Source organism: Nicotiana tomentosiformis, chromosome 4, assembly GCF_000390325.3.
Source record: "Nicotiana tomentosiformis chromosome 4, ASM39032v3, whole genome shotgun sequence".
NCBI classification, from domain to species: domain Eukaryota; kingdom Viridiplantae; phylum Streptophyta; class Magnoliopsida; order Solanales; family Solanaceae; genus Nicotiana; species Nicotiana tomentosiformis.
Genome location: NC_090815.1, coordinates 100,578,728 through 100,650,816, shown reverse-complemented (window position 1 = coordinate 100,650,816; position 72,089 = coordinate 100,578,728). Strand labels below are relative to the sequence as shown.

General features: G+C 36.1%; 4 protein-coding genes across 4 annotated transcripts; all 4 read right to left on the bottom strand.

Annotated features, from left to right (window-relative positions):
• Positions 1-39,566: 39,566 nt before the first annotated feature.
• Positions 39,567-42,043, bottom strand: LOC104085208 (probable trehalose-phosphate phosphatase H). The gene is made up of 10 exons (XM_009589196.4): positions 41,853-42,043; positions 41,480-41,747; positions 41,221-41,361; positions 40,951-41,115; positions 40,793-40,852; positions 40,587-40,688; positions 40,403-40,480; positions 40,137-40,277; positions 39,951-40,043; positions 39,567-39,806 (listed from the first exon to the last, which is right to left on the bottom strand). Exons 2-10 carry the CDS (start codon positions 41,726-41,728, stop codon positions 39,738-39,740), a joined length of 1,098 nt encoding a protein of 365 aa, XP_009587491.1. The 5' UTR covers positions 41,729-41,747; positions 41,853-42,043; the 3' UTR covers positions 39,567-39,737.
• A 12,433-nt stretch (positions 42,044-54,476) lies between these two features.
• Positions 54,477-54,917, bottom strand: LOC138910233 (uncharacterized). The gene has a single exon (XM_070201459.1). The coding sequence runs from the start codon at positions 54,915-54,917 to the stop codon at positions 54,477-54,479; it is 441 nt and encodes a 146-aa protein (XP_070057560.1).
• Positions 54,918-60,704: 5,787 nt separating this feature from the next.
• LOC138910232 (uncharacterized) lies at positions 60,705-61,151 on the bottom strand. Its single transcript, XM_070201458.1, has one exon. It carries the CDS (start codon positions 61,149-61,151, stop codon positions 60,705-60,707), a length of 447 nt encoding a protein of 148 aa, XP_070057559.1.
• Positions 61,152-64,025: 2,874 nt separating this feature from the next.
• On the bottom strand, positions 64,026-64,961 carry LOC138910231 (uncharacterized). The gene has a single exon (XM_070201457.1). The coding sequence runs from the start codon at positions 64,959-64,961 to the stop codon at positions 64,026-64,028; it is 936 nt and encodes a 311-aa protein (XP_070057558.1).
• Positions 64,962-72,089: the final 7,128 nt, after the last annotated feature.

Here is a 72,089-nt window from a genome sequence, read left to right as displayed (position 1 = left end):
TTATTTTAAATTCGGACTTATAATTCTTGAATGCTACAATAAGTTTTATAGTCAATATTAATACTAATAAAAGACATTCAATTAAATTGTACTAGGAATGACAATAGTTTTGGATATCTATTTTTTTTTAGTTTTTTCATGGTTTAGATAAAATGTACAACTTAATTTTTTTTAGTGTTATTCAGGTAAAAGTACTATTTGTTAGTCGTAATTATTTTAGCAACTTAGTAATTTTAGATTATGTTTATTTTTATTATGGTATATTAATTATATTTATTTTATGTAATTTTATTATCTTTATTGTCGAATATTTTAGTACAATGCCATAGATCATCTCATATTTTATGTTATTTTATTGAAAAACACCTTATATAGTTATGTTTTACTATGATCAAAAAAAATATTTGGAGCACAAATTCTATATTTTGTGCTATGAAAACTTTATGAAAAAAAAAACCGAAGTACACAATACCCGAAAAATCGAGGTTAAAAAATCCTACTTTTATTGATTTGGTTTGGTCTTTAGTTTAATAACCCAACATAATTTTTTTGGTTTGGTAATTGAAAAATTCGAACTAACCCGACTTATGTATACCCCTAGTCACAGCTATTAAGAGTAGATAAAGGAGACGGCCTGTGTTAATGGACGAAGATTAGACAGAAATTCTGGCCCAGAATCCACCTCTCGTACGGCCCACAAATCTGCATAACAGGCCAATATAGGCCTAGCTGGGGCTAAAGTTCAAAAATAGCCAATTTTTTAGATTTGTAATTGAAAATGAGAAAATCCCACTTTATACCTATTAAGCCCAAACTATTTACCCTTTAATACCCATGCCCAAACTATTTACTTTTCCTACCCATGCGGCCCAGACTATTTATGCAGCCCACCCATTAGCGGATTCCCATACCCGGCCCAAGCTATTTCACCCAGCAGCCCACACAATTAGCGGATTTTCATACCCATCGTCATTTATGCCTCATTTAATTTGTGTTCCCTTTAACGCTACAGAGTTAGTTTCAAACCTCCATAGCCAAATCATGAAAAACCATATTTCACCCCAGTGTGTAGTGATTTGAGTTTTGAATTTTTTTCTTCAGATTTCGTTCTATCTCTTCGTCTAATAGTAATTTCTTGGCGAAATATTTGGATGTGAAAGTACATTTTAGTGAAAGTAGGTTTTTAAAATCATAGAATTTTTGTGTTTCTTTATACTTTTGTGAATCAATGTCTGCGGGTTATTTTTTTCACTATGGGTCGGAAGCATTGTGCGTAGATGGTGGCGTCATGCACAACATCATTCTTCAACCCAAGTAGCTGCTGAATCAGTTTCCTCAGCCATTTTCGGTCCTAGTTTTTCATTATTTTCTGATTCTTCGTCTGTGTTTAGTCCTAACCCTAGCAGTAGTCGTGTTGAAAACACAACTAAAAATGTAGAACTATAGGGTGAAAAAGGCAACAATATTGATGCTTCGTCAGTCGATGGAACTCCTTACCAGTCATTACCCGAAATAAATTCCAAACCAGTCATAGCAGGTGTTGCGGTGAATGATAAGGAAAAAGCTAAAGTTGATGAGGATTCTGAGTTATGGGGAAGCCGACGTGAATCCGTGCCTGACACGGAGACTCAACCAGTCGATGTTGATTGTAGCGATGGTTCTCAAGTAAGGAAGAAAAATATTGATGTGGCACCCAAGAAGGTAATTTTCTTAAAATTAGTATATGTGCTTTTGAACATATAGTACATTGTTATTTTTTGATTTTCTGGTATATTTTTGTATTATATTATAGTTATAGTCAGTTGTGTGAACTGGGAACGACCCTGTACAACTGTATACCATGTTGGTATAGCTATATAATATATTGGTATCATATGTTTGTTGGAACGACCTTATTCAACTATATACCATATTGGTATAGCTATATACTATATTGGTATCATACCTTTCTGATTGTATTAACTTCTTTTAATTGGTACACTATCTATTTTTTCTTTAATAATAGTAGTATAGTACAATATCTTAAAATACTTTATTATATTAATATGTGGTACACTATTTTATTATTTTTCTCTTTATGCATGTGTGTTAGGTAATAGTAGAATAGTCATATATAGTTGGCGGGAGTTAACCAGTAGAACTGTATAACTTGTTGGTATAATTATATGTAATATTGGTATCATATGGTAGTTGTAATATTTTTTGGTTCTTTTAGCTGCATTTTTAAGTGAATTCTATTTCTAAAATTATTTATATGATCATGTTTTGCATTGTTGAGATTTCCTTGTGCCTATGGACATATAGTGTGTGCTATGTAATAGTTTTTATAGTTATAGGCAGTTGTTGGAATAACCCCGTACAACTATATACCCTGTTAGTATAGCTATACACTATATTGATATATTGGTGTCATATGCTTTTGGATCCTTTTTTGGTTGTATTGGCTGCATTTAATTGGTACACTATTTATTTTTTCTTTAATAATAGTAGTATCGTACAATATCTTGAAAATACTTTATAACTACATACCTTTTTTGTTTTTCTCTTTATGCATGTCTGTTATGTAATAGTAGTATAGTAATTTATAGTTGTCGGGAATTAGCTAGTAGAACTGTATACCCTGTTGGTATATTTATATGTCATATTGGTATCATATGGTAGTTGTAATATTTTTGGTTATTTTAGTTGCATTTTAAGTGAATTCTATTTCTGAAATTATTTATATGAACATGTTTCCTTGTGCCTATGGACATAGATTATAAACCAAAGGTAGAATGGGATACCAATTGCAATGTCATTCGTCTGTTGAAAGAGAATTTAACAAAGAAGCAACTTCGGATGTTTAAGAAAATATGCTTTGAATATTTTTTTGATCTGCCACCAGTTATTGTGCATATTCGGGTTATGCACCATTTACTTATTAGAGAAGTACATCATGAGGTGAAAAATGAGATGCGATTTGTAGTGAGTGATTCTAGTTTGTGCTTTGGTTTGGGTGGATTTGCAGTCGTTACTAGGCTGAAATGTAAGGGTAATATAAGTATAGAGAGTGTACTAGAGAATAGGTTGATTTCAAAATATTTTGAGACTACATCTGTGACATTGGCCCAACTAGTAGACTGTTTTATGAAGAAGAAATGGGAGACAGATGATGATACGTTGAAGATAGCAGTTCTTTATTTTGAAAACAGTTTCTTACTTTCTCTGCTCAAACCAAAGGTTATTTCACGGTCTTACATTGACTTGGTGGAGTGGAGTGCGGTGATTTTAATAATTATCCCTGGGGTATCGATGTTTATAGCGCTACAATCGACTCGTATTCTAACAAGTTTCAATATAAGCATTCTCTTTATAGACTCAGTGGCTTTCCGTTGGCTTTACAGATTTGGTTGTATGAATATTGCCCAAGTTTGGATGGTCACTTTGCTGATCATATTGGAAACAAACTTTCACGAATTCTGAATTGGATAGTCAAAGGTCAAATACAGAATGAGCGAGTTGCTTTGCGAAAGTTTAGCTTGCAACGCGAGCAGGTAATTTTCTCATACTTTTATTGCATCTTTTAATATTTTGGTACAATAGTTTAGTCACAGGTAGTTGTAGCAATATACCAGAGCAATGATATACTCTGTTGGTATACGTGTATACCATGTTGGTATACATGTATACCATGTTGGTATCATATGGTTATAGGAATCTTTTATCTTTCCATGTTTTGTTATTATTTCTATTTCTAACTAGTGTCATTAATAATTGCAGCTAAAGAACATCACCCCAACTGATGCTGAGAAGCAACTATTTGATATGCGTGGTCTAAACTTTGAAATTAAAGTTTATCGCATTGACTGTCAGCCTGATAGCTTTCAGGTTTTTGGCACTCAATTGTTAAAGACACAAAGTATACATCAAAGTACTGGAGGTGATTCCGAACCTACCAATGTTGAGGTAATGAAGGAGTTACAAGATTTGAAACTTTTTGTAGAGACCAAGTTTGAGTAGGTACTTGCAGCTATTGGTAGGCAATCAATGAAACCAGAAGGAAATTCAGTGGTATTGTTCTTTTATATAATATAATGTTATAGTATATTGTTCAAAGATGCAATATATGCTTATAGGATACTATTCCATTCTTTACTTTTAGTGCACATAGTATTCTTTTAATATACATAATAATAAAATTATTATTTTCTCATTTCCAGCATAAGCAACATGATAATGATCCGTACTTTGGTGAGACGCACAATGATTATGACCAGTTGGAAAGGGACGACAGTGGGAATGATCTTATAGTTATTGGAGATAGGACGCCCAAAGCGCCTTCTAGTATGTAAATCACAGATTTGGTTTTTTTTTTTTTTTTTTTTGAAAATAGTACTCTTGATTATACTTTTATATGTTTAGTGTCTGGTTTTGGTGGGGTTGGTCGAGAGGGTGGTTCCAGTGATGTCAATGTGAAGAACGTCATAGCAAGGCATGGCGTAGTTACTGATGATTTGTGTTCTAGTAAAATGTTGTATATGTAATTTTATTTTTTATTTTTATTTTTTTAAGTTTATGTATTTGTGCGTTCACTAACCTGTTTAAATTTTTTCAGCCCCCTTTGTAAATAAGCATGATCTTGGCTTGGATTCTGACTTTGAACTGTCTGCATCTGCAATTGCTCAAATCACTACCATTACACAATAGACAAAATATAAGCAACCATCTCATGATGATAAAAAGTCTGGACCTGCTCCATTGCCATCAGGAATCGCTGCATAGACACGACTAGATATTGATGTTACTACAAAATACTCCTCCACAAGGTACGATTGTTGGTGTTACTAAATCTGAATTTGGTATGTAAATGAGAGATTTTTGATAGTTTTTTTAATTTAAATAGTGTTGTTGATAATGCTTTTATGTGTTCAGCACCTCGGGCTGATGGTGTTGGTCAAGCGGATGTAGGTGGCAGAAATATGAATTTGCCTTCTAGTAACGTCTTCCTTAGATAACTTTTCATTAAAATTTCTTAACTTTGTATATTTGTTGATTCACTAGCATTTTTTAATTTAAGCGCCTTGTCGACACGATGGTGATCTTGACTTGGATTCTGATTGTGAATATACTGATTCTCAACTTGATCTAATTGCTGCCATTACACAAGGAGGGAGACGTAATGTAAATCAATCTAAAAATGAACTGACAACACGTGATGTAAATAAATCTAACTTGATCAGTCGGTATCAAGAACTGTTGTCCAGAAACAAATAGATGTTGAAACAACTCCTGCAGTTTTCACACGGAGAAGGCGCCCTGCAGCTAGGGGTATACAAAGAAAACTAATAAACCACATCAAACCGATAATCCGAGTCAAACCGAAACCAAACCAACCCGATAGTGCATTTATATAATTTTTAAAAATATTTTATACATATAAATATTATTGTAATGTAATTTATAAATATTTCTTAAACTTTTTTACAGTTTTATCTTTTAACATATTATTTCAAGTTTAGACTTAATATTCTTGAATGGTAAATAAATTTTATAGCCCATAAATGTAGTAACTTAAACAAAGTTCAAATCAATATTAATGCTAACGAAAGAAATTCAATTTAATACTAGGAATGACGATAGTGTTGGATAATTATTTTAGTTTTACATTGGTTTACAATGAAAATGCATAACTTAGTTTATCTTTTTCATTAGTGCTTAGTTATGTAATTAAGATTAGTACTTATTAGCTATACTTATTTTAGCATGACCTATATGGTATTTTTAGATTATGTTAATTTTTATTATGGCTTATTAATTAGCAATATTTATTTTATGTAATTTTATTATTTTATCTTTATTATTGAATATTTTAGTATAATGTTATGACTTATATCATATTGTTGTGTTAGTTTCTTGGAAAACACATTATATAGTTGTATTTTACATGGACTTAAGAAATATTTGGAGCACAAGTTACATATTTTATGCTATGAAGACTTTACCGGAAAAAACCCGAAAACATCTGAAAAACCCGAAAAAAATCGAGATTAAAAAACCCGACTTTGTTGGTTTGGTTTGGTTTATAAATTTAAAAACCCGACACCATTGGTTTTGTTTGATAATTGAAAAATACGAACCAACCTATGTACACCCCTACCTGTAGTTGTAAAACAGTCGCCGTATAGGAATGACTGGCAATCTGGTGTTAGTGTAGTTGGGGGATCCTCGAAGGTTATCAAAGGAATATTTTCATTTATAAATGACATTTCAGTGGCTGTTGATTATAAGCTTATGACTGCATTCTCAAACTTTGTTGAAGCAGACATGCAATTGGGAGAGTGCGTATTCGTTTCCATGTACTTTTATTTTCGTGTTTTATTAATTTTTGTTGATGTATTTCTTATCCAAATCTTCTTTTATACGAAATAGGGAAGTGTATTTACTTCGTGATGGAAAGTTGGACCCTTGTTTTGACTTTGAAGTTGAATAGATTGGCGATAAGACATTTTTCCACACATTAAACTATTCTGAAAGGCCACTGTCTAGTTCGGTATGTGTATGCCTTTTTATTTTTGTTTTTGTATTTGTTCATGCATATTGTTAGCGTTAGTCATGTTTTCTTCCTCTCTTTTTTGCAGCACTTGAATATTATATTCTACTATCTTAGGAAGATGGCGAAATATGGAATTAATATGCCAATCAAAGTCAAAACTACAAATACTCTTTTTAATAATATCATTCAAAGGGTCTACATAGAATTTGTAAAAGGTGAGAAACTGAGGAGCGCAAAACCCACACTTAAATTGTGCTCGCTAGTCAAAGATAGTATAGTATAAAATCATATCCACAGGGATTAGAGTTAAACAATATTATCGTAGTTTGTAGCTAGATTGCTATTCAAGATGATCAATAATTTAGATTTATGTGGTTAATACTAAAATTAATTAAGAACCTAGATCTAATTGACTAATGACAATCGAAGCAAGGCCTAAGCAAATGAAGATATCAATGGGAGAAAATAAAATTTTGATAGGATAAGTACAAGATAATTGTCTGGGATTTAACTCTAGATAATTCACTTCTAATGTTCAAGTGAGTCTCTCGAATTCACTTAATTATCAGTACAATTGTTTAGTAGAAACTCCTCTCTCGATTAAGTCTCAACCTCTCAATATGAACCAATTTAAGCACTGTGAAGATATGCAAGAATTCGTAGTAGATCGGTCTTTGGGAAAACCTCTTTCGATTATTCTCCTAACTAAGTTTTATCAATGATTCAACTAGCCTTTTTCGATTACTAGAATAATCTATGAACTCAACCAATAATATAATGCAAAGATATCACAAGTTATGCCTCTTTCGATTACAAGAACAAGTGAATATAGATGCAATAATTAAATCTTCCAAAAATGATTTAAATACATAAAAATAGAGTTATAATCCACAAACAATCATCACTACACCAAATCCATCAAAACCCAAAAGGATCTACTCCATAGACATGGAGAAGTTCTTCACAAATGTAACTAAAGTATAGAAAAACATAAATTCAATTCAAACCCTAATATTAAATGAGGAATGAATGATGAAATCCTTGTGCTTGTGTTTTTCTAACTCCTCCTTAGTCTCTTTGGCCTCCTTAGGTCGAAAATCTGTCAAAAGTCCCAAAAATAATATTTTTCCGTGTATTTAAGCCATCCCTCAATAATTATCGGACGAAATTATCCTTTTAGCGGAATTGGAAAGTCACTCAAACATTTTTGGGCTACCGTGCCACGCCATGCGACGCACTTGTGAGGAATTACAGAACAATTCCAAAAAAAATTTTTGGCCATATTTTTACTGTCGCGCCGCGCCTCGCGGCGCCCCATGTGGCGCAACTGTGGACAAAAGTAGAGGACTGTTCGTTTTGGCCTAAAGAAAAGTGTGACATCACGTTATTGTGCCCTTTTTTATTTGTTTGAATTGCTCAAAAGTTTAGCATGTTGGCAAACACAAAGTATCTTGACAACTTTTAATTTGCAAGTCATTATTACCTCCACTCATGTTTTCTATTTTTATTTCTTTTACATTTTAAATACATACTCAATCCTCGGCCCTGGACTCGATCCCGACTTAATTGCTTGGGATTCTACTCAGATTTCAAAGCTCAAAATAGCTCGAATTAGCTCCACAACATCTAAATAACTCGGAATCACTCCTACAAAGCATAAAACACACAATAAGTACAAAAACACTACTAATTAAAGCTCAACATAAGTAAAGTGTAGTAAATTAAAGTAAATAAGCAACTAAAATACGGAATTATAGCATACCATCAACAAGATCATTTGATTGATAGATCAGACGATATCATGGAGTATATGAAAGGATTTAGGATGTATTGTAGCACTCCATGGCACCAGGTTGATCATGTCCCCTTTCCAATTAATTTGGCAGAAAAGTAGCATTGGATATTGGGTGTGTATCATTCCATAAGAGATGTTTTTATGTATATGACTCTCTACGTAGTCGAAAGCACATAAAAGCTATTCAAAAGGTGGCAGAGGCATCTGTTTCTAGTTAACATTGAATTTTATAACCAAAGAAGTGACATTGTAGTAGAAAATGGTCTGCACATGGGAAAGGACTTGACTGATCCATTTGAGATTGAACTGATTACAAATCTACCAACACAACAAAATTCATAAGAATAGTTACCTTTTTACTTTGTTTTCCTCATTCATATTAACATTTTTCACTACTAATTGATTTTTATATTCTATTCATTTGTTTTATTTGAGAGATTGTGGAGTATATGTTGCATGCTTTGTTGAGTACATTATTGAAGGTCTTCTAATACTTATTGCCAATTTTGATATGGATGGACTTCGAGCTAGGTTTCGTATACTGTTGTGGCACTATGAGAGCAACAAGCAGTTGCATGGTGAATCAAGTAAATCTGAGGCTCCAGTAGTAACAAAAAAGACTTGTGGAAAGAAGCGCAAGAATTAGTATAGGCCTCTTTTTGCTTTTAGTTAATCGTAGCATGAAAATTTTGCAGGATTTTAATAGTTTTTAGTGAAGTATGGTATTTTGCATTATTTGATTGTAAACACGCCATCTTTTAAGAGTCTATTCTAGGAATACAATTGTAATAGTACAATATGTTGCTATAACTATTTTAATGTTGGAATCTATCTTCAATTTGTTTTATTAAACTTTTCTTAGGCTTCTTCAATAAAGTTGTTGGTTTATTAGCAGTGCCTTTAGGAGACAAAATTTTCCCAGCACTTGAAGTCAAGCCATTAGTGCAGAACAGGGTTGTTACAGCAACACTGTTAGTTCCTACTCCTACTACCATTTGTAGTAGGAGGAGCACTGTTAGTTCATTGTAATACATCAACATAAGTTATTTTTGGAGGTGTATTTTTAAGGGAGTTACGACATTCAAAAAGAGGAACTATGTGGCTATTTGGTTGAAGAACATGGCGACTATTGATTTGAATGAGAGGAAATATTTTTAGAAAGCGAATTGGTTTTGAATTTGTATTGAGAGCAATTTTTAGTTGTAGTTAAATCTAAGAAATTATGTGCAGATTTTGCATTGCTGCAGCAGTTGTATTCTGCAAAGATTTTGGTTTAGGTATATTAGTGCAGTAGAACTATATATCAATCAGGTATACAGATATACCATTTGGGTATCATGTTGTATTTGAGTACCTTTTTTCCTGCAACAACTAGATATAAATACTGACATGAGTTGCAAAGTGTGCCAATTTTGTTGAGGAAGTATGTACAAATATTGCATTTTTTTGGTTCACCACTTGTATTTCTGCACATATTTTGGTTTAGCCATATTAGTACAATATAACTATATACCAATAAGGTATACAATATACCGTTCGGGTATCATACTGTATTTGAGTACCTTTTTGTTATACTTCAATATTGATATGAGTTGCAAAGTGTGCCCATTTTGTTGAGGAAGTATGTACAGATGTTGAATTTTTTTGGTGGACCAATTCATAAATAATTAAGTAAGAGTGTAAGATAATTCATAAAAAAAATTCAACGCTTAAAGCCTTTTATTTTATTAATAGAACTTTCAAATTTCACATACAAATATAATTTTTTTGAAGAATATCTAATCTGCGCAACCACCTTCTAGGAAGGGTTCTGTTTGAACTAGGCCTCTTAGTAGCCAATTATAAATTATCATACTAATATTTGTCAGCTCCTATATAGTCTCGTTGTAACTTATCTATAATTTCTCTCGGACATTTTTCTGCAATTGGCAATGTTTATTGATGTTCCATGAATTCCATGTCGTCATCGCTCCCAGTGCTATATAGTCGTTTATGGCCGTTGGGAACGGCTAAATTAGCGATGAAGGTCGTTGCCCAATGACTATATATCAAAACAATAATAAAAAAAATACGCGGGACAGACGAGACAGTCGGAATGGGACAGGACGGGACGGAAACGGGATAAATGGGACGAAATAGGCATCCTGTCCCATCCCGTGTACCGTTTAATATGGCCCCATCCCATTTAGATTTAAGTAGGCCACGATGGTACGGGGCGGGACGGCCCGTCCATTGGACACCTTTAACTCTAACATGTAAAGATATGTTGGTATTTTCTTGTATGACTCACTTGGTGTTTCTCTCAACAATTGCATTGTTTTTTCTTTTGATCTCCATGCTTGCATGTAGCTTAAGTCCATACAATATGCTTTTTGGATATTTGTTGGTGTATATATAGTATTTGGGTCAACAAGTTTATCTTGTACCACAACTGCAATAAAAGCTGAGACAACTTGCTTTTGTGAACAAAATCTCTTATCATTTAAACAACTGTGGACATAATTGAAATCTATCACTTTGAAAGATTTGATGCTCGTATGTTTGATGCTTTAAGTCTCCAAGTGCACTTTTCATCCACGCAATCAAGGGTATACCTGTTTATAATATAAATATAGTTATGTATCATGTTTTATTGATAAAAAATATATACAAACCAGTACAATTTAATACTCACGTAGTATACTCATATATCATACTTATATACTATATCAGTATCATCTTTTACTGATAAAAAATACAGATAAATCACTAAAATTCTATACTCACATAGTATACTGATTTAGCATACATATATACTATATTGATATCATATTTTACTGATAAAAACACACACACAAAAACCAGTACAATTCTATACTCACAGAGTATACTCATATGGCATACTTATATACTATATCAGTATCATCTTTTATTGATAAAAAATACAGACAAACCAGTACAATTCTATACTCACATAGTATACTGATTTAGCATACATATATACTATATTGGTATCATATTTTACTAATAAAAATACACACACAAAAATCTGTACAATTCTATACTCACATAGTATACTCATATAGAATCCTGATATACTATATCAGTATCATTTTTTATAAATAAAAAATACAGACAAACCAGTACAATTCTATACTCACATAGTATACTGATTTAGCATACATATATATACTATATGGGTATCATGGTTTACTAACAAAAAACACACTAGTACAATTCTATACTCGTATAGTATACTCATATAGAATTGCGATATACTATATATGTATCTGATAGTTTTTTATTACTTGAAAAAATACAGACGAATATTCTTGGGCATGATTTATTAACCCGATATTGACATTTTTCTCTAATGACATACTGTTTCATAACGAGAGCCAGCAGGTTCTTGTCTTTGTAAATTTGTCCTTTTTCAACTTTTTGATAAAATTGATCAATTATGATTGCATCATCAAGTTCTATACCAGTGTCATCTCGCTCTTGCACATCAAAAGTACTAATCATATCACTGCTTTCAAATTGTGCAATTACTTATGAAATTGTAGCAACGTCGAAACTGGAGGTGCTTGCAGCTATAGCATTTTTAGCAAACGACACACATAGTGGGAGTGTTGTCATTCCTGCACTTGATTTTTTCAATTCCATGTAAATACTATCACTCATATCGCTGCAAATTGTAATTGGTAGATATCCTTGAGCAATAGCATACTGAATAACTATTGTGTTACTGTCCTTTTGCAGTTGCTTTGCAATCTCTCTGAGAAATTGTTCAAATTTCCAACATGTCCTTATTAGAATTGCATCAACATGAAAGTTTATGAAATTACGGTTATCATCCCATTCTCCACTATGCTACAGCAAAATTGGTATATTTTTCATGATTATATAGATATGAAGTTATAACTACTTTTATGTACAAAATCGAATCTCGACAGTGTTGACGTCAAATACTGAATTTCAACAGAATATTTTTCAAAATCAAATCAGTTGTTATGATTCAAACCTCCATATCTTCAAACTGAGAACAAAATTTTTAGTTAAAAATTCAGAATTTTGAGCGCTAAACTTCTATAATCTGCGAAATCAAAATCAGAACAATACAATGCGAATATGAGTATCAAAAGTTTCAGCATCTGCAAAAGTCAAATCAACTGCAATGATTCTAACAGATTGATACTTCTACAAAATTTAAGGAGAAAAAGTCGAATTTGATTGAAAAATCGGCATCTTCGCTCTGTTTTTTCAGGCTTGCGATCTTCAAATCTTCAACAACAATTCTATGATGCTGGTGAAAATCTCAATTTTTGTGCGCTAAGTTTTGTGAAATTCTGCCAAATTTGAGCAGCTTTTCCGTTTTTATAGGTAGGGTATTAGCGTGGGTAGTTATTTTGAGATACTCTGTTTGTTTATTAAATGGGTATGAGATTATAATTATTTAATGGATAATTTTTTTTTATGGGTAGAGCAGCGTAAATATTTCACTTTTATAGGTAGTCCTGTCTTTTTCCCATAGAAAAATAATCACATATTCAAAAGTTATTAACCAAAAGTCAATTTTAGATATCCGTGACAGTGTTATGATTTCAAATTTAAAACTATGACCCTGTCATGGATTTCACCTTTTTAAGTTCGAAACCTGTGATACTATCTTGAATGTTTCACTTATTTAAGTTTGAAATCCATGACATTATCATTGGGGTTTTCGCAATAAAAGTGACTACTTTTTAATGGTGTTTCAAACAATTACTATTTTTCAAAGAAATTGGTCCGAGAAATGGCTAATCCGTATAGTTTTTACTCTATTATCTCGTTCACTGATCATCCAGAAGCTTTAGCTTGGGTCAACTGTTTGATTCCCAACTTGCCCAATAATTCAATTCGGGTTATTGCAATGCTATAATATTACTTGAGGATTTTGGACAACTGTAAAAGATCTTTTAGACCAGAAACGCTAAGAGAAGAAAATGCAATATTAAATATCCCATTGGTGTAATTACAAATTGCCAACCATATAGATCTCTCTCTTGTTGGGAATAAATTCCCACAAAAATAATATTCACGGTAATAAAAGAGGTATAATAACGTAGCACTGAGATACGATAATTAACAAAAAGAGTGACAACGACACCAAAGTTTTTACGTGAAAAACCTTTTTGAATGAAGAAACAAACCACGGCCCGAGAGGAGAAACTGATATCACTATAGCAAGGAATTTTACACTTTGTAGATTCGAGTAAAATACTCCAAAGAACACTACAATACTTAAAAGAAATAACTCTCTTTTGATATTTCCACCTCACTCCAATATCGTTCACACTCTATTTATCTCACATACTATTTTCTTATACCCTATTTGTGAAACCTCACTCTTTCTTCCTAACTCTCAGATATATTTTTCCTCTGAGATTGGAGTGGCGAAATGAGAGTCGAAGCTCTCCTTTTATAGACCCATAGCCTACCATATTTGACATTTTTTCCTCCCTTTCATTTATGGGAATGGACCCCACAAATCTCCCCTCCAGACCCATTCACCTGAAGGAGGTAATACCAGACTTCTAGCTTGAGTACATGCCGACAAGTTCTTTGCACAATTCGAACTTGTCTCTTAGTACCACCTTAGTCAGCATATCTGCGGGATTCTCACTTGTAGAAATCTTCAAGATTTTTAGAGATTCATTCTCTACCATTTCTTGAATCCAGTGATATCTCACGTCGATGTGTTTGGTCCTTGCATGGTACATAGAGTTCTTGCTAATATCTATTGTACTTTGACTGTCACAATAGATGACATACTCATTTTGATGCAATCCAAGCTCTTGAAGGAACTGTTTCAACCATATCATCTCCTTGCCAGCTTCAGTAGCGGCAATACACTCTTCTTCAGTTGTAGAGAGAGCGACACATTTATGCAACCTCGACTGCCATGATATAGCTCCCCCTGAAAATGTAAACAAATATCCAGTAGTGGATTTTCTGTTATCAATGTCACCTGCCATATCAGCATCTGCATAGCCCTTCAAGATTGAATCAGATCCTCCAAAGCACAAACAATCTCCCGCGGTACCTCTCAGGTACATGAGTATCCTCTTGACTGCTTCCCAGTGTTCTCTTCCAGAATTTTCACAAAACATGTTGACAACACCAACTGCGTGAGCAATATCAGGTCTAGTGCATACCATTGAATACATCAAACTTCCGACGATAGAGGAATAAGGAACTTTAGTCATGCTTTCCTTTTCCTCCATTGTTATATGACACATCTTCTTGCTTAACTTTAGATGACTAGCAAGAGGTGTGTTGATTGGATTAGCGTTCTTTATGTTGAAGCGTTTCAGTACACGTTCAATGTACATCTCCTGATACATCCACAACTTTCTGCTTGTTCGCTCTCGAACTATCTTCATACCCAGAATTTGTTGTGCTCGGCCCAAGTCCTTCATATCAAATGACTTGGACAAATCTCCCTTCAACTTTGCGATCAGCCCCTTGACTTTTCCTACAATTAACATGCCATCCACATACAATAACAATATAATAAAGTTATTCTCAAAAAATCTTTTGAAGTATACAAATGGATCATAATAGGTCTTTATGTATGTTTGACTTTTCATGAATGAGTCAAACTTCATGTACAACTGCCTTGGTGCCTTTTTCAATCCATAAAGACTCTTATTCAATTTGCACACTATGTGTTTCTTTCCAGCTACTTCAAATTATTCTGGCTGCTCCATATAAATATCCTCTTCTAAATATCCATGAAGAAATACAATTTTCACATCCAACTGCTCTACTTCAAGATCCAGGCTAGCTGCTAAGCTCAAAATTATTCGAATGGAAGTCATTTTGACAACAGGTGAGAAAATTTCGTCAAAATCAATACCTTTTTTCTGTTTGAAGTCTTTAACAACCAATCAAGCTTTGTATCTGACCAGCTTGCCATTTCCATCTTTCTTGAGTTTAAAGACCCACTTACATTTGAGTGGTCTTTTATCCTTTGCAAGTTCAACCAGCTTGTACGTGCCATTTTTTTGCAGAGATTCCAACTCTTCTTGCATGGCTTTCATCCACTGGTTCTTTTCTATAAGGGACAACATCTCTTTAAGACTTTCTGGCTCCCCTTCATCACTGATGAGTACATACTATGTGGCAGGGTACCTGCATGATTCTACCCTTGGCCTTTCTGATCTCCTCAGAGGTTGAGGTTGTTCTTCTCCCCGAGTGGGGTGATCCACTTGCTCGACATCATCATCAAGTTGCTCCCCCTGCTCAATAACCTCACCAAGTTGCTCCCCCTACTCAGCAACCTCGTCGGTCGTACTTTTTTCACTTATGGGATAGTTAGAAGAAGAATGAATGGTAACAAGGTTAGTAATTATACCATTCTTAGCATTCTATGACATATCATCAGCAGTTCCAACTTCACTTTCTCGGAAGACTACATCTCTGCTTCTGATGACCTTCTTCCTTACAAGATCCCACAATCTGTATCTGAACCCTTCATCTCCGTATCCGATGAATATACAGGGAATAGATTTATCATCTAGCTTTATTCTCTGCTCCTTTGGTACATGCGCAAAAACTCTCCAACCGAATATCTTCAAATGCGAGTAGGACACCTCCTTGTCGGTCCAAACTCTCTCTGGGATGTCAAAGGCCAACAAAACTGATAGACTCCTATTGATCAAGTAACAGGCTATCTGAACTGCTTCACCCCAATATGACTTACTCAGTTTAGTCATTCTAAGCATGCTTTTCACCTTCTCCACAATGGTGCGATTCATCCTTTCGGCTATGCCATTGTGTTGTGGGGTTCCAAGAACTGTCTTTTCATGCTTGATCCCATGGCTCGAACAATACTCTTCAAATTCCCTTGAAGTGTACTCACTTCCATTGTCACTTTGAAGACGCTTTAGCTTTTGGCATGTCTCCCTTTCCACTAGAGCATGAAACTTCTGGAAAACTTGAAATACCTGATCTTTGGTTTTCAAAATATAAACCCATAATTTTCGTGAAGCGTCATCAATAAAAGTAACAAAATATTTGTTATCGCCCATCAATTCAATTTCCAAATGTCAGAATATACCAAATCAAGTATATTCAATTTTCTTTCAGACGTTGTGTGAAATGAGACTTTATGATGCTTACCAAACAAACAGTAGTCACAAGGTTTTACCGTTGTACCTTTGGCATAAGAAATGAGTGATTTCCTGGCATGAATCTGCAATCCCTTCTCGCTCATATGACCCATTCTTTTGTGCCACAAATCTGCAGAAATCTCATCTTGTGTCGTGTTCAATTCACCTTGGCATATTTCTGCATTTGTCCTGTACAACGTGCCACGAGAAACTCCCTTTGCAATCACCAATGATCCCTTGGTGAGTCTCCATTTTTGATTTGCAAAATAGTTCTTGTATCCATCTCGGTCTAAAGCAATCCCCGAGATCAAGTTCATCCGCAAATCAGGTACATGTCGCACATCCTTTAGAACCAATATGCATCCGACATTTGTCTTGATACAAATGTCACCGATCCCCGCAATCTTTGAGTAACTCGTGTTACCCATTCCCACAGTTTCAAAATTACCTGCTATATATCTGAAAACAAATTCTCTTACCGGTGTGGCATGGTAAGATGATGCTGTATCAACCACCCATTTCGAATCTGGACCTGACAAGTGCATGCATTCTTCTTCCTCGTTTATAAAGAGGACAACATTATCATTGTTTTGCACCATGACGGTTGTGTTGTCGTCATTCTTTTGGCCACTGATTTCACCTTTGACCTTCCTTGGATTTGGGCAATCTCTTTTGAAGTGACCTGGTTGATCATAATTGTAGCAATTTCTGGCTTTTGATTTAGATCGGTTCTTAGACTTCCCACGAGCTCCGGATCTACCATAGTTTCTCGAACTCCTTTGATAACTCCTGCCTCTACCTTCTATGATGAGAGCCTGTCCTTGATTTTCAGGCTTCTTTCTCATCTTCTCATTGAGTAGAAAAGCCGATGTGACATCTTTCAACTCAATGGTAGTCTTACCGTACAGGGTGGTTGTTGCCAAATTATCGTATGAAGATGGAAATGAGTTCAATAGCAAGATGGCTTTATCTTCTTCCTTGATTTTCACTCCGAGATTGGCGAGCTGTGTGATTAGTCTATTAAACACATTTAAATGTGACCAAAATTCCGTACCTTCACCCATGTGTAGGGCGTATAGCTGCTTCTTCAGGTACAATTTATTTGTCAGCATTTTGGACATGTATAAGCTTTCCAACCTTGTCCAAATTCCACATGCGGTGTCTTCATCAATGATGTTATTTATCATCTCATCTGATAAGTGCAACCTGATTGCACTAGCAACCCTTTTATAACGACCCGGCCGATTGTTTTGAGTATTACAACCCCGTTTCCTCATTTACTGATCAATTTATGCTTTATAGTTGTTATGTGACTCGCCGGGGTGATTGGTTTGGGTCTGGTGAGGTTTTGGAATAAATTGGAATACTTAGTACCAAGTTTTAAAGCTTAAGTTAAAATAGTGACCGGATATCAACTTATGTATAAACGACCACGGAATAGAGTTTTGATGATTTCAATAGCTCCGTATGGTGATTTTGGACTTAGGAGTATATCCAAAAAATTATTTGGAAGTCCGTAGTTAAATTAGGCTTGAAATGGCTAAAATAGAAATTTAAGTTAGAAGTTTGACCATGGAGTTGACTTTTTTATATCGGGGCCGGAATCCGATTCTGAAAATTGGAATACCTGCATTATATCATTTATGACTTGTGTGCAAATTTTGAGGTCAATCGGACTTGATTTGCTAGGTTTCGGCATCGAATGTAGAATGTTCCGACGTCGTTTCTTCGAGAATAAGGTCGAATTCGAACATCGTATGAGAGAGTTATGCCCATTTCTGTGTCGGAAAAAATTTTCCATCACCGTTAGCACCCAGGGTAGCGTGGGGCGCTAGCCCTGGCACTGAAAATTTTTGGAATTCTGGAAAGTGCACCACAGGCAGCGCCCCACGCTACATGTGGCGCTCGAAAATGTCAGAGGATCTATAAACGAGTTTTTTGGCCATTTTTGACATAAAAATAGTTGGGGAGCTCGGTTTGGGCGATTTTCAGAGGCAAACTTCATAAATTGGACTAGGGTAAATGATCTTAACTTGGACTAGGGTAAGTGATCTTAACTTGATTTGGTCCGTTATTCATGAATCTAACATTATTTCCAACACTTATTTCATGATTTGGGGGATTAGAATAGAAAGTTTTCAAAATTTGATTTGAGAGTTTGAAGGCCGAATCGGAGTCATAATTTAGAAAATTTTATATGGTTGGAATTGTGGTTGAATGGGTGTTCATATTTTGTAACTTTTGTCGGGTCTCGAGACGTGGGCCCCACTGTTAATTTTTGAGTTAATTTCGGATTTATTTGTGAAATTTAGCATTTTCATATGGAATTGATTCCTACACCTCGTGTTGATTGTATCAAAATATTTTGACTAAGATTCGAGGCATATGGAGGCCGAATCGCGAGGAAAAGGCTTATTGAAATAAAGAATTGCTCAGATTGAGGTAAGTAACAGTTCTAAATTTGGTCCTGAGGGTATGAATCCCCGGATTATGTGTTATGTGATTGATTTTGAGGTGACGGGCTTGTGGGTGTGCACTATCGGTATTGTGACTTGGTCAAAATTCATGGAACTGTATAGTTGAATAATCTGTTGATATACGTACATTCTCTAAGTGTTAGATAAAATTGAGCTGAGACTCGTATTAAAAATCATGCTTAGGCATATGCTGTTATTATTGGTACCCACTGGGGTCATTTCTGTGATTGAATTATATGCTCAAAAATTGTAATTTCACACTCAATCATGTTCATTCATTTCATATCATATCTCAGACTCTGTTGCAATTTATTGAGGCATTATATCATTGTTGTTGGGCTGGTTATCATAATTTCTGAGAACTCGAGAAACTGGAGAGGTTGATGACTGAGTGAGGCCGAGGGCCTAATTGTGAGGATATTTATGGATCGGGCTGCACGCCACAACATGTTTCATTGATTTATGCCATGATTGGCTTGTTATAGCGCTTGGGCTGAAGGAGCCCCTCCGAAGTCTGTACACACCCCCAGTGAGTGCAGGTACTTACTGAGTGCGAGTGCCGATTGCGAGTTTCGAGTGATGAGTGATTGTGAGGAAAAAGTGATTGTGAGGAAAGAGTGACTGTGAGGTTGGAGTGCATGGGATGACTGAGTGATTGTTACACTGAGATGATGCATTGATTTTATTATTTGCTGCATTTCAACTGTCATATATCACTATTTTAGAAATTTCGGAAAAATATTATTTTCTGTTTCGGTCAAACTTGATATGAAATTTCAGTGAAATCTTAAATGTTGAACTTGAGAGCAAGACTACTCGTTTATATTGGAAAGTATTGTATTTGGACTTATCTGAGAAGCTCGTCACTACTTTCAGTTCTTTATTTATTATTGTTAGTTACTGAGTTGGTTGTACTCATACTATACCCTGCACTTCGTATGCAGAACCAGGTGATCCCGGATATAGTGGGTGTTGATTCTTTCACACAATCGATTTTTCGGAAATTCGGAGATAGCTGCCATATTTTGCAGAGCTTGTCTCTCCTTCCCTATCCTTTTCTTTATTGTATTTGGTCTCAGATTATTATAAACCATATTTTTCAGGCTTGTAATGTATAGACGCTCATGTACTCAGTGGCACTAGGTTTTGGGAGTGTTGTATCGGTATTTGCGAGATTTGTGGATTGTATTTAAAAATTATATTTTTAAACTTAAAAGAAATTGTAGTTTATTGAGATTGTCGCCTTGGCTAGTATCGAGATAGGCGCCATCACGACAGGTTATGATTATTGGGTCGTGACATCTTTCATCCAAGTTAGTCCAATCCTCAGCTTTCATGATATCAAGCTTTTTGGCATCAACATCTAGTACTTTGTGTAAACCTTGTTGGATGAGCAGATTTCTCATCCTTCTTTGCCATGTTGAAAAATCGCTATCTCCGTTAATTTTGCTACCTTGTACTTTACTCCAGACATTTTTATTTTTCACCGAGTATAGTACTACCGACAGTGAATAGTATTTTTGTGAACGAGCAGAACCTATGCTTTGATACTAGTTATTGGGAATAAATCCCCACAGAAATAATATTCTCGGTAATAAAAGTGAAATAATAACATAGCAACGAGATACGGTAATTAACATAAAGAGTGACAATGACACTAATGTTTTTACGTGGAAAACCCTTTTGAATAAGGAAAAAAACCACGGCCCCGGGAGGAGCAACTGATATCACTATAGCAAGGAATTTTATATTTTGTAGGTCCGAGTAAAATACTCCAAAGACCACTACAACACTCAAAAAAATAACCCTCTTTTGATATTCCCACCTCACTTCAATATCGCTCTCTCTATTTTTCTCACAGACTATTTTTCTTATACCCTGTCTGTGAAACCTCACTCTTTCTTCCTAAATCTCAGATATATTTTTCCTCTGAGATTGATGTGGCGAAATGAGAGCCGAACCTCTCCTTTGATAGGCGAAGCCTCACTCTCTCACGCCTACTATATTTGACATTTTTCTTTTGCATATTTTTGCAAATCTCATAACCTTCTATATTTGACATTTTTTCTCCCCTCTCATTTATGGGGATGAACCCCAATCTCTATTTTCTGTAGCTGCGTTGACAAAATCTATAACTATTTATCCCTCATGCGGCACAAAAATCTTTGAATAGATTTGATATATCACAATAAGAAATGGTCTAGAAAAACAGGTTAAATTTTGTAAAATAAAATTTATATTGCCAAACTACCTAGAAATGTATTTCACTTTCATACTTGAAGCTAATAAAAAATAGGAAAAGAAAGTGAAATTTTAACGAGGAACAAGAACTAGTGCATTAATTAAAATGAAGACCCTAGTTCGCACACTCCTGTAAGGTCGATTATATTTTTAATGGTCTAATTATTTGTTCACTACTAGTTCTAATTAACCTCATTATTTTACGACCAAGCATGACCATGAACCCCAATTTACCGTTAAGCAAGTACTAGCTAGTCGACAAAAAAAAAAACTTAATTACAATATTAGCCACCAAAAGTATGAGTATGAGGTTACACTGAATGTCAAGAAAATCCAAATCACTGGAAAAGAATTTTGCACTATGAGAAAGGAGGTGATTTCTTCTTTACAAATCGTAATGACAAAAGGCTGAATACAAGTTTACTTTGTCATTTATAATACTCGTCGTGTATTTAAGTCGTGTGCAAATTATTCTAACCGCCTGGAAATAAGAAGAAAGAGATTGCTCAAGGAAATTACCCAGTTTTGGAACAGGATTCTTACTGTTTGATGATCTTTAAAGTCGTCATTCATAGTTCAATAATTGATCAGCCGGCTCAGGAAGCTGAAAGAGGAGCTTCAATGTACGGATTCAAAACGACCTTTGTCATTGTCTTTGTGGATGGATGTGAAGATAACAGTTCTGTGAGGTAAGTTTTGGGACCGAGACTGTTGTAGGTTTCCTGCAGTTTGAGTGTAAATAAATTGGCCTAAAACTTTTTGTTGTCATTGAGAAAAAATGTTATAGCAACATTTAGGCAAGGCCGCTCTAAGGTACGTTTGTAGCTAATAAGGCTTGTGGTTAGGCCCCAAATTTGGCGAGTCCCATTTTTAGAAATACAGTAGGTTTATAGCTATTTAAATAAAATAAATTTTAATACTATTAGTACAATACAGCAGTAGACTTTTTCCTATAAAAGGAAAGAATCTTTTTGGATATGTAAATAAAATAACTCTTTGACTTACTTAAAAATGGTACTATGAATAGTTTTTCTAATGTGTTAGTTGAAATTGATTTTGACTAAGGAAAACAAAATAAGTAGAAGATACTGTATACTCAATCAAATAAGAATGCTTGATTTTTTTTCCAAATGCTTATATTGCATATAAAATAATGTTAATAATTTCTATAATAGTTGCCTTAGTGAAAAAAAATTTTAAAAATTAAAATTGATAAATTCTTAGCTAGGATCAACAATATCTCAAGAAAGATTAAATGAGTTGGCTATATAATCAATTGAAAAGGGGAAGAAATCGATTATAAAAAAATTATTAATAACTCTGCATCTTAAAAAGCTAGAAGAATAGACTTCCAATAAAAATATATATTATAATCTTTGAAAAAAAATTTAGGCCTCACATTAAACTTTGGTTTTAGACTATTCATGTGCTTGAATCGCGCCTCAACATAGAAATAGCTATGTAACGAATTCTTGAGTCGGGGCTTGCGCTAGAATAACTTCCGTTATATATCTATTTGTTGGCCTAAGTAAGTTTGTTTTGATGATTGACAAAGGAACTCAAGCATGAACTAGGTCCATACAATGTACACAGACACGGGCAGGTTCGAGTACAAGGCATGCACGTAAAGGAGATAAGCTTAAGTAGTTATATTTGATATCTCCTGAACGAAAAGGTTGCATAAATGATAAGGAGAAGAACTCTTTACTCGAAGAGAACTCTATCCTAGATAAGGGAGGAGTTAGAAGTTGAAGATAATTAGAATTCTTCCACTAGACTTCTAGTTATTTCCTATTCTACTAACTCTATATATTTCAGGATGTTCTCATTTTACAGGGATGCCCAAACGCTGAAGTTAAACGTGAGTTGAGAGAAAAATAGCAAGGCATTTTGCAAGTAACTCTTGTGTGATTCAAGTGTGCGAACCTGAAGCTACATGAACCAGATAGAAGAATCAGTTCCAAGTGTCTGTCTTTTACTCTAGTTTCATTGTAGTAGGTGTTTCAAATTGTACCTTTCAACTTTATTTAGAAGCAATTGTACTAGATACTCTGAGTGTTGTATTAAAGTTAGAGTTAACTTGAAGTTGTCGTAACAGTTAGAGGTTGGTTGCCACAAAGAGTTAGAGGTAATCCTTATGTTTACAAATAGTTTTGTAAATGTTATTTTTGGCTCAGTGATTTAGTAAAGTGTTGGAAACAATCCTGTTGGGTAGTAGGACGTGATTTTTTCACCTTTTGAGCCAGGTGTTTTTCACGTAAAATACTTGTGTTCTTTACTTTCCGCATTTATTATTCTGCAAAAGTAGTATAAGGAACGCATAGAAAAATCAGGTCCTTCTATAATCTGTGCACGCGAAAAATTAGACACCACACAAATCATCCTCCCCTCCTCTTGTTTGGTATTGAAGTATAAAATATCACTATTAATTATTTCTACATATAATTGGTCCTGTATTTTTAATACGAATGTGTCGAAACTATATCTTCTGAGAGTTGCACATCAATTATTTGCGGAGACTTCACTCTTCATGCATCGTGACTTTTAAACAAAGCTGAAATATTTTTTCAATCAGTAAATATTTTTTCAATCAGTAAATATTTATTTAAAGAGAGAGAAAAGCATGCTTTAATAGTGCAAGACACACTTGGGTATGTCCTCAGATCATGTTGATGTGGTAATTATTCTTTTTTTAACCAGTAACAACTGGCGGACTAATTTAGACTAGGGTTGAAGTCCTCAAAGCCCGATGAGAACCAAGTAAGGTAGTATTTTTCCACGGATTACGAAATTCTCATAAGGATACCAAGAAAACATCCATTGAATCGTGGTGTCATTCAACTTGCTAAGTAACTTGCCCCATCCTTTAACACTATTTGGATGCTTGAATACAACCACTGGGATCGTGTATGAGTGATATGATTAGAATCATTTTGCTTGTAAAGCTTTTGACTTCCATTGATCTTTTGGAGATGCACCATAAATCACAACTGCAGCAATAAATTACATCCCTCAAAATATTTTAAATCCCTTCTTGTAAAGGTCCAAAGTTCGGTATATATCTACAACAATCATCGGCACTATGGTGTATGGCTTTTCATCAATGCCATTAAATAATGCGTCAGTAACCATAACAAGTCGGGTGTGAATCTCTTGTTTTTCTCCTCGAGGAAATACTAGGAGCCCAAGGAAACAAACCGAAAAAGTGAATACCCTCTTTTCACTCCAAGAAGCGTGTGAGGAGAACACCTCTCAATGTCATAGAAAAACATCTGAACAGCCAAAGATATCGAACAAATAGTCAAGGGGTATCTTGGATTCTTTGAAATGCTCTAGCCCAATTTCTTTCTCAAAACCAAACTTTTCAAGGAACTCTTTTATCGAGGAATTTTTTGGAATAATCATGCCAGCGCTTTGCCAAGAATGTCTGTCTTTCCATAACAAACTCACATTCTCTATGAAACCTCCAATTTCTTCTAACAATGGTGTCATCTCATTTTCCTCAAATCTGAATACGGCCCTTTCTTCATCCCAAAAGGTGACTGTTGCCTCAATAATTTCCTTATATGCTGTGACTTCCATAAGTAGCGGTAGATGACCCAGTTTCTTTTGTACTTCGGATTGTGCATTCTATCCTAAGTTTCTCCACCATGCCTTTAGTTTAGGAGGGATGACCAACATCATGCCAATCTTTGGGTAGACAACTTGATTCATGATTTCTTGCATTACAAAAAAGGTTAATCCTACTTGTTTTCCATTTAGGAGTAAATGGTCCACATAATCGGTGTATTTATCTTTCAAATTTTTGCTAGGCCTACCTCTAGCACAAAGAGGTCCTATGCATACTTAGGACACACTTATCAATGCATGACTTATTTGTATTATTCATTACGTGATTTGCTTATTATGTGATATATTTGCTTTTAAATTTAATCACCACTTACTCACATTGTCTTTTATTTCTTTTTTTAAAGGTTTTCTATTTTATTACTCCCTAAGGTTGATTTGTGTTGACTGCGAACTAGCTGAACACCCATACTTCACGAGATCCAAGGCACGAGCAGCTACCAACATGACTGGTTCAACCACATCTAATCAGACATGCTTGGGACTTGTTACCATTCAACGAGACGAACCCGAGGCTTCAGAAGGAAGGGAGGTTACCCTTCGTGATGAGCACATCGCCTAGTTGTCGCAATAAGTGGCTAACCTACAAGGTGAAATTGAGTAGCTTCGGAACCTTACCAACCTTTCCATCAGCCTCAACACTCCACTTCCCGAAGAAAGGACAAATGCACCTATCCCACCACATTTTCCATCTTTTGACTCACCTATCCGTGAGCATCTTCCACCAAATCCTCCACTTCACAAGAGGGTTAATTTCACTAAAGGTCATCCAACTTATCATTTATTTTATAAAAGTCACTTATCTATTTTTCATCACTTAAAAGTCACTCAACTTTACGTTTGTAACATAAAAGTCATTCTATTTCAAAACCTATAAAATATCCAATAAAAAATATGACATGGCATTACATTTAATTAAAAAATCTAAAAATAATGCCACATAAGCTTAAATAGACCATATCTAAGCTAGACCCATTTCTTCCTCAGCCCGATTGCGGTCGGTTTTTTGAATATTAGTTTTAATTTATTTTATATAAAAAACCGACCGATTTTAGTCGGTTTCTTAAAAAATAAATTTTGCAAGATTCTAAAATAGTTTCCCACCGACCTCAATCTCACATAACATATAAATGTACCACTTACAGACAAGAACAACAAGCTAATAAGAACCTATTTTCACAAATTACTATTCCATTAAAGTCAAAATATTGGTAAGAAACACCCACAATGAAATTGCATAGTAGAAGTTCACTACTAAAAATTCGGCCAAAATCGACCGCGGCCAACCGACCGACTTCAGTCGATCAAAAAACCGACCGAAAAATCGATCGAAGTCGGTCAGTTTTCCAAAATTTTTATTTTTTAATTTTTTTTTTACGAAGCCGACCGATTTCGATCGGTTTTTTTAGCGCAGAAATGCGGAAAACTATTTTAGAATCCCGCGAAATTTATTTTTTAAGAAACCGACTGAAATCGGTCGGTTTCTCATATAAAATAAATTAAAACTAATATTCAAAAAACCGACCGCTATCGGGTTGAGGAAGAAATGAGTCTAACTTAGATATGGTCTATTTAAGCTTATGTAGTATTATTGTTAGATTTTTTAATTAAATGTAATGTCATGTTATATTTTTATTGGATATTTTATAGGTTTTGAACTAGAATGACTTTTAAGTTATAAATGTAAAGTTGAATGACTTTTAAGTGATGAAAAATAGATAAATGACTTTTGTCAAATAAATGATAAGTTGGAGGGGGTGAAATTAACGGCAACAGCACAACACCAAGCCAACATCCACTAACACACATGCTAACCCGCAACAAGCCAACCGCCCAACCCATCGACCTTTTCCACTGGCCGCTTTTAGACTTTTGCACTCGTTATTCTTTTCATTTTTACTCCTCATAACCACACTTTGAAGGCTCGTTTTCTTTCAGTCTCTATTGGTTTGTTTAACCATAACAGAGGCATCGCTGTGCTTGTCTCGGAGTTTGACGCTCATTCAAAGTTGTGGAGTAAAGGCCGGAGACGGTAGACCTTTTGATGCGCCCCAGTTCCTGCACCACAAAAGGTCAGTGACTCTCTTAATTCTTTCTCCCGTTTTCTTTTACTCTAGTTTCAACTTGCGTGTTTATTTGCTAGTATGTGAATCACTGTTTTTGTTCTTTTTTATAGAAAATGGTTTAGGATATACTCGGATCGTGTATTCTGGTTGTAAACAATTTCGTACTAGAATGAAATGTGTTTGACCGAATTGCAGATAGCATGTCTTTAGGGGATTCTAATCATGAATTGCTTGAGATATATTATTGTATTTCCCTTATTAGCCATCATGTGTTAGCTTCTGTATTATCTAGCTGTAAAGAAGTTTTTTTTAAAAAAAATAGTTATTGTTCACATATTAGAATCCATGTGTTAGGATTTTTCTTACTCGTTTATAGATAACTAAGGATTTATTCTTTCATACAATGTCTTTAGATTAATAATTTTAGTTTATGGGAAGAATGCTATCTTAATCACAACCCATAGTAAAACTCATGCCTTTAGGATATTTATAATGAGCAGATAATTTAGTGGAGTATGTGTTCGCTGTGTTCTTTGAATTTTACCGTGTTCAGAACAACGTGATTATAACTTAGCCGAATATTAAGATGTTGGAACTCTGTTTAAAAGTGGATACAAGAGACTACGGTTTAGGATCCTACTTGTTTAGATATTATGTCTGTTCGAATTGCTGATATGAATGAAGTTTGGCATTTGTTTTACTAAAAACTTGAGAAACTGCTTAGGCCATGAATACCTAAAGCCTTTTGCTAAATAGTTATGCGCATTTGTTCACCTAGTAGGAAAATTCTTTGGATGAGGAATAACATAGAATTATTATAAACTTAATTAGAACTAGTTACTGCTTAACATTGTGTTATAGACTGGAAATTATACTCTCAGATGGTAGAAAAGAAAATGTTCAGGAAGACTAAGATATCATGTGTAAAGGACTTTAAGTTTATTTAAACCACCCGCCATTATTAAGTTCTTTTATGTGCGCTCAAGAAGAGTTTATTCTTAAGTAAGTGCAGTAGTTTAGACAGTAATGAACCTTTAAAATTATTTTCCTTCCCTAACCTTTACTAGAAAGTTTGCCGTTAGGATATTTTAACATTTGGTTCTATGAATTGGAATAATGTTAAAATATTATGTATTTAGTTCCTTTTAAAAAGGGTTAAGTGAGTTTCCGTGTTTACTGTCGCCAAAATGGATTATGCTTAGGATAGCTTTGTTAGTTTAACTTTTAGATCTCAAATGAACGTGGAAAAGACTATCTTCATATTTGTTTTTGAGGAAACTACAAACATGTTTGATTCACTGAAGGAAGATAATTATTTGCTATATAATGAAAGCCTAAAATCGGGTTTAAGCTAGAAGATTGACTTATATGTTGCCTTTGTTTTTGTAGTCTATTTCAGGTTTTTTTTATAATATTTCTCTAATCCATGTCTTCTCTTATCTTTGTTTGCCTATGCACTTGGAGTAATATGAGTCTTAATGCAAGACTCGCCAAACCGAGCATGGAGTCTTAAGGATTGCATATAGATGTTCGTAACATGCAGTGGAAGACAACAACAATCCTAGGAAGATCTTTTCGTATTTAAAATTTATTTACATGTCAAATATCGGATTTAAGACGTACCTGGTGAAAAGAATCTCGTTTCAATAATTCTTCGATAGTGCGAAGATTCTATGCCTATCCTCACCGAGACCGATCCTTGCTATCAACTCTTTGATCAATGAAACCGGCGAACAAATTGAACAAAATATTGTGCTGAAATTTTTCTCAAAAATCTCAACTCAATGATAGAAGAACAAGAAATATTTTTCTTGTAATGGTATTTTCTCTCTTGGCTTGTGTTGCAATCTCACTTTCATAAAGTAATTTTTCTTCTCAAGAATTGTTGCGGCCAATTTTTTTTCTCACCTTGATCTATAACATCACCTATAAACCATTTTTTTATTTGGTTAAGCTAATGATTTACTTAGGATAAAAGTTTATTTCAAAAATAACGTTTTTTGGAATTTTTCTAAAGAAAAATCGGTAACCCATTCTTAATGGGTTTGAGTCTGTCGAATTCTACTTGGACTTTCCATGTAGTCCAACGTCAAAGTTGGTATTGTAATAATGCCAAATCCATTTCAATTTTGGATTTTCTTATAAGTCATTAATTAATATTTTGCAAATTTCAAATTCCATAACCAATAGACTTCATGTAGTCGGCGTCTCTTATGGGATTTCCAATCCAATTCCAAATTGGATACTTTATTAATATCTATATATTAAATATCAATTATGACTATTAAATATATATCATTTACATATTTCAACCAAGAGAAATAATTTACTTTTCTATTCCAAATAAAAAATTTTAATTTGTTCACAATATTAATTATAACCGCTATGCTAGCAAAGAATATAATAATATTTTATTTGGACTAATAACTAAGTTTATTTGACTAATTAAATTCTTTAATTTAATTATCAAATAATAAAGTAATTAATCCTTTAACAAAGATCAGAACACTCGTTAGTGTGCGACCCCATATGTTCAATACTAAGCCGGTAGTAAATTGATTGCATCAGTATACTAATCAAGGGTGGCGTCTAGCAACACTCCTTAACGATCGGATAGAATGAAGTATACAATTTACTCTCAAGAACCAATAGAAGAATAATGTAATAATTCTTTATGTCTTTATAGCTCTGGGTCACCCTAGGATATGGTTCAGCTGTCAAATCCTAATAGGCGACCAACTATGTGTTCATGTCAAATATAATCGACCATTGAATGACCTAAGAAACTCTTTTCTTCTTTCACTCAATTGCCCTGGCCAAGGTCTTAATTTGGTCGTTTATAATTCGTGACAACATGGAGCTTAAACTCATTACTAAGAGTTGACAGATTCCATCTCTTGATCAATCACTAATTCTACAAGTATTCAATCGTACCCAATATCCTTTCAACTATCGCCCTAGGGCCATAGGTGTCTAGTATCAAAGCACAATAAATAACTTGTCAATTACTCTGACGATTTCAGGTCAAAGGAAATTCTTACATCACATTCTTCAAGAGAATATCCTATTGACAGTTTATGGTAATTCTAACCATTATGAATTATCCAATGAGTCGGTTCAATGATCATATCTCTATATGCATCATCTATCTATGTAATTTTAGTTAATGAGATCAACTAATCTTTATCTCATAAAGACGATCACATAAATATTGATCTAATCGGATTACTAATGTCCAAATTAATAATTCTACGATCAAGAATAAAATTTAGATTAAATTCTTTAAGAAACTTTACTCTCATTATCATGATCTCCATCATGATGTCAAATCTCAAAATTTAATCAAAGACCTTATCAAATTAATCAAGCAATTGATAATAACTATGATAAAAGAATATCAAATGTCATATATTTTTATATCAAATAATGTTCACAAAAATATATTCAAATCATCACATATAAAATTGGATCTAGGGCATATCTAATATATCCCTAACAGAGTCACCACTGCATTTTACGCTAATGGACAACAAGAAAACAAGCAAATTTGCTTGGGGTCGCCTATGGCGGCTTTCGTTTTAGTATAAATTCCGTTTCTATTGGTTGATTCTTATTTACACGATTTGGATTTTTTAGTTTGGATTCATCTTTAGTATGGTATTGCCGATCAAGCTTGAATTTGGTATTTTCACTTCGGGATGCTAACAAATTATTTATCCTATATATTGTAGTGCTTTCTGTCGGTTTTTATCCCAAAAGGTCATCTTATATTTTTGAACTTGATACTGCGCTCTTAATCCTTAAAAATCTTATTCTTACCCTCCTCGTTTTGCGTGCACAGTTCGGGTGTTGGCACGAAAGGTTTATATGTTAAAAATTGATAAAACTAAGAATTTTTGCCTTAAAAGTTGATTTTAGTTGACTTTGGTCAATATTTTTGGTAAACGGGTCCCGGTGGATCCGTATCGAATTATGGGACCTATGCCCAGAATCGAATTCGGAGGTCCCTAACTCGAGTTATGAATTTTTGATGAAAATTAAAAATCTAAAAAATTTATTGTTTTTAAGAATTGGTTGATATTTGGCCTTGTTAATACCGGGCCCGTATTTTGGTTTCGAAGCCCGGTATAGGTCCAATATAATATTTATGACTTATTTGTGAAATTTGGTGAGAAACAGAGTTGATTTAACGTGATTCGGACGTCCAGTTGTGGAAATAGAAATTTTAAAGCTTTCTTGAAAATTTCATTCGATTTGGGGCTAAATTCGTAGTTCTAGGTGTTATTTTGGCGATTTGATCGCGCGAGTAAGTTCGTATGATGTTTTTAGATTTGTGTGCATGTTTGGTTTGGAGCCCCGAGGGCTCGGGTGAGTTTCGGATAGGCTAAGGGATGATTTAGACTTAGAAAATCTAGTGTGTCTATGCTGGATCTGGTATCTGATATGTTGTGCTTCGCGACCGCGTAGTCACTCTCGCGATCGCGAAAGGGGACCTGGGCTAGGGAGGATTTTACTCTACGCGAACGCGAGAACATGGTCGCGAACGCGGAGCATTGGGGGGAGTTGCTCTAAGCGAACGTGACCCGTCGAACGCGAACGCATAGCTTTAGCCAGGCTGGGCAGGGGACTAGGGAAACTCTATGCGAACGCGAGCCCTGTCTCGCGAACGCGAAGGTATGATGGGCTTAACCTTCGCGAACGCGTAAAGCTTCCCGCGATCGCATAAGTCCTTAGGAGGCTACTCTTCGCGAACGCGACAGTGTTCATGCGATCGTGAAGAACACTGTCGCCCAGCACTTAAAACAGAATCAAAAACGGGATTTAGCCATTATTTCACATTTTTAAGAACCAAACGGGCTAGAGAAGATTTTCAAGAGATAATTTCTTTCCCAAAGTATTGCTAAGTGATTCTAAACTATTTTCTTTCAATTACCCATTACATTTCATGAATTTTCAACCTAAAAGCTAGAGTTTTCATGGTAGAATTAGGGGTTTGGGTAGAAACTAGGGATTTCGAAAATTTGGGGATTTAGACCTCAATTTGAGGTCGGATTCCAAAATTAATTATATATCCGGGCTCGGAGGTGAATGGGTAAATGAATTTTGGTTCGAACCTCGGGTTTTGACCAAGCGGGCCGGGGGGCGGTTTTTGACTTTTTGGAGGAAATTTTGAGAAATTTAATTTATGCAATGTAATTGATTCCTTTAGCAATATTTAATATTATTGAGTCATTTTTAATAGATACGAGTGGTTTGGAGGTGGATTCTAGAGGAAAAGCTGTGATTGAGAATTAAGTGGCATTCGAAGCAATGTAAGTGTCGTGTCTAACTTTGACTTGAGGGAATTAGGAACCTTAGACTATTTGTTATGTGAAATTCATGTGAGCGGCGTATATGTAAGGTGACGAGTACTTATGCACCGCCAATTTACATGTTTTTCTTGTTTCTCCCATTTTTCTTATATTGTCTCTTTCCTATACCAAATTACTATGTGTTTATACTAGTGTTGTTAAATTGATCGTTCTTATCATGTTTACGAATTTTTTGGTGATAATCGAGTATTTATTTCAAAGTTGAAATGATATTATGGAACCAAATGTTGAAGTAAGACTTGTACTTGTTATTCTATCTCCCTGTTATTATTTATGCATTACACTATGATAAGGGAGAGTGTAAAAGCACGAAGGGTGATGCCGTACCATATTATGAGTGTTAATGCACGAAGGGTGATGCCGTGCCATATTATGAGTGTTAACGCACGAAAGGTGATGCGGTGACATGATGTGAGAGTTAATGCACGAAGGGTGATACCGTGTCGTTTCTATTGCTTTTATGATGAGATTGAGAGTAAAAGCACGAAGGCTGATGCCGTGCATTTTTCCTTTACTGTATTCGTTGTTTCTGTTGATTCATAGTATATTGGTTGTTCCAGTTATCATTATGCTGTAGTTCCTTATCTCGTTTTTCCCCAGCATGTTTTTCCCTCCCGATATTTCCTGTCTAGCTCTTCATTACTGTTATTTGTATATATACTGTTAAATTGTACAGGTTGATTTGTAGGTGCCTTGTTTTTGCCTCGTCACTACTTCGTCGAGGTTAGGCTCAAAACTTACTAGTACATAGGGTCGGTTGTACTGATACTGCACTCTGTACTTTCTATGCAAATTTTGGTATCGGCTCGAGTTGATCGAGATTCTGCTATTAGACCGCTATCCGGAGACTCAAGGTAGATCTGTCGGCATTCACAAACCTTGAAGTCCCCGTCTATCTTTTATGTTCTATTGTTTCTTTCATTCAGACAGTTGTATTTCTTTCAGACTATTACTTGTAGTGAATTCTAAAATGCTCGTGAATTGTGACTCAAGATCCGGGTGATAGAAATTAAATGCAGTTTTTATATTATTCCGTACTCACTATATACAATCTTAGCTAATTGTTATTATCTACTTAATGGAATAAGGATTGGTTTAATGATTCTCTAACGTTGGCTTGCCTAGCAAGTAAAATGTTATGCGCCATCACGGTCCCAACGGTGGAAATTTCGGGTCGTGACAGCTTTAATAACCTTCCTTATAGGATTAATGAGAATCCTTACCTATAATCTTAAGGTTAAATAGACTATATAAACATAGTTAACTTTGGCATTATTTAAAAGATAGTATCCTAATTCACCTTAAAAAAAATTAAGTGGCGACTCTCTTAAAATTAATTGAACTTTGGGTTTCCAATAGGTTATACTCTAATTTGACCCATGTTAAAATGGGGTATAATAGATTGGCAACTCTGCTGGGGACCTCATTTAAAGGGAAAGTACTCCATATCATGAAGTTTTTCGTTCCCCGAGTCAATGTGGATATAACTAGCGGTGGCAATTTGAGCCAAAATCCATTTGGCCCGTCCAATCCGTCCAAGGTTGGGTTGACCATTGCCTCCCCCACCCGTCCATTTGTTGAACTCAGCGTATTTTGACCCAATCCGTCTTAACCCATTTAAAGTTGGACTGATTCTTAGCCCAAATTGGCCGATGAGTAACTTTGCTAAAATATCTTTAAAATAATTCTTTTTTGTTTGATATGTTAATAATGACCATAAGAAAAGAAAAAAAAAATTATTTGATATTTAAACAATTTATAAAAAAAACAATACACATTATGTGGGCGTTTGGACATAAGAATTGTAAAATTTCAAATTAGGGGGAAAATAATTTTCAAGTGAAAATGGTATTTGAAATTCAGAGTTATGTTTGGACATTAATATAATTTTGGATTGTTTTTGAAGTTTTGTGAGTGATTTGAGTGAAAATTTTAAAAAACAGCTTTTTGCAGTTTTTCAAATTTTCGAAAATTTCCAAAATGCATCTTCAAGTGAAAATTGGAAATTTTATGAACAAATGTTGATTTCGAAAAAAAGTGAATTTTTTTTTTGGAAAAAAGAGAAAAATTTCTTATGTCCAAACGGACTCTATGTAAAGTTGATAAGAGTTGGGCGAGTTAAGCTATGACCCAAATTGTAGCTCATCTTGACCAAGTCCATTTCATCCCAAGTAACTTTTGAACGGGTTATTATTGACTTAACCCATTTTGACCCACCCAAAATCAACCCAGCCGCCCATTTGACACCCCTATATATAACCTACAAATACGGTGTACTCATGTCAATATATACCTTAGCCCAAAGTATATAGGTCATCGTATATCAAGATGAATGTGGCCATTTCATATAGAATTTTATCCGTTTTTATTTGAGATATATACCGGAGAGACTATACTCTATACTATAAAGCAGGTGATTCTATATCTCACGATAGAGCTATGAAGGCTTTCACTACAAGAATATATGGAGCATTTGTGCTGGAATATTACCGGCACATCTTCAATCATTCAAAATGATTTCGAGACGATAGATTATAAACTTTTTTTTCCAGGAGAAAGGCTATAAATCGTCAATATACATGCATGGCTTTCTAGAATTATGAGCCAAATTTAATAAGAGTGCAATTATTTCTTGTGGACGATTAAATAACATGCTACTTGATCTGTTAATTTGTCCATTTACCAATAACATCTGTATTCACTTCCCCTATTGGCTGGCTAGTTACGTGATTCTTTGAGAAGAAATATAGTACTATACTATATAAATTTATGTACAAGATGTTAGTCGCCAGTCCGTCTGCTATAAGAATATTCTATAATAAGAGCGTTTAATTAGTCTAGTGCCTTGTAAATTGTACTAAGAATCTTTGTATATGAATGATTTAGTGGTCTTTTTAGCGCCGAAAGATGGGACTAAAAACTAAAGTAGCAAAAGAAAACACTCTATTATTCCCAACATCTGGATCGTCTGCTTCCTCCAGCAAAGGCATGGGAATCAAAACAGTACACTTCCCATAATCCCACCATTAAACTGAATTATTCATCAATTATCATCGATCTCAGTACAAAACTTCACCATTTTCTATTACCCAAAGCTCAACCATCGATGTGGGGACCAATTCCTCTTCTCAACACGTGTACTCCCAAGCTCATTTCAGTGCTTCCCTTTACTAAATAACCCTCCTCCTTTTTATTCAATGGATGAATATTTTAGAAGAAAGAAAAAGGGTAGCTAAGTTAGCTGTTGGCTTTGGTCGTATCATTGTCAGGAGGATAGCGCTTTTAGATGTAAATGCTTTTTCTCTATACAAATTTGATATCTTGTGGTTTTTCTTTTCTTCTCCTGGAGAAGATATTAGCAATAAACTAAGCCTAAGTTGAATCCAGAACTCACTTTAACGCATAGGAGAGATCTAAGAAAACATTTATTTTGGGTGAATCATATCGTAGTGATGGTATGAGTAAAAGTAAATGATCAATTAAAGCTGCTAACAGTGGCAGTATATAATTGCTTTAGGTTCAATTGAATCTTATTTTCGACCCAAATATAACATGGCGGAGGCAAGATTTTCATTCAAATTATAAACAAGTAAAAACACGACAAAGCCAAAGAAATTCAATATTTACTATATATATATATATAAGTAATTTCGATTCTGTATGCAATATAATTTTCCGACGAAAAAAGTTCTAACTCCTGACTTCATACATGAATATACATGTAAACATTATAAACATTTTAACATATGTATTAAATTTTAAAACCATTAATATAGTCACACTAAAACGGTGAATTCATTAATTTTAAATTTTTAAATTTTAAATTTGACTATGTGACTGGTGGTTAGTGAGTTAAGTTTGTGAGGTTAAAGGTGGTTATATCAAAGGATATGTGCCCACCCCTCTTGTCCTATCAATAATTGGTGCTTATGTGACTTAGTTTATTTAGATTTGAGGCACCAATGATGGGGTTGAATCTAGTGGGAAGACCATTCTTTACACGTCTAAAAAGAGAAGCAGTTTTTAGTCATGGCCTTGGAAGCATATTGGATGTCCCATTTAATATCCCAATGTCTTCTTCACATCAAGCACTTTAAGTGGATTCCAACTCTTCCTCAACAAACTACTAATGTTTTTTCTCTTTTTTTTCCCTTGTTATTTCAAGTGGGCTTCCTTTTCATCACCTAACATCTTGAAAAATAGTAAACCACTAAAGCTGAAAAATACGGAGTTTAAGAAAAAATGAAAACTTTTGAAATTGTGGTCCTAAATAATTTAAAAAGGGGCCTAGAGTATTTGTGTGGTTATAAAAGCTTCCCATTAAGGGTAGAATTGTAAGTTTAAGCAAAATTATTTCTAAATTTAGAAAGGGATCATTTTTTTTGGAACATATCAAAAAGGAAATAGCTTCACATAAACTGGAATAGTAATAATTTTTTTCAAGAATAAGGGTTTCTTGAAAATTGAATCCATTAAGAAACAAATTTTAGATTCCTCGACTCTTTTTAAGTGGGCTCACACAAATCTACGTGCCCAATTGTGTAGAGATGTTGTTATGTTTACGAGCAATGCCCTCGTTCCACCCATTAAGGTTCCAATATAATTTTATATAATGAATTGTAGCAGCCTCTGCGAGATCTCGTTCCTTCTCTTTTTTTAAGACTTCCTAGGATCATTCATCTTCTCTACCTTCCAATTAAATTTAGTCTTACTTCTTGATTTCTGCCAGTATATAACTGTTCCTTCTACCCAATAATGTATAAAACCTATCACATACCACCTCCCACCCCCAAAGAAAAAGAAAAAGGGTAAAAAGACAATCTTTTGTCTCTACAATGTATATTTTATTGTTTACTTACTTTTTTCCATCTATCTGACACAAGTATATATGTTGATGCATAAAGTAATACGAGCATGTGCCAGATGTTAAAAAGGAACAAGAAGCATTGTCTTGTAAGGAGTTATTAAAACTTGCTATAAAGGTCACAAACTTTTGCTATGTCTGCAATGGAGAATACTACAGCCTATAAATCAACTTAATTTCTCAATTCCATCAATAATTGGTCCATTAGCTACTATAGGTTTGTAATGTGTCAATTTTATCTTGATTGGACAAGGCTATTAGACGCAAATGATAATACGACTATTAGTTATTCCGAGGCCTATAACAGCCCCCTATAATTCAAGAAACTTCTGGTCACAATCTCTAATCCTAGAAAAGTTTTAACAATTCACTATTACCAAATTAGGAAATATGAGTACTATTTTATCTCTTGAGCATGCGTTATAAACCTATGTTCTACCTGTGGCTAAAGTTTATGCCTGGCATGCCAAATTGCCAATGTGTGACAATTGACAGTAGATGTGTATGTGTTTTGTTTTAGAGATAAATGTGCCTATTATTTTTCTATAATGTGCAATGTCTGAGGCATGAATTTTATAAATAAAAAAATATTGTGACAAATGGAGAAATCTTATTATTCGACACAATATTATATGGTACATCTCATCAGTATCATATGGAAGAGTTCTTATCAAACTTTGATTGGTCTCTTAAATCGTGAAACCAGTTTGGATAAACATCTGAAAGATATGATATTGTTAACGAATCTCAACTAGTCATTTACTAATACCTTAAGTACTACTGTTTCTGACACTATTCAATTGTCTTTACAACTAATAAGTACACAGATGTCTCGCTGTTGTGCATGGTCTTCCATTAAGGCATATAGTGGAAGTAAGTATGGATAAAAATTTAAAACAATAGGATTAAAACAGCATTGTATTCGACAAATCAAATTCTAAGTTAGACAGTTTAAACTACTAAAGCGTTGTGTTCTTATTAAATATGTGTGCATGTGCGTGTCATTCGCCTATTATCAATCCTCCATCTTTGGAACTCAATCGTACATCTATATGCATGCAGTTACAATTTTCTGTGTGTTTTCAATACTGCTTTCAGGCTTAAACAATACCAGCCTATTTCTCACTCTTAAGTTCCCCAAAACCACAAAGGAAGACAAAAAGTAAAAGGTCTTCCCAACGATGTAATGCTTAAATGAAGAGAAAATAAAAGATTAACTATATAGTTTGAAGGTTTTCAATGGTCTATAGAAGAATTTCCTTACATTAATTAATGTGCAATTTGTTTACACCAAAAAAGAGAATAAGTGGCATTTCGATGTAATCTAATATTTGAACTCATTTTAGTATTATTTAAGTAGAAAAACTTGTTTTAATAGCATTTACAAATGATAGAATTGTATTAGATACCTTTATATAATTTTCTAGTTGTCGTATGACTTCTAATGTTGCCCTTGTTGAACTAATATTAAACTAGATCTAGGATATATATATATATATATATATATATATATATATATATATGAAGTGGAACCTTAGAGCAACAACGATAAAGTTATTCTGATAGGTCACAGGTTCGAGCCATAAAATCAGCCACTGATGTGTTAATCAAGGTAAACTACCTACATTATATCCTTGGGTGCGGCTCTTTGCTAAACCTTGCGTGAATGCAGCTGTTTCGTGCATCGGATTGCGCTTTTTAGATCTAGGATATATCTCTACCTTTACTGGGATATATCGGAAGATGATTTATATCGATTATTTACAGAATATTTTAGGCTCAATTTCAGTTCTATTTTTTCTGTGATTCTCGTTAATTCGATGCATTATTAACGAACTTATATAATATATCACTTTCTTTCTTATTACCTGCAAAACCATCTCAGTATTACTCGAAAGTTGTTCCACGCTTATATTCGATCCCCTCAATAGCGTAACTAAAAACGGAGAAAATGTTAGTGTTAAGAGTGTTTCGTCTTTCAAAGATGGTTTCCAACTCCAACAAGAAACATTTGCGTAAACTAAGACAAAGCCTCCACGTGAAAGGGTGTTGTTCTTGTCTCATTTTGCACCATAAAACATTTGAGCAGTCCATACAAATGCATGCGGTTTTCCAAATTCACATGCACAAATTGAACTAGTACATGCCAACACGTGTGCACCCAGATTTACATACGTATACTCCCTCCCATTTCTTTCTCTGGTCCTCCGTTGATTTGGCACGCTCCTTAAACAAATTATTTATTATGAATTAATTTATTAAATTATTTTTGTTAATGGTTATTAAAGTTATAACTCGAATAAATATTAGAAGCAATGAAGCATGTACTTAATTAATAGTAAGGGTAATATTGCAAGAAAATAATAAATCTCTAATATGAGAAAATAAAAGGATTTTTTTTGGTATAAGAGATTAGTAAAAGGAAAACTAGGGAGTATATAGGAGAGAAGGGAGAAGTGCACAATACTTTCTTATTGAATTTATATTCGGAAAATTACAAAATTTCTCCATTTTTCAATTACAATTGAGTCTTCCAAAAAGAAAAGGTGCTACAAAGCTCTTTAATTTCTAAACCCATCCCCAACAAAACTTCCAGGGTTAAAGGGTCGACTCTTAGTCTTCTGGGTTTTATTTCCTCTGATATCTTTGCAAGGACGATCTTTTCCACTCCACCAAACGGTTTAAAAAGTACATAACCTGCCATATTAAGAAATACCAACATATTAATATTCTGACAGTATATATTAGCAATAATTCTAATCATTTCTAAATCATTACGAAAGGACGTTAGAATAAAACAGTAACAATAATAATAGAGTACATATTTTCAAGTGTACTTGCCTCTAATGGCTCTTGCAAAGAATAGGAAGCATTCGTTTCTTTAGGTGATTTGGACACTAATATTCCAAAACCTTGTCCTCTGTCGCGCAAAACCTGATTATTTTCCATAACAAAATGTCAGTATAATTACTTCTTTTCAGAAATGCAAAGATTTTTTTTAAATATTATTATGACATAATAAAATACCTTGAAAGCATCTTCATCTGTTCGATCATCGCCAATGTATATAGGCAAAACATCATTTGAATTAGCATACCCTAATGATTCCAACAAAAATTCAAGTGCCTTTCCCTTGTCCCATTTAATGCTGGGACGAATCTCCAAAACCTGTTAATAAAACAATAAAAAAAACACGTTTAGTATGTATTTTTCATTTCTTTATTTTGTATTTAAAAAAACAGCTGTACTGTTTATATAATAATTAGGAAAAAATAAGAACTTAGAAATATCACCTTTCTTCCTTGGGTTAATCGTAGCTTTGGGTATTCCTTAGTCACTGACTTCACTTGCTCAGCTAATTCAGTCCACCTCTGAAGTTAAAAGTAAAAAAAAAAAATGAGAACTCAATTTACTCAGTCAAGTAAAACCAAGTGCTTACAAAAGGGAACTGAAGAGAGGTTAAAAAAGAAACTGTACCTTTTCTTCAACACGACGGAAATGTACGGATAAGCAGAATTTGTTGTTTTCCACTTTCGCTCCTGGTATAGATTTTGTTTTCTCCACTAAAGATTTATATACCTGAAAATGTTAAGTAAACGTTTCAACTTTTTTTCTATGATTATATACTATCTTGACAAAAAAACACTAGAAGCGAAGTAAAAAGTAAAAAAAAAAAAACCAACCTCATCAATCATGGGTAAAAATTCTCTGGCAGGTTGGCAGAGAACAGTTTGATTATTTCCCTGAATGGTTAAAAAATACAAAACATTATTATAAAAGAACAAAAAATAACATGGGATTAATATAGTAACAAGTTGATCTAGAAAAAAAAATTGCTCACATTTCTATATTTGCGTCCTTTAGCAGGCGCTTTGATGTCCATTCCATGACTTCCAGCATAATACAGTTCTGATAACTTTACAAAATTAAAGACTTTTGCTCTGCATCTTCCACTCACTATTGCTGTAGGAAAATACTTGGCTGTGTCTCTCACTGCTTCCCTCATCTATTTACCATAAACCAAACAAGGAATTAGTCTAATACTATAAGAAATTTTGATTAAGACTTCATTTGTTAAGTTTAGTGATAATTGGTAAAAAAGTAAACAAACCTCAGCAGTCATAAAAGCTTTGTCAGGATCATCAACAATGGGAGACAATGTACCATCATAGTCCAAAAACATTATTATTTGTTTCCCTTTTGAAGCATTTATAATTTCCTCGAACATGTCCAAAGCTGAGGGATGATGAACCTATTCAATTATTTTTTTTTTAAAAAGGAGAAGTTAAAACCACATAAAAAATCATTGTAATCCAATCCATTTATAGTTTTTTGTTTTAAACAAATTTACTAATGAATAAAAGACTCACAATCCAAGACTTGAGATTTTCAGTTTCAGAGGATCTACGAGGTGGGGAAGAAGCTCTCATGGAATCAAGTAAAGCAGTGATCCTATGATCTCCGGCAGCAGACTCAATGTTTTTGAATGTTTTCTTCGCCGGAACGGCGATGAATCTCCCCGGCGGCGGTAGTGGTCCGGGAACAGCCGGTGAGAACGATAAGAAAGAAGACTCCAACCCTGATCTTGGGTCAGAAACAATCACATTCTGGTTCGTCATTTTACCACACAAAATTACCCTGTATATGGTACAAACATGTAGTATTATATAATACCATACATAACTGATGAAATCGCATTAAATAGACGGACCAAAAAATCACACGAAAAAAAATGTAACGTACCTTGAAAAGATTAAAAAAACAGAGGAATTGGAATTTGAAAGAGAAGAAATTGGAGAGACACAGAGTCAGAGAATTGAATAATTAAACCTCTCTGTTTCTGTGTTTGTTTAAGTGAAAGAGAAAGAAAATAGAGAAGTAAAGAGCAAAGGGCCAAGAAAGAGAGACGAGAGTGAGAGAAGATTGTAAGTCACAGGGGAAGAAGAAAGGGAGAAAGACTGAATTTATAAGGTAGAGAGGGGCCACTAAAGGACGAATAAGGCACCCAAACTTTTTCTGCCTTTTATTTTGTTACCTTTTGTGCCCTCAAAGACGACTCAGCTATGCGTCGGACTATATTACTTTGGGTGCTATTTATTTTACTTTGTAATCTTAAATTGGAATTTAGTATATCTGCTAATGTGAACTGTTAAAAATTAAGAGCTAATGAAATGTAATTCAAACTTGATTTTGAGGACCTGTCAATTCAAAAGTCTTACGTTACTTTTTAATGTTATAGACGGTGGATTATTAGAGATGGAATACTTTGGTCTTCTTAATTTTTTGGATGAAATTCAGTTGTCTTACTTAGTAAAGTAAATTTGATTACATTAATTTATTTTTGAATTTTAGTGACATCTGCAAAATAAACAGAAAATACAAGTCAAAGTCAAAATGAGTAATTTTAGTCAAGATTAACATAATTTGAATGTCATAAAGCAATAAATGCTTAACATTTTGAAATAGAGAAGTCCTAAAAGAATCTCTCTCTTTTTTAATTTTTTTTTTTTAAACCGATTTTGTGTTGTTGAGGTGTATTAAAAAGGTTATGGAACCATATATTAAATGAGCCTCATAAATAGAAAATAAATACTTAACTCTTCTTAAAGAAGAAATGCAATAATGAATAGGAGTAGTGTAACATTTTGCATGTAAATACCCTTTATTTCCTTTTAGGTTCTTGGGTATGCCCAAGTCTAAAGACCTTGCACCACCGCCACGTCGCCATTTCAAATTTGTAGACGTTAGGTTATATATGGTCCTAATTTTGGTGACAGCTGGCTGTATCCTCAAAATACTCAATAGATTGGTTAATGAAGTTTGGAAATTTTACTAGCAAAAGGAAAAATACAATTTTAGGGATATCATATTTTCAACGTGAATTTAGGACTAAGGAGAAATTTCTAAATTCTAGCAATTATTCATGAAGTTTTCTTTATTTATACATGATACTTTGGTATCATTGGTTATGCATCAATATTCTTCCTCCATAGAAAAGGTTAAAAGTCGATAAAAATTTACTCACACTAGATATTTACACCTAGCATATGAATAATATTTGTCCTACATATAAGTTATTTATCATTTAACCATGATTAGCTGATATAAATCTATACTTTAATTTGAGACTCTCATGATTAAATTGCTTAAATTTGAAGTAAGTGGTGCAAAGAAGTATTTATCGGCTAAAGGCACATAGAATTTATTTTCCCATTTTTGCACTATATATGTTTGTGATTATTACTTCATTAGCGGAAAGAAATAGTTGGCTAATTATTAGTCAGTTCAACTCATTAGTTCATGACATGAAAGCGATTTTGGCAGATTAAGAAAAGTTGGACAAGAAAGTTTCATGTCAAGCTAGTACACTTACTTTTATATTTCAATAATAATTCACATTATTACTGCATGTCAACGTTAAGACCTTTGTTTATAAAGTTAAGATCTTAATTAGATGCTTCACAATGACTCATGTACCTTCAACTTCATACACACACACAAAATTAACCATTTCTCCAATCAAAAGGTGAGAAAAAGGAGTAAAACTTCCAATGATAATGAAATCCTTAACTTGTGGAAGGAGAGAACTCGTTTTCTTTTAATTAACCTTTAGTTTACAAATTACCCAATTACCCAAAAAGGGTAACTTGCTCTTTACTAATCCAAATTTTATGGGGGGAAACGTAGAGCTCGATCCTTTTGTGTATAATAATGCACGCATAGCAAAATTTACAGAAGTAGAATACAGACTTACAGGATTCACGTGCTAGTGAAACCAATAATCAGTAGAAAGTTGAAATGATTGTCTCTTAGTTTGCAAATATAGAACTTTTTTTTTTGGTATCGTCTCTTTAACTACAACTACAAGTAGAAGTTTCCATTTTACCAATGCACTTCGATTCTTTGGCTACTAACTTTAGCTTCCCAATAAGGGGCTCCCCAAAAACTTATGGGAAGTTTGTTTACGCAAGTTGTTAAATCATACTGAAAACATACATATGGAATTTCTAAATTAGGTAGAATCTTTATAAATCAAGAAGCTCAATCACTCTTACTGACAACTGAAAGGACGACGTTCTTTAAATAATTAAATTCCTTTCTATATATGGTAGTTGACAAGCCTGTGATGAAGCAGCCAGCTGAAGTGGACGAGGACGGGTGGACAAAAGTAGCTACTACGCGTTACAAAGGTAGACGGAATAAAAGCACTACCACTCGTGGAAAGAAAAAAGGAATTAAACCCTACTATAGTACTAAGGGTACTTGGTTTTTACTGCCTCTTAATTCTTGTTACTTAGTTTTCATATGTAAAACTATAGCAGAATGTCGTGAATTACTAATAGTTGAAAACAAAATTATAAAGTATCAATGAGAAACGTGCAAGGTATATTGTAACGCACATTATCACCCGGCCTACATTTACTCTCAGAAAGTACATAGAAGCAAACTCTTGATTCAATTAACTGGTTCATTCATCAATTTCAAATAGTAACATATTAAGAGTTTTATTTTGAATCGGTTCTTAATAATGACGAAGTATTTACTAGTATCATTTAGTTAAAAGTATTAAAAATTTATGAAAAACAACTTTTTCAGATTGATTAATGAGTATTTTGACGATTCGTAATAAGTTATTGTACTAAATTACAATAGATTAAAATATACTGATAGTGTATCTTTATTTTTCTGTTAAAAATGTAACGATGAGATCTTGTCCCAGCCCCCATTGCCTTCTTCCTACTGCCTTTCATTTCTAAGACCTAGGGTTCTTTTACAAACAAGACTTCAGCGAGCATATTAAATAGAATGGAAAACTTTTAAATGGGGATTTTAACACATCCTCTAAGTTTGCTTTAGGAATCAAAAACTTTCGTCAACTTTGAACCATTGTCATTTCTCCTCATATAAAAGTTGACCATTTTAAATATTTATTTTACTCTCTAGATTATTAACCTTTTATCTTTTTTTCCCTTTAATATCATGATTTTTTTATGTTAACTATGTTATGGACTTACCTATAGATAAATAAATATTTTTTCTAAAAAGACAAAAAGAATGAGAAATAGTAATCAAGCGTATAAGTTAATAACATTATAATAAAATAAATGAGAAAAAAAAATAGAGTAAATAATTTGCTTGTATCTGTAATTTTATTAATAGCAATCAAAGCTCAATCTATTTACACAATTGAAAAAAAAAGCTTTGTAAATTACGCCAATGCATATAATAAGAGATAATGGACGAAAAAATAGAGGTAGATTTTATAACATATTCCTCACAGTTATCTATTTATACTTTACATGAGTTGTGTACTACAATTTAGAATTTTTTTTATTAATGACAAAAAAATCAAAAAATCTTTATGCATAAAGGAGAATAAGAGAAAAACTGAAACTTAAAATCACAAACAGGCATACATTATATGCATACTTAATAAACGTGATATTAAATAATAATCAGAACATAGCGCTAAATTTTGTAATAAATTCATAATATTATTATTATATCTTTAATAATGTTAATGAGCTAAATTATTTTATGTAATAAGATATAATATTATTTTAATTAATTAACAGCTCGACCCTTCATTCAAATTGCACCCACAATTTTTTTCCTTTTACTTGGTTGTCAAGCTTCAACCACTAAGAATTGTCCTCATTTTAAACTGTAGACCTTTACAACTACAATATTTTTAATTAAATAACTTTACAAGTAAACATTTTTAATTAAATATCTCCTAAAAGTTCTTTAAAGCATCTTTCGCTTCTAGATACAGCCTTTAAGAAACATATAAAGTTATAAACAACCTGACCTAACCTGCCGAAATTAATTCAGCTTAAAACGTAACCCTTCATAATTAACGCCCCTTGACAACTGCAATTAAAACTAGCAGCCCCTGAAAACCTAACCAACTGCATGAAAATAAAAACCAGGAACTTCTTGTCGTCCTTTGTTTTTACAACGTTAATTAAAACAGCAATGTCTGCACGAACTCATATTTCCATTAGTTTCTCTCCTTTCCATTTTCATTGGGCCACATATGCACTTTCTTTCTTGCAAAAAAACAAAATGATAAAAAGAATCAATCTCTTGAGTGTTTTCGTGGAAATTCTGTTAGAACAAAACTTTCTTTTAGCGTGGCCGAGAGAATGTTCTCTCTAGGACTGGAGAGAAAAAAAGCGGAATATATTGGAAAAACAACTTTTGTAATTTCTTTTGTTGATTGAGTACTTAACAACTTTTGCATATTAATCGAACAAACGCCACGAAATCGACCGACCACGCCGATTGGTTGACGAGATAATATTCAAGGAGTATATAAAGTAAAAAGAAGTAGCCAAAGTTCCATTAAAGAGTTGAATCCTTTTCAATTATTTTTATTCTCCTTCTTGGTATTGGGATTTGAGAAAACTCGCTAGAGATTCTTTTGGAGTCTTTCTTAAAATAGTGACATGTTATTTGAAGTTTGAACTTCGTTCCCTTTCCTTTTTTATATACGATCAAAATCGAGTTTGCTCTTCGTATGACTAATCGAGACTGAAATATAATAGGCCAAGGTTCGAACTCGTATAATATCGAACCATAATGCGAGGTTTGAGTGCCGAGCTTGTGACCTAGAGACCGATTAAGATCGAGATCCTCCAAGATCGAGATCGAGTAAGACCGAGGAAAGCTTATCGAGCCAAAAAATAGAAAGCCGGAATAGCCGCAATTGGGCGAGAATCACGGCGGAAATCCCGACGCATATCAAGGAGAAACCAATTAATTAACCTATCATGAGATTCCTTACTTTATTTAGAATTATATCAAGAGTAGGACTCTCCTGCTATATAAAGGGGATCTGATCATTTGTAAAAGAGGATGACATTTTACGCAGTACAAAGCAATATACTGCCTTCTTTCAGCTTTCAATATTTTTTACTCTGTTCATATACTAGCGGAATCTTCACTTTGTTCGAGGGTGACCTACTCGAGGGCCAAAGCTATATGATTCGTTTGGTTTGTATTTATTTCTTTCTACAGTCAATTTCAATATCAATTTATATGTTTTCTCAGTTTGCGCCAAGTTATATCACGTATTCTTAGAGTCACGTATAAATTCAATTGTTATCCGTTTTTCGGGTAAACACCTTTATTTTTACATATGTTCTAAATGCAATGGCTCCCTTTCTATTCCCAAAGCCTTTAACCAATGAACAGACGAAAACGGAGGCCATGAAGATGCTTAATTTGACGTTCACTAATGATTTTTTCTTCTTCTTCATGTCGTATATTGGGAGGAGATATAGAATAAGTAATTAAAAAAAGAAAGAATATAGTATATAACATTAGAGTTAAGATTGTCAAAAAAGAGAGTTAGGCAAATTAAACGGTACTATATATATATATATACCAGGTTCAAAGAAATGAATCTTTGATTTCAGACCTTTTGAAAAATAAATTGGGAATAACTTTTAGGTTAAGAAACTTTCCTTCGTGCTTCCTCCTTGTATCTAGCTTTGAGCATCCCAATACGAAGAGAGGCCTAACTCGAATTTTGACTTGAATTTGTATTGACATATCTTTGTGAACGAAATTACTAGTAGTCAATGTTAACGGCATATAATCATGTGACTAGATACTTTTGTGTCAATGATACGGGGTGGTAAATAATTTTTTAAATTATTTCTAGTATTAATTTATAATTAAGAAACTATAAAGTGGAATAAAAGAATTCTGTAAAATCACCTCAAATAAAAAATAAAAAAAAGATGTGGAATCTTGGCAAAGAATTTGACAATGCAGAGTAATAGGACCTGAATTTGGAATTATGGATGTTAAATATACTAGAATGAGAATATTTACAAATAAGTTCTTCGGCATTACCATTATTAATATTTGTAGTATCAAGTAAAAAACAAATTGATACTAACCTTCAATTAAGTAAGACGCATGCATCGACAAAATCGTTTCTGGATTATTATTTAACTTTCTCCCATTATTATAAAGAAGAAGTTCTATTATTCTTCTGTTACAAAAAGATATTCTCTTTGACGCGAAAATAATGATCAGATTTGTGTATGAGAATTAAATTCTTAACATTAATCAGTTTGATTTTGGATACTGATTGCTCCAATTCTTAAAAGGAATATCCAAATAATGTTTTCTATGAAAGTTTATATGAGCAATTGGCTTTTTAAAAATTATACTAACACTAAAAGATATTTGAGATAGTAATTGTATACGGTAAAAACCGGTTAGTCCTTCGTACGAAGTGGTTGAAATGGTAATGCATTGGATCGAAGATCAGGTTGAGGTCCGAAGTCAGGTCATCAAGCTTCGAGCCCTAGGGACCGATCAATGTCGAGCTCGATAATGTTATCGAGCTCAAATCCAAATCGAACTATGATGAAGTTATCGAGTTTATGAGGCAGAGACTGACCAACACTGTCTCCGAATCAATACAAGGCTCCGAATCAGAATCGAGCTCGAGTTGATATCAAGCTCGAGACAATATCGAGCTCATAGACAAGAGCCGTTGCAACCACAATAGGGGAGAGAATCTTAGCAGCAATTATGGAAAAGCTGATTTATCATGGGTCTCTCACTATGTATTTTAAATTGTATCTAAAGTAGGATCCCTCCACTATAAAGGGGTTGGTTATTATTTCTGTAAAGGATCAAGTTTTGCATATATTGTAACTGAGATATCATACATTCCTATATTGAAGAATTATCCTTTCTAAACTTCATAGATTGATTCATCTTGCTTAATCCATAAATCATCTTCTTTCCGACTTTAGTTATTTTTCATTCATTACAGTCAATATTTAATATTTCTATTCATCCTTATGATTTGTGTCAAGTTATATCACATATCCTTAGAACTACGTACAAATTCAACTCTATCCGTTTTTCAGGTAAACAGTTTGGTGCCCACCGTGGGGCTAAGGATAATAGTGATTATTTGATACGAATCTGCAAAAACACACCGTTTTGCGCTTGTTTTTGGAAGTATCTTTGATTTTGGATTAGCAACGATGAGTTCTCAATTAAATGGCCTTACCTATCGACAACGAAGTTGGCTTTCAAGGTGAGAACAACAACTTGACGCCCAGGACAGAAAGGCCGCTTATCGATGCCGTTGGGGCTCTAGCCGAAGTACCATTTGATGTCAATTCACATATGGCCATTGAGACAAACCAACGTTCTGAACCTAAAAATAGCTTTCATGGTGGTACTCGATCTGCAGCTCAAGAAACCCATAACATTGAGGAAAACGGAATCAGCTTGCGTATGATTTTCGAAATATTGCAAACTCAACATATAGTGATAGCTCAGCTACAGAGTTAAACCCAGGTACCGAGCAGGCCGGAGCCCGATCCACTCCGAGAAGTCACCCACAGAACGGAACCAGCTATAGTAAGGTCAAATGAGCAAGAGTTGGGGACTAGTCCCGAAATTGCTAAGATGTTCGAAGAACTGACCAAACGAATAGAATCAGGAGAAAGGAGGATCGAGGCAAACGACAAAAAGGTGGAAACATATAACTCCAGGGTTGATCAGATCCCTGGGGTACCAACGATATTAAAGGGCTTAGATTCCAAACAATTTACACAAAAGCCTTTCTCCCCGAGCGCGGCTCCTAAACCGATCCCAAAGAAATTCCGCATGCCCGAGATTCCTAAATATAATGGAACGACCGATCCCAACGAACATGTCACCTCTTACACATGTGCCATCAAAGGGAATGATCTAGAGGACGATGAGATCGAATCTGTATTATTGAAAACATTCAGTGAAACCTTGACAAAGGGAGCAATGATATGGTACCATAATTTACCGCCTAACTCTATCGATTCTTTTGCTTTGCTTACAATTTTTTTCGTAAAAGCACATGCTGGGGCCATAAAGATCGAGACCAGGAAGTCGGACCTATTCAAGGTAAGACAAAAGAATAAAGAGATGCTAAGAGAATTCGTATCTCGTTTCCAAATGGAACGAATGGATCTACCACCAATCACAGACGATTGGGTTGTTCAAGCTTTCACTCAAGGTCTAAACGAACAAAGCTCGATGGCTTCACGTCGGTTAAAGCATAACCTGATCGAATACCCAGATATTACTTGGGCTAATGTGCATAATCAATATCAATCCAAAATACGGGTCGAAGACGACCAGTTGGATTCTGGGTCCGTTATTAAAAGGGCTGCCAACTGAGAACAGAGGTCGATCAAAGACCGATACGGGCCGTATAATGGAAATCCTACAAGCTCGGTGTGATAAACGGCTAAAACGATACTACTGCTAAGGTACGACCCCCATGTTCAATTATATTTCTAAACTAACCCTGGCAAGCGTTCGACCAAAGACAAGGATTAATGAATTCGATTAGGAACAAAGATGGATTATTCAACACGAAGCCTTAGGTCGGAAAGCACGCGTTGCACTCTTTTTCTCTTAGACCGGTTTTGTCCCGAATGGGTTTTTCGGCAAGGTTTTTTAATGAGGCAACCATTGATCGTGCTAACTATGAACAATTCGACAGTATCCGAGGCCTCCTTACAATCAACCTCAAATACTGGGGGGCATACCATTGTCATTGAACATATCAACGATGATTATCAAGTATGGTGCAAAGGAAGTTACTACGTTATTTCATGGCAACAGGGTCTCGACAGGAAAAATTATAAGTGCCAAATGATCAAACGAGCCATGCCCATGTAGTTGGCCCGATCCCTGACACAAAACATGAATACATGTATAGTGACTTACAAAGAAAAATTTCTTCTTTACCGATGTCTTAGAAAAATTCCTCTATTTCGAGATCTATTATGCAAACAAGCTTAAGGGCCGACCATTACCCCATGAATCGGGGACTGCCAACCGAAAAATCAACGAGTTCAAGCAACCATTCTCACTCGGGGACTATCTACGAAGCCCAAGGGCTACCCTATTTCGAGTTCGAGCAAACACTCACTCGACCATTAAGCCTACGGGCTACATCACTTTGAGTTCGAGCAAGCACTCACTCGACCATTAAGCCTACGGGCTACATTACTTCGAGTTCGAATTACTCGGTCGACTAATATCCCTACGGGCTACATCACTTCGAGTTCGAGCAAACACTCACTCAACTACTAAGCCTACGGGCTACACTTATTTTGAGTTCGAGAAATCACACACTTAACCATTAAGCCTACGGGTTACGTTACTTCGAGTTCGAGCAATCACTTACTCGACTACTAAGCCTACGGGCTACTCTTATTTCTAGTCCGAGCAATCACTCACTCGACTACTAAGCCTACAGGCTACTCTTACTTCGAGTTCGAGCAATCACTCACTCGACTACTAATCCTATGGGCTACTCTTACTTCGAGTTCGAGCAAACACTCACTCGACTACTAAGCCTACGAACAACTCTTATTTTGAGTTCATGAAATCACTCACTCAACCATTAAGCCTACGGGCTACGTTACTTCGAGTTCGAGCAATTACTCACTCAACTACTAAGCCTATGGGCTACACTTATTTCGAGTTCGAGCAATCACTCACTCGACTACTAAGCCTACGGGCTACTCTTACTTCGAGTTCGAAATCACTCACTCAACTACTAAGCTTACGGGCTACTCTTACTTCGAGTTCGATCAAACACTCACTCGACTACTAAGCCTACGGGCTTCTCTTATTTTGAGTTCGAAAAATCACTCACTCAACCATTAAGCCTACTAGCTACGTTACTTCGAGTTCGAGCAAACACTCACTCGACTACTAAGTATATGAGCTACTCTTACTTCGAGTTCAAGAAACCACTCACTCGACTACTAAGCCTACGGGCTACTGTTGCTTCGAGTTCGAGTAAAACCTCACTCGACTATAAAGCCTAAGGGCTACCCCGACTCTAGTTCGAGCAACCATTCTCACTCGAGGACTATCTACGAATCCCAAGGGCTACCTTATTTAGAGTTCGAGAAATCACTCACTCAACCATTAAGCCTACGGGCTACACTTATTTTGAGTTTGAGAAATCACACACTTAACCATTAAGCCTACGGGCTACGTTACTTTGAGTTCGAGCAATCACTTACTCGACTACTAAGCCTACGGGCTACTCTTATTTCGAGTCCGAGCAATCACTCACTCGACTACTAAGCCTACAGGCTACTCTTACTTCGAGTTCGAGCAATCACTCACTCGACTACTAAGCCTACGGGCTACTCTTACTTCAAGTTCGAGCAAACACTCACTCGACTACTAAGCCTACGAACAACTCTTATTTTGAGTTCATGAAATCACTCACTCAACCATTAAGCCTACGGGCTACGTTACTTCGAGTTCGAGCAATTACTCACTCAACTACTAAGCCTACGGGCTACTCTTATTTCGAGTTCGAGCAATCACTCACTCGACTACTAAGCCTACGGGCTACTCTTACTTCGAGTTCGAGCAATCACTCACTCAACTACTAAGCCTACGGGCTACTCTTACTTCGAGTTCGATCAAACACTCACTCGACTACTAAGCCTACGGGCTTCTCTTATTTTGAGTTCAAAAAATCACTCACTCAACCATTAAGCCTACTAGCTACGTTACTTCGAGTTCGAGCAAACACTCACTCGACTACTAAGCCACGAGCTACTCTTACTTCGAGTTCGAGCAAACACTCACTCGACTACTAAGTATACGAGCAACTCTTACTTCGAGTTCAAGAAACCACTCACTCGACTACTAAGCCTACGGGCTACTGTTACTTCGAGTTCGAGTAAAACCTCACTCGACTATAAAGCCTAAGGGCTACCTCGACTCTAGTTCGAGCAACCATTCTCACTCGAGGACTATCTACGAATCCCAAGGGCTACCTCATTTAGAGTTCGAGAAATCACTCACTCAACCATTAAGCCTACGGGCTACTCTTATTTTGAGTTAGAGAAATCACTCACTCAACCATTAAGCCTACGGGCTACGTTACTTCAAGTTCGAGCAATCACTCCTCGACTACTAAGCCTACGGGCTACTCTTATTTTGAGTTCGAGCAATCACTCACTCGACTACTAAGCCTACGGGATACTCTTACTTCGAGTTCGAGCAATCACTTACTCGACTACTAAGCTTACGGGCTACTCTTACTTCGAGTTTGAGCAAACACTCACTCGACTACTAAGCCTACATACTACTCTTATTTTGAGTTTGAGAAATCACTCACTCAACCATTAAGCTTACGGGCTACGTTACTTCGAGTTCGAGCAATCACTCACTCGACTACTAAGACTACGGGCTACTCTTATTTCAACTTCGAGCAATCACTCACTCGACTACTAAGCCTACGGGCTACTCTTACTTCGAGTTCGAGCAATCACTCACTCGACTACTAAGCCTACGGGCTACTCTTACTTCGAGTTCGAGCAAACACTCACTCGACTACTAAGCCTACGAACAACTCTTATTTTGAGTTCATGAAATCACTCACTCAACCATTAAGCCTACGGGTTATGTTACTTCGAGTTCGAGCAAATAATCACTCGACTACTAAGCCTACGGGCTACTCTTACTTCGAGTTTGAGCAAACACTCACTCGACTACTAAGCATACGGGCTACTCTTACTTCGAGTTCGAGCAATCACTCACTCAACTACTAAGCCTACAGGCTACTCTTACTTCGAGTTAGAGCAAATACTCACTCGACTACTAAGACTATGAGCTACTCTTGTTTCGAGTTCGAGAAAATACTCACTCGACCATTAAGCCTACGGTCTATATTACTTCGAGTTCGAATCATTCACTCGATTAATAAAGCCTACGGGCTACATCACTTCGAGTTCGAGCAAGCACTCACTCGACTACTAAGCCTACGGGCTACATTACTTCGAGTTCGACTCACTCACTCGACTACTAAGCCTACGGGCTACTTTTATTTCGAGTTCGAGCAAGCTCTCATTTGACTACTAAGCCTACGGGCTACATTACTTCGAGTTCCAATCACTCGCTCGACTACTAAGCCTACGGGCTACATTACTTCGGGTTCGAATCACTCACTCGACTACTAAGACTTAGGGCTACTTTTATTTCCAGTTCGAGCAAGCTCTCATTCGACTACTAAGCCTACGGGCTACATTACTTCGAGTTCCAATCACTCGCCCAGCTACTAAGCCTACAGGATACCTCATTTCAAGTTTGAGCTAGCACTCACTCGGTTATCAAGGCTACAAGGTCCTAATTCGATCAAATTGCCTAAAGCCTTATGAAAATCTTCATAAGACATGAATGAAACAAAATCTTCACAAGGCAGAAAATAAAACAGAGACAAGTCAGGAAAAGAAAAGATATTATATATATATATACAAGATTGTTTGCAAGATTGTTTACAACGTTCGAAATGGAAACTAAGTGCTAAGTTTCTTGGTTATCTCCGGAGGCGATCTCTTCTCCATCGGGCTCCTCCACACTCTCGGACCCGCTCTTGCTCCTATCATCATCATCATCATTATCATCATCATCGGAAGCCAAAGCATCAGCATCGGCTTCGAGCTCTTTAGCCCTTTTAATCTCTTTGGAGAGATCGAAACCTCGAGCATGGATCTCCTCAAGGGTCTCCCTCCGAGATCGGCATTTAGAAAGTTTAGCAACCCAATGTGCTCGAGTGTTGGCGGTTTCAGCTACCTCTCTTGCTTGTACCTGAGCAGCTTCAGCATCGGCCCGATAGAATGCCATGAATGCATCCGTATCGGCCTTTGCCTTCTCGGCGTCAGATTTGGCCTTGGCAAGTTCGGAGGCCAATCGAGCCTCGAGCTCCTCTATTCTTCTTGCCTGAACCAATCTTCTCTCCTTCATACTTTGAAGTCGATTTTCAGTCGATGATAATTGGGCTCGAGCAGCCTCTTTCTCTGCAGCAAAGCCTTTATCACATCGACCTCCTCACGGAGTTTCCCGATCATCTCAAGTTTGTGCTGCAGATGTGAGACCGAAAAATTAGCTATCGTTCCGGTATCGAGCCCATAGGCTTTTAATAGTATCATTACCTGCTCGGACAGATCGGTCTGATCTTGGTGAGCCTTGACCAACTCAGCACGGAGGTCTTTGATATCCTCTCCCATTTGCCCTAAAAGGAGTTTAAGGGTGTTCCTCTCCTCCGTGATCCGTTGAAGGTCGACCTCGTATCGACGTAGCTCGGTTCGAGACTGAGAACAGGCTTCTCGATGAATTGCAGTGCCTACAAAGAAAGAATAAATGAAGTTAGAAAATAAAAACAAGCATAAAGCCAATACCAACAAAGTAAGTTAAGGCTTACCGGATTCAAAACCTGCTACACTCCGAAAAAAAGATCTGATACATCACTAGTGCAGGCAACGTCCTCGACACCGGTAAACAAATCACAAAAAGGGTCCTCTCCCTCATGAGATCCATCTAACTCGAGGGCCCCCAAAGCTTGGGCTTCCTGAATCGCCCCTTTGGAAAAAGCAGGGAAAGTGGGTGATTCTTCTATTATTACTACCCCAAGTGAGTCGCTTGGGGCGTTCTCTTCGGTTCTAAGAGATTCAGGGACGGCCCCTTCAAACATATCCACCATCTGTTGACTTCGATGGGAGATATCCTCGATCTCCAATGTCTCGGGGACTTTGCCCGAATCTTTCTCCGATGTACCCTTAGTTCGAGGCGGAGCCTTGTAAACCACCATCGATCTAGCGGCTTGTGTGGCATCGATGGTTTTCTTCACTCGAGCCACCAGTACGGACCCATCATCTTTTGTTTCTTCCTCGTCTTCATCCCTTTTAAAGGGATGGTATTCTTTCTCGACTTACGAGCCTTCGGTTTTGGATTTTCACAAGTAGATGCCCTTTTTTCTCTTATTGTCCTTTGTCGGTTTAGAAACCGGGGCGAAAGTTTCCTCTTCACCAGACTGGGGTCTCAAAACCACATCCTTGCCTAGACCTACACACAAGAAAATTAATTTGAGTGTATCGAAAATAGTTCGAACTATAGATGATGCGAGAAAGGAGATTACCATAATTTTTGGCCTCCCATCGGTCCTTTGATAAATCGCACCATGAGCGCTCGACGCACGTAGAAGTCAAAGACAGGGCCCGTACCCAGTCCTTGAGATCAGGAACCGCACCGAGCAGCCAAGGAACTGCTACACCACAAAAGGGGATATCAGTAAGAAAGGAAACGAAGGGGCAAAACAATGGGAAATAACAGCAGAGTTAAACTTGCCAGAAAATTTCGCGTCCTTTACAATGATAACTAGGCTCACTATTTATAGTTGTGTCTAGGGAAGGAGGTCCTAGGATTGTGCTATCCTTTAGTGTCAATTATGAGGGTCATTGATAAAGATGTAACGGTGAATATAAATGCCAAATTCTCTGTAACGGGCTGTCGCTCTTAATGCTGCAGAATATTCCTTATTAAATGCTACCGGACGCTGAGCATTTAATACACCTTTATGAACATTATCCCTCCCGGTGACGAGCAGAATAGCTGTGTTCGGTCTTCGGCCATCCCCGTCTAGGGTTCCACGTGTCTTTCCTTTAAATGACCACGTGGCATATCATATTTCACCCTATACAGATAGTCCCCCTGCTTCTCAGTGGCATAACTTTGTGTTATCGGGAAGTTGGTAGAAACACTCTTTTTGCGGGAATTACTATAACTTCCTATGAAAGCTTCTGACGGTTAATTAGATGCACGTCTCTCCGCATTTAATGCCCCAAACATGCGTCATCCCATGATCTAGCACAACTTTTGTCGTTTATCGAAGTAATCATGGCTATGAATTTAGCCGCCAAAATTTTACTTATACACATCATTCTTTTCCTTTGCATCTCATAATTTTTTGAACTTCTGATTTGCTTCTTTGTTCTCCATCCTTTCTCTAATTCTCTTCAAACAAAAACTTTTTCCTTCTTCTTATTCAATGGCTTCTTTCTCCAAGCGTGTGGGTTTTTCAAAGAACAAGAACAAAGTCGAGGACTCTACTCCTCCAACGGTAGGTTCCATCATCCAAAGGAGACTCATTACCACAAAGGACTTAGAAGAGAAATTCTCTACTACTAACCCTCGTACATGGGATGTTATTAGGTACCCTTCTTCCATTCGTCCTTCCAGTATTCCTGCTTTGAAGGAAGACTACCGATGTCATGAGTTGGATATCATTGTTCCTGATCTATCGGGGTGAGTGACCCTTCCCAAGGAAGGTTGTACATACTTTTACACATATATCTTTACTTTGGGTGCATTTTCTTTGAATGTAGAGCTTAATTCCGTGATTGTGGAGTTTTGTCTTCGCTACCAGGTGTGTTTGGCACAGGTAAGTCCTTCAGTGTGGAGGGCGATCGCCTGTCTTCGACGCTTGTGCCAGGAGACTGGAGAGGAGCTAACCTTAGCTCATATGATGAATCTCTATTCTAATCTTCCGCGGGGGAATGATAAACCTCTGCAAGCGTGGCAATCATGCTTTGTTGTCTAGCATGGATGATAACGACCGTGGATAGATGGAACAGTTCATTGCAGTCGCCACCGATGACATCATTCCTGCAACGGCTTTATCCTTTTCAGCCGCTTGGAACCGCACTCGTAAGCTTTTTGTTTAGTATTTCCTTTTACTAAGTATTTTTCTATAGTCGTATTGATCCTCCATCCTTCGTTTGTTTCAGAAACTCGATGGATCCCACCGGTGATGGAAGGCTTGGACCGGTGGGTTTAAAAGATCTTGGGCGTCACGGCGTCCGAAACTCGTTTGTGGAAAGAATTGGCCCTTAAATACGGGTGGAAGGCCAAAAATCATGGTAATTTTAACTTACCTTGCTTCCATATTTTTTTGTATATGGAGAACTTGGTTGAACCCTTCTGACTTGTTCACGAAATTAGGTCTACATGCGGGCTCTATCCCTGAGGAGGACACCTTGGCTGATCCTACTGACGCAGCGAGGCTGCTTCAGGAGGCACTTGCTCGAACAGGTATCTCCGGGTCTGTTTCGGGCGCAAACACTTCTTTACGGAGTCCCCGGCCGGAGGATAAACAACTGAAGAGAAGATGTTCATCCGCGGCTAGGGAAAAGAATAAGAGGGCAAAGATTGATGTCCCCGGATCATCTCCGGTGGCGATGGTGATTGGTCCTCCTTCCGGGCCGGTCATAGACACCGTGATGATTGATTATGATGATGAAGCTAGTGATGAAGGAGCTTCTCTACATAGAAGGAAATGAACCTCATCATCTCATCAGGATAATCGACCTGTTGAGAGAGTTACACCAACCAAGGACGATGCCTCGACACTTTGGGGAGAGTTTGATTTGGTAGATAATGTCAACTCCTATTTTCGGGCCCTACTTGCTGTGCCCGGTACTGCGGGGCTGAGTACCGGGTTCTTGCCGTCTTTGGTTGGCGAGCATCCAACAACCAGCACTGCATTTGATGCAGCTGCTTCTCGCTCTTCAACTCCATCAGTTTTATCTTCATTTTCACCAATACCAGCAACTGCTACATCACTTCTATATTCCTCTACTCTTCCACCAGCAGTTGCTACGTCGCCTCCACCGGCCGTACCTGACCATGAAGAGGGTGTTCCTCTTCCACAGTCCCCAGTTCATGGGAATTTGGGGCAAAATTAAGATGCCCCTTCTGAAAATCCACAAAGGAGGAGGAACGTTACTCTTTCGGTCTCTACCGGATGCAACATGCTATCTTGGCCGGAGCTTGCTAATTATCTGAAGCCTTTGGCTTCAGAGAAATACTGGGAAAAGATTCTGGCACTCTCGAGAGAGTGTTTGTTGAACAATGCCATGCACAACGCTGCAGCGGTACGTCCCTTTCTTCCTTTGTTATTTCTTCTACTTTTGTATGAATGTATTCTAAGTTTTAATTCTTCTTATTTTGTAGGCCAACTTTTGTATGAAACACGCTCTACTGGAAGAGAATTACAGGAAAATTATCAAGTATAATAGGCTCTTTAGTTCAACTATTCGTGACCTTGATGTCAGCCTCAAATCTATTATGTCTGCCCGGGAAAACCTTTTTGCCAAGGTAACCTAACTAAAAGAAGAACTCAAGCGTCGAGAGGCTTCCTTCGTTGTTGAAAAATCTTACGCCATGTACATCATGAGGAGAACCTGGCCCTTGAGGGAGTTAGCTACTAAAATTGGACTCCCATTGAGGTCTGATGTACCTGGCCCTTCTGGTTCTCGTTCCGAGTTTTCGGGAACTGAAGAAGAATCGGAAGATAATGATGCTGAAGGACAAACTGGCGAAAATGTTGAGCCACTAGTGGACCCACCTACTTCTCCCAGGGATGAGGACACTTCTCTTCCTCCTGGTTCCGGAGGCACTGCAGTTTAGCTTTTCTTTTCTTTTTCCCATTTTGTACTTTTACCGCTTTGGCACGTTCTTGTAAATAAAGATATATTTTTGCTCAAGTATTGTTTGAGTCTTACTTTCGTTTGAATATCCATGCAAGTCTTTAACCTTTACATTTGCTTAAGAATTCTGCGCATGGTTTTTATTTCGTGCTTTACTATGTGTAGTCTCAGATGCATTTTCCTCGAAGCATTTTGGTTTCGAGCGTTATCCCTTTTACGTGAGATTTTCTACAAGTATTTGTGCAAGTTTACTTTTTGCGTCCTTTCGTGTATATCTTCGGGTGCATTTTTCCTCGAAGGCATTTTGATTTTGGGCATAAATTCTTCTGAAACCAACCCTTTGACGTGAGGGTTTTCATAAGAGAGGGCCCTCTTATGTTTATGGTGCTCTTGAAGAGGACGTCTCCTATTCATTACGGCACTAACATTTGAAGTACATGTTTAACTTTCAAATGACAAAGTTAGTTCATCGTTCAGACAAGAAACAAGATAAAAATAAAAGGATTTTTTTTTCCATATAATTCCTTCTATTTCCAAAAGTACACAAGCATTTATTATGCTAAAAAGAAATTGCCATTACTTGTGGCTATCTTGTACAACTTGTTTCTATGGGGCTGGCTGCGTAGTCCCAAGTCTCGATGATGCATTTGATTTTCAAATTTTCATCTCCCGGTTGACGTGGCAGTCAATGTTGTCGGCTCGCTACGTAGTCCCCGGTCTCGATGATGTATTTAATTTCCAGATTTTTATTTCCAAGTTGATGTGGCAGTCAATGTTGTCGTATCCTCATATCAACCCCCCCCCCACCCACACACACAGACACACACACACACACAAATGTTCGAATACGAAGAATGCGAATTGGAACACTGGAAGTCTTGTGTCTTCAAAGATCCCTCCAATAAATTACTAGATAATCCTTAAATCGTCAACATACCTTACTTCTCCTTAGGAATCCATGCTATTGAGAGAAAGAATATCTAACAATCCTCTAGCGGTTTGTGCTCGTGAACAGTCGGGTAACCTCTGTTCGGTAGCAAACCTAAGTTCCCAGTGGGAATTTGCTATCGAACCAAAGATTATCTAATCGTCCCCGAGTGGAAGCTTGTTTGTTTGCCTTGCTATCAAAGGTCTTATTGTTGTTGTCCTCGTAGTATGTTTTCTATCGCTGCTGTATTAAAAACCTTGCCAGAAAAACCCAATTGAGATAAAAACTGAACAAAGGAAAAAAGAGTACAACACATACTTTCCGCTTGAGTAATGTTCATTAGCAATAATATCTTTTGAGGTGTGCCACATTCCAGTTACTAGGCAACTTGTCTCCATTCTGGTTCTCCAACTCATACGATCCTTTCCTAGTGATAGCTGAAATACAGTAGGGACCTTCCCACATAGGACCTAGCTTCCCCGCGTTAAGATCCCGGGTATTTTGGGTTACTTTCCTCAGAACCAAATCTCCTACTTTGAAATAACGGAGGTTGGCTCTTCGATTATAATATCGCTCCATTCTCTGCTTTTGAGATGCCATTCTTACACGCGTCAAGTCCTTGCATTCCTTGAGCAGTTCCAAGTTGATTAACATTGCTTTGTTGTTCGATTCTTCATCTGCCCTAAAATATCTCAAAATGGGTTCGCCCACTTCCACCGGGATTATGACTTCATCACCGTACACAAGGGGAAAAGGAGTCTCTCTTGTGCTCGATTTGGACGTCATTCGGTAGGCCCATCGAACTCCGGGTAATTTCTCGGGCCATTTGTCTTTTGCTGTTTCCCACCTTTTCTTGAGGTTTTGAATAATCACTTTGTTTGTTGACTCCGCTTGACCATTTGTACTCGGATGATAAGGAGATGATGTGATCCTCTTTATTTTCAAATCTTCGAGGAATTTTGTAACTTTTGTACCGATAAACTATGGCCCATTGTCAAATGCTTTCTCTTTTGGCATTCCAAACCTACAAACTATATTTTCCCATAGGAAATCCACCACTTCACATTCTCCAATCTTCTGATAAGAACCTGCTTCCACCCATTTAGAAGAATAGTCAGTTAGAATTAAAAGAAACCTTACCTTTCCGGGAGCCGGTGGCAGTGGTCCAACAATGTCCATCCTCATTTCATGAATGTCCATGGAGAATCGAATGTAAGGGTTCTGCTAGTTGGTGTACTAGTGGTACGTAGTGTTGGCACTTATCATATTTTCGTATGATGTCTTTGGCATCTTGTTCCATGCAAGGCCAGTAATATCCTGCTCGTACCAACTTCAACATCAAAGAATCTGCGCCTGAGTGATTGCCGTATATCCCATCGTGGACTTCTATCGTGAAATAGTTAGATTCTGATGCTCCTAAGTACCTGGCCAGCGGGCTTGGAAGGATTTTCTATACAATTGGCCTCTCTTGAAACTATAATGTGCAGCTTTGGCGCGTAACACCCGTGATTCTTTGGGGTCTTCGGGCAACTTTCCGTGCTCGAGATAGTCGATTATTTCATTCATCCATTCCCAGATAGACTAGTCGAATTTACCTCATAGTAACCATCTGTATCCAGGGCTGAGCTCATCAGTTGCACTACCGTCCCAGACTCGGATCCCTTTATTTTCGTCGATCATGTTTGCTAATGCATCTGCTTCTGCGTTATCCTCCCTTTGGATATGAGTAATTTACCATTCCCAGAATTGTACCAAATGAGCCTGGACCTTTACCACGTATTATTGCATACGTTCTTCTTTGGTATCAAAGATCTCGTAGACCTGATTTACCACTAGTTGCGAGTCACATTTGATTTCAATAACCTCAAAATCAAGTCCCGAGCTAATTCGAGCCCTGCAATCAAAGCTTCTTACTCTACTTCATTGTTAGTTAAAGGGATCATTCTGATGGCTTGCCTTAAGGTTTCACCCGGAGGCGTGATTAAGACTATTCCAAGTCCGTACCCTTTTATGTTGGAAGCTTTGTCCGTAAATAAGGTCCAAACCTCCGATGTTGATTTCGTCACCATTACTGCCTCCTTGGTTTCTAGAGGCAGTAGTGCCAGATTGAAATCGGCCACGAAGTCAGCCATGACTTGTGAACTCACTCATTTCTATGGACCATTTGGCCAATATGCCTGAGAGCTCGGGTGTGTGGAGGTTGTTCCGCACAGGGAAAGTAGTCACCACAGCTATCGGGTGGCATTAGAAGTAGGGCCTCAGCTTCCGAGCGGCAACTACGAGAGCTAAGGCTAGTTTTTCCAAATATGGGTAGTGAGTTTCTGCTCCCATTAAAATTTTGCTAATGTAATAAATAGGAAATTGTGTACCTTCGTCTTCCCAGACTAAAACTGCACTTACCGTAACTTCTGAAACCGCGAGGTAGACTAGCAATGTTTCACCTTCTTTTGGTTTCGAGAGCAATGGAGGGCTTGATAAGTACTTCTTCAGGTCCCTCAGATCCTGCTAGCACTTCAGTGTCCATTCGAAATTATTTTTCTTTTTGAGCAGTGTGAAGAAACGATGACACTTTTTCGATGACCGGGAAATAAACCTTCTCAAAGCTGCTAATCTTTATGTGAGCCTTTGGACTTCTTTTACGTTCGAAAATTGTTCCGGGATATCCTCTATGGCCTTGATTTTGTCAGGGTTTACCTCAATTCCTCTTTGTGATACCACAAATCCCAGAAACTTACCAGAAGTGACTCCGAACGTGCACTTCTCGGGATTAAGTTTCATGTTATGCTTCCTCGGGATGCAGAATGTTTCTTGCAAATGCTTAAGGTGGTCACATGCATTTAAAGACTTAACGAGAATATCGTATATATAAACTTTCATAGTATATCCTATTTGCTTTTCAAACATCTTATTTACGAGCCGTTGATAAGTGGCTCCGGTGTTTTTCAACCCGAAGGACATCACATTGTAACAATATGTACCGAAATTTATTATAAACGAAGTCTTTTCCTGATCTTCCAGGTTCATCTTAATTTGATTGTACCCGGAATAAGTATCGAGAAAACTCATTAACTCGTTCCCGATCGTGGCATCAATCATTTGATCGATATTTGGCAGTGGGAACGAGTCTTTTGGGCACGCCTTATTAAGGTCTTTATAGTATACACACATGCAAAACTTATTGTTCTTCTTCTTAACTATCACTACATTGGCTATCCAGTCCAGATAACTTACCTCTCGGATCAAATCGATATTAAGCAAGCGGGTTACCTCTTCTTTGACGAATTTATTACTAGCCTTGACAATACGGCGTTTCTGTTGTCTTACCGGAGGTACGTTGGGATCCAAACTCAGCTTGTGTACGGCTGCTCTCGTCGGGATACTAGTCATATCATCGTGCGACCATGCAAAATAATCGGCATTAAATTTAAGGAATTCAATAAAACCAGACCTGAGCTTCAGGTGCAGTCATGTCCCCAAATGGAATTTTCTTTCTAGAAATTTTTCGAACAATGCAACTTGCTCCATTTCCTCTGCCGTGGACTTCGTTGCGTCCGTCTCTTCTGGAACTTGGAAATATCTCGGCACCTGATAATGTTCTGACGACTCTGATCCCGAGCTAACTTCTTCTAGCTCAGGAATAGGTGTCGGTTCATGTAATTGCTATGCCGTGTGCTCCTTCCCTTTGATACTGGAAACTGAAATTACATTCATCTCCCTTGCTGCCGGTTGATCACCTCTTATCTGCTTGATTCCTTCGGGAGTTGGAAACTTTAGCAATTGGTGATGTGTTGAGGGTACAACTTTTATCTCGTGTAACCATGGCCTTCCTAGGATGATATTGTATCTTATGTCACCATCTACTACTTCGAAGAGAGTTGTTTTCATTACTCCTTCAGCGTTCGTGAGCAGCAAAATATCTCCCTGGGTCATCACCCTCGCAAGGTTGAATACAACGAGGAGCTTTATTGCCAGAATAATGCTTCCGGTGAGTTTAGCTTGCTCCAATACTCTCAATTGTATGATATTAGCTGAACTTCCTGGATCCACTAAAACACGCTTAATCTTAAAATCTAACACATTTAAAGAAATTACCAGTGCATTGTTGTGTAGTAACAGTAATTCGTATGTGTCCTCCTCTGTGAAAGTGATATCGTCTTCCCGGAGCCTTTTACTATGAGTTATTGATACTTTCGTTTTCTTTGCTGTCGAAAAGGTGAACCCATTAATCTCATTCCCTCCGAAGATCATATTGATCGTTTGGCGTGGGGGTTCTTCTCCTGATTTTGAAGGTTCCTCGTTGTCTCTGTTACGACCATAATTGTTCTTAGCTCGGTCACTCAAGAACTCTCTAAGGTGACCGTTCTTCAATAGTGTTGCCACCTCTTCCTGGAGGTGTTGGCAGTCCCCTGTTCGGTGGTTGTTCATCCCATGGTATTCACACCATAAGTTGGGATCCCTCTTGTCGGAATCGGATCTCATAGGTCTCGGGAATTGTGCTTCTTTAATGTTTCTCATGGATAACACCAACTCCACTATACTGACGTTGAAGTTGTATTCCGATAACTTGGGGTAAGAATGATCCCGAGACCCCGACATCTCTTTATCGTGAAGTGATCTATTATTTCGACCACGATCGGTCCCTCTGTTAACGGTGAACTGGTTTGCTTCCCGGAAGTTTCTGTCACGGCCTTTGGTCTGCTCGTAAGGCAAAAATCGGCCCCTCGAAGCCCGTATGTCCGCGTCATAGTCATCCTTTGATTTTTCTTTGCTATCCTCCCGTCCCTTGGCCTATGATGTAGAACCGACCTGGTCATCTTCGATCCTTATCTTTGACTCGTACCAGTTATAGACATCTATCCAAGTTGTTGCTTGAAACTCAAGCAGGCTCTTCTTCAGCTTCCGAGAAGTGTCTGAGCTTCTCGGATTCAATCCTTTGGTGAATGCTTCAGCTGCCCATTCATCCGGGATAGCCGGGAGAAAAATTCTTTCTTTCTAGAATTGGGTAACGAACTCTCGTAATAATTCGGATTCTCCTTGTGCGATCTTGAATATGTCGGCCTTTCAGGCTTGTATTTTTCTAGCCCCGGCATGAGCCTTGATGAAAGAATACGCGAGCTTCTCAAAGGAATCTATGGAATGCTCGGATAATAATGAATACCACGTGAGCTCCCCTCGTGAGAGTTTCTTCAAATTTCTGCAACAACACAGATTCAATTACGTGATGAGCTAAATCATTTCCTTTTACCGCCATTGTGTAGGTGGTAATATGCTCATGTGGGTCTGAAGTCCCATTATACTTTGGTATTTCAGGCATTTTGAATCTCTTTGGGATTAGTTCTGGTGCCGCACTCGGCTTATGCGAGAATTGAGTATACTTCTTCGACTCTGGACCATTCAATACTGGTGGTGCACCCGAGATCTGGTCCATGCGGGCATTTACTTCCCTCATAAATCATAAAAGTTCATTTTTGAATGGGTCGTTCTCGTTGTTGAGATCGGGTCCATTCCTCCTAGCCATGTCGGAGCCAACTTCACCCCTGGGAGTGTTGTTGTCGACTCTCTGCATTGTTTGATTTACGGAAACACCGGGAGGAATTGGATCTCGTTTGTTTGCATTGTTCGAAGCCCCCGATAGCGCCTGCTTCAGTTCCATCATAACCTTATCCTGTCGTGTGAGATGGCCTAGAATGATCACTTGTAGTTATTGTAGGACCCTCACCGCATCCACGACATGCTCCTCATCAGCATCATCGGGAGTTGTCTCCCAAACCTTTCGAGGGTTTTGCCTGTCATGCACCGGCGTGGCATCATTTTTTTCATTGCGGGTGTCACTGATTGAATCCTCGAAATAAGGATGATCCCCTCGAATTTTAGGGTTTTGCGTGTTGTTAACAGTGTTATCTGCCATTTTTTGTGTTTTTTTCTTAGACAAAATAATAAAATCACGTTAGTAAAAAAGGTAAGGATCAATTTAATTGCATAGCTGTCTAGGCCCCACGGTGGGCGTCAAACTATTTACCCGTAAAACGGTACAGTTGAATTTATACGTGGTTTCTAGACAAGTGAACTAATTTGATTCTGAAATAATATAATAATTAAAGAAATATACAATACTTAGCCTTAAAATGTAGATGAAACAACAGAGATGATAGTTCTGGGAATAAGGTTTCTGCGCACAACAATGAAGTGATCAAAAAGTGAAAAAGTAAGATTGTATTAAGTTTTGTATAGAATATGGTGTAAGTTTTGCTAGAAAATTTTGTGTCCTTTACAATGATAACTAGGCTCACTATTTATAGGTGTGTCTAGGGAAGAAGGTCCTAGGATCGCGCCCTCCTTTAATATCAATATGAGGGTCATTGATGAAGATGTAACGGTGAATATAAATGCCAAATTCTCTATAACGGGTCGTTGACTCTCGACGGGAGAATCCAGGCTATTCAGGAAGAATCGCAGCAATTCCCCAATCCTAACGAAGTAGTTCCTCCGGAATCCAATGAACAACAACGATTACTTAGGATCAGCTTGCGAATTTGTGGCACCGTAGTAGAATCATTACCAATGGCACGCTGTGCGCCTAAGTGCGAAAAGACAGTGCAAGCTTTGTTATGCCGAAACCTAAATGTTAAGTCAGCAACACTTCCAAATGCCACTTCTTCCCGTCGCATCCGTCTTCAGGACGATATAGCCATAAAGATGCACGTCTTAGTGGGGAAAAGATTTTGCCCCCGGTGTAGCTCGAAAGCAGAAAGAGTCGAATTCATTCGAGAGAGCTTGGTGGTCTTAAGAATGGTTCGGGTGGGAGATTCTCTTAAGAATAAAGAATTAGAATAGAATCTAATTCATGTTCATGTTAACAGAAGAGCGGATCCAATACCAAGACGCTTGAGGACAGAGCATTTAATACACATTTATGAACGTTATACCTTCTGGTGACAAGCAAAGTGGTTGCGTTCGGCCTTCGGCCATCCCCGTCTAGAATTTCACGTACCTTTTCTTTAGATGACCACGTGTCATATCATATTTCAACATATATATATATATATATATATATATATATATATATATATATATATATATATATATATATATATATGTATGTTATGCCGTGTGTAACGACCACTCAATGGACATGCTATTCATGAAGTTACTTTAATTTCTTTCTTTTTTATTTTTTTTGGAAGAAAAGAATTAGAGTAATTTGTCATACTGGTTCCAATTATAGCTAGGTATGTGTCCTTATCATGAACTCGTTCTTGATATACTATAGTCAACATACGTAACATCAAAAATCTCGAAAGTTTTGATGATATTTTTCAAGATCAAAACATGACAAATTTCGAAAGTTTAAGATAATTGAATATTAACTTGAAGATGCAAGAACGTGAAAGCAGTACAACTAATATTGTAATAATTAAAGTTTGGTCCACAAGTTATGTGTTACTTAGATAATAGAAGGTGGATAATAAATCCTAGTACAAACAACCCCTACTTATTGCTAAATTATTATTTTTTTGGAAAATATGGACTGATAAAAGCTTCTCCTAACACTGCTAGAAATTCGGTAAAAACCGACCAAAAAAACCGACCAATGTTAGTCGGTAATGGACAATAACCGACCAAAATGCGACCACTTACGTGTGGACGATATTTTAGGAGTCGGAAAGGCATATCGACCAAAGTTAGTCAGAAATTACCGACCAACTTTGGACGGTCAATTAAATTCAAAAAAGAAATATTGCAAAAAAACCGACCAAAGTTGGTTGGTATTTTAATTATGTAATCAAAAGATTCACCATCTGGGAATCGAACCGGGGTCTGTACTATGGCAGGATACTATTCTACCACTAGACCATTGGTGCATTTTGTTTTAAGACTGTCTTTTATTTAATTTATACTCTTTAATTGTATTTTCGCACGAAAATAACCGACCAAAGTTGGTCAATTTTATTAAAAAGTAAAATTACCGACCAAAGTTGGTCGGTTTTTTTAAATGACCGGCCGAATTAACCGACTAATTTTTGTCGGTTTTTTAAATATTAATTTTTATTTATTTTAATTGAAAAAATGATCAAAGTTGATCGGTTTCTTAAAAAATAAATTTTGCGGGACTCAAAAATAGTTTTTTGCATTTTTGCGCCAAAGAAAACCGACCAAAGTTGGTCGGTTTCGTACAAAAAAAAAAATTAAAAAAAAAATATTTTGAAAAACCGACCAACTTTGGTTTGTTTTTTGGTCGGTTTTTTGACCGATCAAAATTGGTCGGTCGATCTTGGTCAGTTTTTGTCGAATTTTTAGTAGTGTAACAAAATAATAGAACTTTTGACTCTCACCGTCCTACGTGCACAATTTCGTAAAAGAAGTTGGAGCACAATTTCCTCTCCTCTCCACCAACATTTTTGTAATTAAAGTAGTACCTTTTGGTTAAACAAGCTCATTGGCAAGTTATATTCGTTAGCGGATTCAATATTTAAATTTAATAAACTAAATATTTAAAAATTTACTACTGAATTCATTGCACTTATGAAATATATAGTTTCACAGGGTAATATTTGACAAATTTAGTAACTTTTCCATATATTTTTATACTCCGTATAAAAAATATTTGATTCAGTTGAACTTGTTACCTACACTCTCTACCCCTCTGATTATATGAGAATTAACCTCCCCGGATGGTCCTATAAGGAGGCTGCATATGAGAAATAAAGACACGAACTAGCTAATTGATACACAAATAGAATTTAGGCCTAATTCAATCCTAAAATTAGCTTAATAGTTGAGGATTACCCAAGATCATATAAGGAGTCTAATACTCGCATCCCAACTGATATGGAATATTGAACACCCCGGCACGCAACTACAATGTGGACAATATAAGATGGGAGCCCAACAATAAATTGAGATGGGTCTGGCTCTGATGCCATGATAAAATAATGAATCTTAGACCTAATTTAACTCCAAATACTAGCTCAAGATGTGAGGATTGCCTAAGATAATATAAAGAGTCCAATACTCCCATCCCAAATGATGTGGGATATTCAACACTAATAAAATTTTGCTTTTAATTTTTTTGGGGGTGAATACATGAATAGTCAGCATAGGAAGGTAAACTAAGGATGTAGAACTGAGATCTTATATTGAGTGAGGTGATATAGAGAATTAGGGAAATACAACTCTATTTTTTCAACTAGCTAGGTGGAGCTACCTTAGAAGTTAAGAAAAGATTCATGAAATTGTACGTGAATAATTTTCCCACTTTTCCATCACATTAAAGAAGTCCCTCTTTTTCCTGCTGGGTAACTGAGGTCGATTCTGCCTCCTCTTTTTTCAAATTTGATTTTTATACATATTATAATAATACCCATTTGTAAAATGCTTAGAATTTTTTCCGCCCTTCTAATTTGGATGAATATAATTATTAGAATCTAGGCAGAATCAAACTTGATCCTCAGTATAATATCTGATCTTCTCAACTTAGGATTTATTCCAAATTATTTAAAAAAAAAGGAGTTGTAATATTCCAAATTCCGTAATTAATTAATGGACAAGAATAATGAAGAGCATTTGGCTACTTGGCATGTAATGGTGCAGCGCAGAGAATTCCCAACTCTCTTTAACTGAAAAAACTGCCACACTATAACTATAAAAAAAACTTTGCTTTCTTTCGGTTAAATGCTTAATTGGGCACACACTCGCAGCTAGTTAGAAGAAGAAAAAACGCAGACGCCAGTGGGCCCAATTTCACTTTGGATGTGATGCCTGGCGATGATTAATCTGGGCCTACTAATCATGGGCCCTTGGCCCAAAAATGCTCCACCCACTTGCGCCACCACCCCCCACTCACTCTCCCTTTTAAGAACCTCTCCCCCTCGCGCGTGCACTCCAATTACGAAAAAGTTCACAATTCGAACTGTAATATCACAAGTTTAACTTTTATTACTCTTCAATTCTTGTAATTCGAGTGTTTTCCTCATCCCCCTATTAATTATATAAAAAAGATAAATAATAAAATCCTCTCTTTTCTTACTTTATTTAGATTTTTGTCTATTTAGAGTAGAGAATAGAAGTTGTTATGTTATATTAAAAGTGGGTAGCTAATGTTATTATATTGAGAAAATAAAACTGTATATCTGTTTTTAAAATAATAGTCAAAAAATATATATTTTTATATATATATACATTCTGTATGTTATTCGATTACCGAATGTAAATAATTTTTTGCTCGAACTAAAACTAAAAAAAAAACCTATTACGTTTCTATTTTCCTTCTGCATAGTATCTTTGGGTTAGTGAGTGAAGCCAAAGTGGGGAGTGGGCCAGCTACACGTGGTGCATGGCTGTAGTTCCATCTATAGAGCATTTTGGTCCAACCCCATTGCAATTAGTTGTCGAGCCTCTTTCTATTTTGGTAATAGAACAATAAACAATTTGCAACATAAAGGTTCAAATTATCATCATTTGCTCTTTTATTTGATTGAGATGTTTAATGAATTATGCATTTGGTGACTGCCCATCCAACAAGAAGTTGTTAAGATTACAAGAGGAAAATTATTAAAAAGGAAAAGCAATAAGTTGGGAGTCTAAAGAAATATAGATTACATTTGTTTCTTTGTGCTTAGGCACCTTTATCTTTATCTTAAATTAAGGTATGTTATAGTGACTTATGTGGATATCTTTTTATTGCAAAACCATGTTCACGAAAGTGCAAAGACAAGTTCTTAGAACATAATTATTGGAATGATACTAGATATATCTCTTAAAGTGAGAGATCATACCTATTTTCACTCCACTAATTATCAATGATGCTAATGTCTCTTTCAAATTTCCCCTTAATGCTTAGTGCACCAAGGCTTTTGGGAAACTTCATTATGCTCCGCACAACAATTTTTACATGACCTTTATAAGTACAAAAATATCTTAATAATCTGTAGGACAATAATTTTTTTTGTGTAATTTATATTGGTTATTAATTAATTCGCTAACATATCATGCTACTTTTATTTTCTTAACTTATGCTGATCCTGTTTTAAATTGTATACACTCGCAATCTTATTTATATTTACTAAAATACCTTATAATTTATCAAACATTAGATATGTATGTTCGTGTTAACAACATAGTTTCTCTAACGCTCCTTATTTTTAATAGTGGATTTATGTTCGTTTTCTCCGTATAAAGCCACATTTTAGGGTACAACATTGAAGGAGCATGAAATGCCAGGTCTTAGAATTTATTTTAAAGACGATAGAATATATCTTAGAGTTCAATAGAATGTCCCAAACTAATTAATCATGAAATCCCTCTTGCACACAGAAAACAATATGATATTTAATTTTTCTTCTAGTGGAGTAATATTTTGTGATTTTTTTCTTCTTCTTTTTTTCATAATGAAGGTAAAAGGCTACGACGTTTGTAAGATTGAAATGCTTGATTCTAACTAAAGCAAATAGGAATTAATTCGAACCTTGATATATAACTCTAAGATGATTCCGATATCTAGTTAGACCAAAGGTATCAGGTTCCTAATTATGTTATAAAACACATGTATAATGGCCAAATTGACTAATTATATGGTCTAATTAATCATACAAAAGAATTTTCATACATTGGTTCATTCCCTCTGCTCCACTACTCTCATTCTCTCTTCACAAAGATAATATTTACAATTCCTCCCACCCCACCCTCTTTTTTTTAAAGTGTGTCTGTGTGTGGATATATTTTTTT

Excerpts from the sequence above, each read along its gene's own strand:
- LOC104085208 (XM_009589196.4), bottom strand. The coding sequence starts at position 41,728 with ATGACGAACCAGAATGTGATTGTTTCTGACCCAAGATCAGGGTTGGAG. Across the intron at positions 40,853-40,950 it reads AAGGACGCAAATATAGAAAT|GGAAATAATCAAACTGTTCT; the intron begins GTGAGCAATTTT and ends TTAACCATTCAG. Across the intron at positions 40,689-40,792 it reads TTTTACCCATGATTGATGAG|GTATATAAATCTTTAGTGGA; the intron begins GTTGGTTTTTTT and ends TAACATTTTCAG.
- LOC138910233 (XM_070201459.1), bottom strand. The coding sequence starts at position 54,917 with ATGAAGGAGAGAAGATTGGTTCAGGCAAGAAGAATAGAGGAGCTCGAG.
- LOC138910232 (XM_070201458.1), bottom strand. The coding sequence starts at position 61,151 with ATGACGTCCAAATCGAGCACAAGAGAGACTCCTTTTCCCCTTGTGTAC.
- LOC138910231 (XM_070201457.1), bottom strand. The coding sequence starts at position 64,961 with ATGTCGGGGTCTCGGGATCATTCTTACCCCAAGTTATCGGAATACAAC.